The following is a 69,248-nucleotide window of genomic DNA, read 5'->3' as shown; positions in this document are numbered from 1 at the left end:
CAATGTACCTCCACTGCTGCAGTGATCAACACCCTCCACATCACAACTTACAGGATTTATGGATCCTACACATGCCTGTCACAACACGTGGTGTACCTCATCCCATGCACCAAATGCCCCAACAACAACTACGTGGATGAAACCAAACAATCCTTATGCTCTCGAATGAACTCACATGGAGAAATGATAAAAGACAAATACACTATATAACCTGTGAGTGGACACTTTTCACAAAGCGATCTCTCCATATCTGACCTCTCAGTCCTCATCCTCAAGGGAAACCTGCACAACTGCTTCAAAAGACGAGCTTGGGAACTTAAATTCATAACTCTGCTGGACACAACAAAACTAGGGACTAAACAGACACCGGTTTTATGGCTCATTAACAATTTGTAATACTGCCGCTAACCCTTAATTGCCCTCTTTTCAAGTGGTCTCCTACAACCTGTGTGAACCCCTTATGCTTAACAATCTGTCCCCCCTTGTATTTACCTCAGACTCATGGATTTCACCAGCTCTCCATGGGAAAGCGGAGCAGAGACCCCAGCTTGGCAGCAAAAGGCTGGAAGGTGTGAGGTGGGGGTAAGCATTGGTTTCTGGAGGATGCTGGTTGCTCTGTCACCTGGAAACCAACTAAGGAGGTCAGACTGAAAATGGAGTCACTGCAGCTTGGCTCGGCTCTGGGCTGACCAGAATGGACGACACTTTAACCATCAGTTCTCTCTGCTAACCTAAGGGCTCCCTGTGCTGTGTGCCCCATGACTAATAGACCTGACTGTTCTGGCAGTGCTGTGTGAGTGTCACTGTAAATATTGGTGAGGTGCCTCTGAAGAGCATATGAGTCTCTACCCAGAGTCGTCTCAGTTGGACTCGCTGAACAGTGAAGCAGAAGAGCCGAAGCCCCAAAAGTTCTGTCTCAGGAGGCATTGAGGCCACGTGCCTGCCCTGTAGGAAGAGAGAGACCCCTTGGGGGTCTAGCAGATCAAAGTGATTTCCCCAAAGAGGCTGTTTCAAAGCTGGGGACGTGGCACTGATCCTCTGGATCCGTGACACTGGTTCACTGGAGATACGCAGTTCTGTGAATTTACTCTCGAGTCCAGAATAATGTTTTAGTCCAAGAATTCGTAACTGTGAATTCGGAGGGTAATTGTCAACATCAGTGTCTGTAACAGTGGAAGGGTTGGTAAAAAGAGCCACAGTGCTCTAAAATCTTCCATCTAAACTAACCTGAGTCTAATAGGGACGAAACTGCAGGGCAGTGTTTCTCATAATTTATATCCTCGTCATCAATTCTTAACTGTAGCAAATAAATCAACATCATCATGGCAAATACCAAAGGGATGTTGTCTCCTTGCAGATCAAACACCCCCTGGCTTGATCTCTAGCTAGGTCTGTAAGGTGGTCTGTCAGTGGTAATTTTATTGTGCCAGCAAATTTTTGGCAACCATGCGATCACTGGCCTTGTAGCGGCATTCCTTGGCAAATGCACTTTGTAATTCATTGGTCATCCATCCCAATATGTCCGTACCGAGAGAGCCTCTGAAGCCAAACTCATGCTGATGGGGGGAGTTGCTGAGTTTGGCTACGAATATCGTCATTACTGATCTTGTCCTGCCACTTAACAGGGAGCAGCTGAGGAAGACAATGAGAATTGAAAACCTCAATCTGTTCCTCTTCAGCCTTCCGCAGTGCCCGCGTTTCACTGCGTACAATAGGGTTGGTATAACTGCGGTTCTATAGAGCTTGATGTCGTGACATCTCCACGGGGGGCACCGAAGGGCCCAAAACACAGCAGTCCGGATACTGATTTAGCGAGTTGTTCGTAATGATCAAAATTGTCTCTCATGCTTGTCACAAATTCGGAAAGAGAACTGTACAGCTGAACAATTGTTCCCAAATCAATGTGGACACTGCAACTTTACATTGACTGCTTTGAATGGCTGAAGTAGGGTTCCCCAGACGTTCGTCATTATTGCAGCCTCCAGGCCTTCGAGTTTATCGAGAATATTCCTTGATTCATTTTGTGTCAATGCCTTTTCAGTGGCATTGGCTGAGATATGTTTAAGGGCATTAATAATATCGGTCCAGCCATCTTGAAGAGCCCGGCATGCATCTTGTCTCGCTGACCAATGTGTTTGAGATAAGCTTTTAACGACACGTGTACCGGGTTTGATACAAGACATTAATATGTCCCAGCGATGGGTAGAAGCAGTGAAAACGTCATACCATTGTTGCAAAGTACAGAAATAAGACATTGTTTCCTTGCAGCACTCGGCGGCATACGATCCCATGAGGTGAAGTGAATGAGCTGCACACGGGATGTACTGAGCCCACCCATTCACTTCCCTTATTCTAGCTTGTACTCCTGAGTACGCACCAGACATATTGCTTGCGTTATCATAAGACTGACCACGGCAGTCCTTAATGTCTAGGCCATATCCGTCCAAAGTATTCAGAACAGTCTCTGCGAGCTGCTGAGATTTATGCCCTGCACTGGGTATAAAGCCCACAAATCGTTCTATGGCTGTGCCATCTTTTTTTACATATCTTATTATGAACGTTTACTGGTCCACATGTGAAATGTCTGGAGTCGAATCAATGCTTATTCCATAATATTTTGCACACTTAACTTCATTCAGAATTTGTGTAGTTAGTTTATCACTCATTAGTTGAATAAATTCCTAGCACACAGTTTTAGAGAAGTACAAAGCATGCCCGCTATCCACTTTTCCATACAGCTGCAAGTGTTCTGACAGAAATCGATCAAATTGTGTAGTGCCAAATTCATTGCTGTGAGAAGTGGCAAAACCCAATTCAGGAAACTGAGATACAGAATGAATTTAGGAGACTGTAGCATGTCATAGATATTCTGGCAACTTGTTCTGTAATTTAGCGGTCCATTCCCAAATGACTCTCTCTCAAAGATATTGCACTAGAGAATCCAGCAGTAGCTCGAACCTCTCAACGCAGGCAGCCAAACTTAACCAGCGAATTTTTTTTGTAGCTAACCAGATTTGAATATTCCTCTTCATTCAGCTCACAGATTTGTCTAAACTCCTTTTTTCTTGCAGCCCCATTGAAATGTCTAAGTGTCGCTTTGATCGTTATCTTCCACAAAGTCAAATTTGACTGATTCAGCGTCTCTAGCCATTAAGGCTTGACAATGGGTCATACAGTGCTGGATGAATAAATCACTATAGCAATCTTTCAGTCGCTCTGAAATGCTTTCATGTTGGGCTAGCATTACAGATGCCCCGTCTGAAGTAAATCTCACAATTTTCTCCACGGGGTAGTTGTTCTGGTCATTTTCCAAACAACCAACGATAGCTGCATTCAGATTTTCAGCATTATAGCGTTCAGCTATTTCAATTAAGCTCAAAAACTCAGAACGAATTTCACTTGTGTCAACATTCACAAAGCGATGGTAAATAATAAGCTGTCTCTTGTCACTGCGGTCAGTACTCTCGTCACGCATTAAGTTAACAAACAGAGTTAGTCTCTAAGGTGCCACAAGGACTCCTCAGTGTTTTTGCTGCTTTACAGTTTCACTGTAAAGATAGTCACCTGAATCCTCGGTGTTTCTTGCCACAGTTCTGGAACTGCAGTGCAGTCTTTGAAAAGAAGCAGATTTGGGGTCAATTTTTTCAGTGATTTCTTTGAAGACGACACCTACTGTAAATAGCAATTTGGCTTTTGCTAAACTGTAGGCAAGGCAAAGATCATTCTGTGCATCTTTGACATCCTGGTTAAGAAAGTCGGTCATTGACTTTACCTGGCTTCCTCTTTTTGCTTTGGCCTCCTTGATGAATTTGTCCTTCTCTACACTCGGCATGTTAGAAGTCTTGGACATTTTTTTCCACCACTTCTCAGCATGGTAGTGAGCTACAGTTGACTTGAGCTGTTCCATTACTTGGCCACATCTTGCACACTCCATAAAACAATCTGTGGGTCTTTTGAACATAAAATAGTCTATTTCCCAAGCTGGATTGAACGATCTTTTTTTTTAATTTAGCGCCTTGTTGTGCACATTTCCCCCCCCCACCCCCGGAATGAGGGGGGAAATGCACACAACATTGAATGTAGCTAACGCTTTGTCTGATTGGATAACAAAGCCTCTTTTGTTAAGTGTCATTAAGATTCTACAGTAACTGTAGTGACCGTAGAATCTTGGCTTCACTGTCACTTTACGGAGAGCAGTAGATGCCAGATCTGGCCCATTCGCACCATAATTGTAAGATGTACATAGATAAATCATGTACTTTTTTTCAACAGAGCTTGTAATATGAATGTTTCTTGAAAATTACCATGGACCTCAACATTTTTACTCTGGACTCTTGTGTCCATGTACAGACATGTTGGCGACCCATGGTCTGACGTGAAAACGCAGACTCCCATCAACCGTTGTCTGGTGGTTTGGGTCGCCGCTACATGCAGCAAAAACGGATGGACTCTTCTTCTGTACTGGCTTTTTCTTCTGAGCTAATTAATATTAGGGATATTTCATATGACGCCTCTACCATTGAGTTCAATTTCTCAGGTTTGTTTACTTAAAAAACACTGCTGTGCTGGGGTCTTCCTTTTTAATATGAAATCAGATTGCAAAGCAGATCCGATGGGATATTTTGGGTTAATTTTGACATGGGTTTGTGTAAAATACTGCTCTAAATTGAACTTTTTCCACCCAGTTTTAGCATTACGTGCCAAACAGACAGTTTGGAATCTTTCTCTTCTCTAAACAAGAACTGGGTTTCCCACCTCATGTTAAATTCGCTCTTTGCGATATCATCTTCATATTTTTGTTTTGATGTGCTGGGCCTACTCGAGGACATTTTGATGATGATGGATGATGATAATACACCAACTCTGAAAAAGTTTATTCATGTCTGAAGTAGCTTGCAGCGTCAGTAGAAAATGTGCGGTGGGTGAGGGTCTGGCTGGGCTCTGCTGCTGCTCCTTGTCCCTCCTTGTCTTCTTTCTGTGGAACAGCAGAGCTGGCTACCTGGGACACCCCTGTGTTTTACCCCACTCAGGGTCCTATTGACTGAAAGTTGCTCCTGTTGGTTGTTCACTATTTTTGTTTCAATTCTTAGGCATTTTGACTTCTGTGCACGCCGCAAACAACATGATTTTATAATTGTGTTTCGTGCCAGTGCCGAAGGCCCAATGAGCCACTTGCGGCACGTGTGCCATGGATGCCACCCCCGCAGTAACAGCATCCTCAGGCGGCCAGTTAAACTGGTTTTACAGCCTTTTGTGCCACCAGGGCAACCGGAAGTGCCATAGTGGGTCAGAGAATCTGACCCGTAAGTGCCCAAGGTACAAGTGGAGTCTGTACAGGCAGGCCTCGATGCCGGGATTGGTATGTAGCTGTTCACTGTGCTCCCCTGGGACCCAGCTGCTTTGCCTTCCCCACCCCGTGGGTTCCTCCCGCTTCACCCAGGGGCAGGGAAGTCCATGGTGCAGGCGAAGCGGCTGGGGGCACAATGGGCTGAACACAGCTAGGCTGAGCCGGTGCGTGATCTGGTCCCGAGTGAGCGAAATCGTGGCTCTTACCTTCAACTGCTAGACACACAGCTGCAGGTGCTATTGTGCAGCACGCTCCCAAGAGCTGGTACACTGGATTTCCCCGTGCCTGGGCCTTGGACACGTGGAGTCATCGCTGCAGGTCGGTGCTCTGACTTGTGCAGAAGCATCATTGTCACCAGGCGACTGGCCCTTGTAAGGGGGAGCAGGGTCTAGTGCACCTCTGACTGATTAGCTGTTTCCCTGTTGGGCGTAAGGGCAGGAGATAGCAGCAGGGGACGGGCTGCTCTCTGGGGACCTCTCTCAGCCCAGGGCAGTAAGGGACAGAATTACTCAGAGAGCTGCTGGAAGGGATCCTGGTGGAAGCAGCTGGGGAAACTGTGGGAGAAGCTGGGCTATAGACAACACAATGAAATTCAATAAAGACAGATGTGAGGTGCTTCATGTAGGGAAGAGAAACCAAGTGCGTAAATACAGACTGGGGGACAACTGGCTGGGCAGCAGCACTGCGGAGAAGGATGTGGGAGCTGTGGTGGATCACAACCTCCACACGAGTCAGCAATGCGATGCTGTGGCAAAAAAGGAAATGCAATTTTCAATTGGATTAACAGAGGCATAGCATGCACGTCATGGGAAGTGATAGTATCGCTCTATTCGATGCTGGTTAGACTGGAGTACTGTGTCTAGTTTTGATTCCCACTGTATCAGGGCCGGCTCCAGGCACCAGCCCACCAAGCTTGTGCTTGGGGCGGCACCTGGAGGGGGGCGGCGCGGCGCTCCGGCCGCCGGGGAGAGCGGGGCCACGGCCGGGGCTCGCCGCCCTGCCCCCTGCGCTCTGGCCGCCGGGGGGAGAGCGGAGCCCCGGCCGGGGCTCGCCGCCCTCCCCCCGGGGCTCCGGCCGCCCTCCCCCCCCCCCCCCCGCTGGGGGGGGGGGGGGAGGGCGGCCGGAGGCTTTTTTGCCTGGGGCGGCAAAAAAGCCAGAGCCGGCCCTGCACTATATAGAAAGAATGTAGAGAAACTGGAAAGGATCGAGAGGCAAGCGACAAGGATGATCAGAGGGATGGAATTCAAGCCATACGAGCAAAGGCTGAAGGAACTGGGTATGTTTAGTTTGGAAAAGAGGGGATTAAGAAGGGACATGATATGGATCTTCAAATACTTGAAAGGCCGCCATAAGAAAGATGGAGAAAAGTTGTTCTCTCTTGCCATGGGGGGCATGACAAGAGGCAATGGTTCAAACTACAGCACAGCAGATTTAGATTAAATCGCAGGATACACTTCCTAACTGTAAGAACAGCAGGCCAATGGAACAAACTGCCTAGGGAAGTCATGGAATCTCCTTCACTCACTCTCACAGACCTTGGGAGACAGGCCAGTCCTCGCTTACAGACAACCCCCCAACCTGAAGCAAATACTTACCAGCAACCACACACCAAAAACACCAACCCAGGAACCAAACCCTGCTACAAACCCCGGTGCCAACTCTGTCCACATATCTATTCAAGGGACACCATCATAGGACCTAATCACATCAGCCACGCCATCAGAGGCTTGTTCACCTGCACATCTACCCATGTGATATATGCCATCATGTGCCAGCAATGCCCCTCTGCCATGTACATTGGCCAAACCGGATAGTCTCTACGCAAAAGAATAAATGGACACAAATCTGACATCAGGAATCATAGCATTCAAAAACCAGTAGGAGAACACTTCAGCCTCTCTGGCCACTCAGTAACAGACCTCAAAGTGGCAATTCTTCAACAAAAAAACTTCAAAACCGGACTCCAACGTGAAGCTGCAGAACTGGAATTAATTTGCAAACTAGATACCATCAGATTAGGCCTGAATAAAGACTGGGGGTGGTTGGGTCATTACAAAACCTAAACTTAATTTCCCCAATACTAATTTCTCCCTACTGTTACTCACACCTTCTTGTCAACTGTCTGTAATGGGCCACTCTCTTACCGCTTCAAAAGTTATTTCTCCTCCCTTGGTATCCTGCTGTTAATTGATCTATCTCGTTATACTGACTTAACACTTGGTAAAGCAACCCCCATCCTTTCATGTATTTATAGCTTCTCCTGTATCTTTTACTTCATGCATCTGATGAAGTGGGCTGTAGCCCACGAAAGCTCATGCCCAAATAAATTTGTTGGTCTCTAAGGTGCCACAAGGACTCCTCGTTTTTTTCCCTTCATTGGAGATTTTCAAAAGGAGGCTGGAGCCATTTGTCTGGGAGGGTTTAGACACAACAAATCCTGCACCTCGGCAGGGCGTTAGACGAGATGATCCTTGCGGTCTCCTCTAGCCCCATGGCTCTATGATTCTAGGAGAACCCAGGAACACAGGCCCCAAGAAAAGAGGTCTGTGCAGCCCTGAACCTGAGGAGAGAGATTACAGGCCAGGGAGACGTTATTTTCAATCTGGGCAGAACAGGGCCGGCTCCAGGGTTTTGGCCGCCCCAAGCAGCCAAACAAAAAAAACAAAAAAAAAAGCCGCGATCGTGATCTGCGGCGGCAATTCGGCGGGAGGTCCTTCGCTCCAAGCAGGAGTGAGGGACCGTCTGCCGAATTGCCGCCGAACAGCTGGACGTGCCGCCCCTCTCCGAAGTGGCCGCCCCAAGAACCTGCTTGGTAAGCTGGTGCCTGGAGCCGGCCCTGGGGCAGAAGCGACTTTAGTTATTACATCGTCCAGTGCTGAAAACATAAACCCAGATCCCTGCTGCACACATGACGAGCACAGCCTGAGGGTATTAATCGGTGCTTCTGTCCGGTGGTGAACAAGGAAAACATCTGAAGTGACACACGGAGAAGATTCAGCTGCTGGAATGTGTTAGCCAGATGTGCCAACAAGGCAAGCCAGCGAGTGTCACTGAAATGCTGTGCAAGTGGCGCATTACAAGCAGGTTTCCCTGTGCAGCTCACAGCCTTATTCGTACCTTCCCCCGCACCGGCAAGAACCCTCGGCATAGAACAGCTGCGCAAAATGTGCCCCCAGGTCTTCGCATAACATGGCGAAACCCCTTGAATTAGCCGGCTGCAGCTTTATAAAGCTCACCGTTTTCATTGCTGAGCCACTCTAGCTTTTTCTGTGGATCATGCAACGATTTCAGACTGGTCCCATAGCTGCAAATTCCAAAACAGTGTCCCCAGGCCAGGCCTGTGTCTTGGACAAAACGATGGAATAGTTTAAAAAGCTCTTGGGGAGTGGATGGCAAAACAGAAATTCTTCCTTCAAGTGTGTCTCTGGAACATAACAAATATACACCACTAGGTGTGCAACAGCCAATAGATCGGTGTATTCGTCAGTCTGAATGGAAAAGGATGGGCTCAGACAAACACATGATATGAGTTGAGTATCAGGGGATAGCCGTGTGAGTCTGTATCCACAAAAACAACGAGGAGTCCAGTGGCACCTTACAGACTAACAGATTTATTTGGGCATAAGCTTTCGTGGGTAAAAAACCCACTTCTTCAGATGCATGGAGTGAAAATGACAGATGCAGGCATTATTATACATGAGTATATATGAGTTGCTCTTTTATATTAGTAGCTGTGTCAGCAGTACGGTGTGAAACTGTGTTGAGAAAGCGGGATTGCATCTAGCTGGGCCGCTGCTTTTTCTCCTAGCCTCACTGCTCACCTGTTCTGTGCAGGGGCATGTGGAGTTTCTCACCTGCGTTGTGTGCTTGATGAGCTTTGGCAATTCACAGAGAAGCAAGGGAATTGCCAAATTATCTCTCTTGTTCTGTTAGCTCATTCAGCTTCCTCTGGAAAAAGTCAGTGGGTTTTGGTCAGGGGTTCTGCCTGAGGGAGGGATAGCTCAGTGGTTTGAGCATTGGCCTGCTAAACCCAGCGTTGTCAGTTCAATCCTTGAGGGGGCCACTTAGGGATCTGGGGCAAAATTGGTCCTGCTAGTGAAGGCAGGGGGCTGGACTCGATGACCCTTCGGGGTCCTTTCCAGTTCTATGAGATAGGTATATCGCCATTATAAAGGGGGTTGCGAGGTTATTATGTGGGGGTTTTGAGTTGTCAGCCTCCACCCCAAACTCCACTTCACCACCAGCATTTATAATGGGGTTAAATATAAAAACCTGTTTTTAATGTATAAGGGGTGGTCACACTCAGGGGCTTGCTGTGCGAAAGGGGTCACCAGGACAAAAGGTTGAGAACCGCTGGTTTAGGTGCTAAAGCAGGTGCCTTGTTTCCAGATGCTGCCAGGGCCGCAGGCTGTCATTTGCCAGAACTTCACATACAACACACTGAGGCTGTGGCACGTCGCTGGGCCTACTTCATTTAAATCCCAGGTTTAAATAAACTTCATATTGTCGGCTTTTGTGTTTCACTGGCATCTTCCCTGCTGGCATCACTTCATCTGGCGGGGTATGGGTCTCTCCCTTTGTCACAGAGCACTCCAGTTCTGAACTGCAGATCATTTTCTCTTGCAGTTTATAATGTGTGTGATTATTCAGGGGAAAGCGTAAGTCTGACATGTAGCAGTTGCTAACACCACTATGCAAGATAAACAAAAGTTATTTGCAGTCAGAACCTGCTTTCCCCATGAGAGATATATTGACAATTGTATTGTTCTCTGGAAGCTGAAAAATTTGCACTAGCGGCAAAGTCCTTGAACTAGGCAACATTGTTCTAACCACCTTTTTTTTTTTTTTTTTGTATCACCAAATCTTTCTTTAACCCCCCCCCCCCCCAAAAAAAAACCTGATAGCCAAGACAGGCAACTGGCACCTCCCCCGGCACATACCTGTACCTCTCCAGGGAGGTGCACCCGGAGTTTGAGAACCTCTGGCTTAGAGCAATCGATTTTTAAACGGCTGTTTTTAGAGCACAGGTGTTTGCACCCAGGTCAGCAGGGCGGGGGAGGAGGCTAATCGGGGAACCAATAGGGTGGGTGCAGGCACTGCCTTGGGCCCAGCTCTCAGGAGGAGATGGGGCTTGTGCCGGAGGGCAGCCTCTTTCTGTGTCAGGTAACAACATAGCCACTTGACTTGGCATTGGGTGTTTACACTGGCTCTGAAGTCCCCGGAATCGTGAGATTGCTGGTGCAGGAGACTTGATGAATGTCTCCAAGTATGTTTGTGCCAAGTTCATCGCTGGAGGAATAAAAGCAGCATTCGGTATGTGCAGCACTGGTGCAGAACCAGCCAAATGAAGGCAAACTGCAGAGTCCGTAGAACAGCTGCTCCATCACCTGCTGCTCTCGCACAAGGCATCCCGTGGTGACTGAGGGGTGTGCCATGCCCCTGCTCTGGTCACTTCTTGCCTGTCTGGGGCTGAACGTCCCTGTAGTGTTAACTCCTGTCCTGAAGGATTGGTACACAGACGAGGCCCTTCGTTCTCAGTCTGTATTTTGTTTAAAATTTCCCAGGAATTCATCGGTGTTTATTACAAAAACATTTAAATGGGGGAAATCGCTGCAAAAAAGAGGACATCACAGATTGCTGTGTAAATATTGGGCTTACTATTGGGGGATGGGAGGACAGGGGGGAAAAGCAACAAATAGAGAAAAGTAAGAGTAAGAGAAAGTAAAACCAGTGGGATGCTGTGGTTTATTTCATGAACCATATTTAGCTGCATAATAGGTAGAGCCACTAGATGGTCCCCAAACCTAGTGGAGCCCCAGATCCTGTAACAAACAGAATTTTACGTAAAACATCAATTGAACTCAGAACACTGTGCGCAGCCTCTGGGTCTCTAATCCCCATGAAAAATGACCCTTTTCTTTGTAATAAACAGTTGACCGTGGGTGACTTACGCTTCCTATGAGGGGCTTCACGGTACATTTCGAAAGTCCGGCTAACATGCTCACAGCAGTTTTTCCAAGGCTTGTTCTCCGGCCGTCTTGGCTGACGCTGAATTTAGGAAATATTCTCTCCACGCCGGCTGGGACGCTGAGGATGTGACGAGCAGCACAGCTCAGTGCGGCGGATTTCCACGAGCCAGAGGGGGTGATGCCGCTGTTGTCTGGAGAAGCCATTGCCATGTACGCATGGACTTCTCCTGCCAGTTTAGCCCTTTCTTCCTCAGGAGCCACAAAGGGGGAATTACACAAAAATACAATCTTATTCATAGATTCTAGGACTGGAAGGGACCTCGAGAGGTCATCGAGTCCACTCCCCTGCCCTCATGGCAGGACCAAATACTGTCTAGACCATCCCTGATAGACGTTTATCTAACCTACTCTTAAATATCTCCAGAGATGGAGATTCCACAACCTCCCTCGGCAATTTATTCCAGTGTTTAACCACCCTGACAGTTAGGAACTTTTTCCTAATGTCCAACCGAGACCTCCGTCGCTGCAGTTTAAGCCCATTGCTTCTTGTTCTATCCTTAGAAGCTCAGGTGAACAAGTTTTCTCCCTCTTCCTTATGACACCCTTTTCGATACCTGAAAACTGCTATCATGTCCCCTCTCAGTCTTCTCTTTTCCAAACTAAACAAACCCAATTCTTTCAGCCTTCCTTCGTAGGTCACGTTCTCAAGACCTTTCATCATTCTTGTTGCTCTTCTCTGGACCCTCTCCAATTTCTCCACATCTTTCTTGAAATGCGGTGCCCAGAACTGGACACAATACTCCAGCTGAGGCCTAACCAGCGCAGAGTAGAGCGGAAGAATGACTTCTCGTGTCTTGCTCACAACACACCTGTTAATACATCCCAGAATCACGTTTGCTTTTTTTGCAACAGCATCACACTGTTGACTCATATTTAGCTTGTGGTCCACTATAACCCCTAGATCCCTTTCTGCTGTACTCCTTCCTAGACAGTCTCTTCCCATTCTGTATGTGTGAAACTGATTTTTTTCTTCCTAAGTGGAGCACTTTGCATTTGTCTTTGTTAAACTTCATCCTGTTTAACTCAGACCATTTCTCTTTAACTCAGACCATTTCTTTATCGTTCTCAGTAGAGGCCACACCTTGTGCTTGGGGTCAAACAGCACAGTGGCTTCCAGAATGGTGACTTTCTCTTAAATGCTTACAGGGACATATTATGAGCGACAGTAGCACCCCACTTCTTTGACAGCTCGTGGAAAGCGTGTCTGAGTGGATCCTGCCTGCTGACTGGGAAAATGGACATGAAAAGAAGGGTTTTCCTGCAGTGTCCGCAGAAGTGCTTTTGTGACTAAGTTCTACACATACAAGGGGGCACTGGTGTGACAAACGAGTGTGCAAACCGCTAGCCTAGCAGGGCTCCCAGACCTGGAGAGCAGCGTGTCTGTGCTCCCTGCCGCTGGCACCTGGGCAGCGTTTCCCTGGTGGGCACTGCCCCAAGCGGGTGGTAGCAACTCACCCGGACACCCCGGTACCCCAAGATGTGTCAGCCCCCTCCAGGCCCATGCGCCCCGCTGAGCCTGCAGGGCCAGTGCAGGGCAGCAGGCAGGATTTTGGGCTAATAGCCACGGGGCCTTTGCCAGCCCCGCTGTGGCCCCCCACCAGCACCAGCCCCCAGCGCTGCGACCCTGACCCCTCACCCGGGAAATCCCCTCTCTGCCCTGGGGGGGCGGCTGCTGCTCCCCGCGGGCTCCCCACGCCCCGGCCCGCCCGGGTGTCAGCTGCGACCGTCACCGAGGCATCGGGGCGGCTGATGGGGGCGGGGAGTCCCCGCTCGGCCCCGGCGCTTCCCTGGGCGGGGCGGACCCGGAAGCCGCGGCAGGTGCTGGGCCCGGCCGGCATGGAGGCGGCCCCGGCCCGGTACCAGGCCCGCTACCAGCGCCTGGGGGACAGCGACAGCGACGGGGAGGAGGCGGTGGAGCTGCAGGGCGGACCGGACCGGTGAGTGCGGGCGGACCGGACCGGAGCAGAGACCAGCCCCGCCCGCAGGTCCCCGGCAGGTGCCGCCTGCCCCCCCCCGGCCCCATAACTGCCCCCTACTCCCACGGGGCCCCTTAGTTCCCGGAGCCGCCCCCGGCCCCACACGTGCCAGCTGCAGGGGGGCTGCGTCCTGCCCGGCCCTACGGCCGACCTACACCGGCCGGTACCGGCTGGGGGGCCAGGCTGGATGGGCAGGGCCCCCCCGTCAGAGGCCGGGTCCGGGTCACACGCCCCGCCGGGGCGGCGGGGGCGGGGACGGGCCCCCTTGGCCAAGGGTGGTTATGGGGAGCGGGGGGGCCAGTGCCAGTGTTAACGCTGCTGCCACCCCAGCGCTCGGCCCGTTACCAGGTGCCAAAGACGAGTCACTGACGGGGGCACCAGTGGGCACAGCCTGCGCCCGGCCCATCCCCCCTGCACCCCACACACAGCCCATCCCCCCTGCCCCCCACGCCTAGCCCATCCCCCCTGCCCCCCATGCCCGGCCCCGGCTTGCCCGCATTGCCCCCAGGGGCCGACAGGCTCCTAGGACCCCCACGGGGCCGGGCTCCCCTCCAGCACAGGGACTTTCGGCCCAGGTGAGCCGCTCGCGGCAGCACGGGCGTGAGGGGCTCGTCAGACCTGGGTGGACCCCAGGAGCTGCCCTGGGACTCGGGGGGGCCCTGGGAGACCCCACCTGGCTCAGTGGAGCGAGCCGGGTTTTTAATCAAACATTAACCCCGCTCGAGGATTGTGCTGGCGCCCCATGGGGGCCCCTCCGCCAGCAGGGGAAGGGGCCACGCCCCTGAGTGCTGGGGGCCAAGGGGCCAGCTCCCCCTGCCCAGGGACGGCGCTGGGGAGGGAGAGGTCAGTGCCTGGCCCGGCGCCACGGCCACCGACTGCAGCTCTGGGGCCGCGGGCTCCCAGCGAGAGTGCAGCGCAGCCCTGGCCTGGCCTGGGGAAAGGTCTGAAACCCCATCCCTCGGCCAGCGCTGGCTCTGCCCGCCGGTGCCCCTGGGCCCATGGGCTGTGCCGAGTCAGGGCCCTAACCCCGCAATGGAACCGCTTGGCCCAGAGCCCGGGCACAGGGGTCACCCCACTGCAGGGTCTCTGGGCACTGCGAGCAACAGCGCTGGGGATGAGCATGGCTGGCTGGGGGCTGCCCAGTGTACGGGAGGGGGCGAGCTAGGCGGGGCTGGCAGTCGCCCTGCAGGGGAGTGCCTGGGAACGGCGCTGGGGGGCCTGGGCCGTGTGCCAGGCTGGATGACGGTGTGATGCTTCTCGGGGCACCCCAGTCACCTTGTTACCCCTGCCTCCAGCGGGAGGGGGTCCTGCCAGTTCCCTGCCACCCCCAGCCTGGCAGCCCTCCAGCCCTCTCCCTGGGCTGCACCAGCCCTGCCTTTGCCCTGCAGGCTGCCCACAGATCCACCCAGCCCCCAAGACCCTGCAAAGTGTCCCCTGTGGGATCCAGCCCCACACCGGATCCCCCAGAAATCCCACATCCCAGACCTTTCTGGGGTGTTGCAGCAGTGGACAATGGAGCAATACGCTACAGCACGGGCCAGCCGGGGAGCGGTGACAGCACCGGGACACGTGTTTCCCTGGCGTCTCGCTTTTGCTCCCAGACCATAAGGGCATAATTCTCAACAAAGTTACCTTAGCCCTTAAATCTCGCCCGCCGCGGGCACGTCTCCCAGGGCCCGAGTGTCGACACGTCACCTCGCCTGCTGCCCTTTGTGACAAGCACCATGGCAGTGGGGTGTGAGCTGCAGCGAGGGTGTCAAACCTGAGGCTGGACAGCAAGCCCTTTGCAGCTGGCACCGACGGGCCCGTGTCCCAGACGGGTGCTGGCCCTGCCGGAAGCTACGTGGCTTTGCCAGACGCTGGGCACTGTTGGGGTGGGACCAGACAGGCAGCCCGAGGGAGCTGCAGCGGGAAGGGCCTGGGCCAGGGCCCCGTGTCTGCCCCAGCGAGGTGCTGGCTGTGCTGCTGGGAGCACTCAGCGCAATGGCAGGGAAGGGGAACGTGTAACACACAACACCCTGGGCCCCATTAGGATCAGGCCCTTGGCCTCAGGGGGGGGCCTAGCCAGAGGGGGATGGGGACATTGGCTCAGCTGGCCCCTCCCCGGGCCTGGATTCTGGTCGTGTGGCTGCCAGGCCCAGCTCCCCCCTTCCCAGACTGCACCAGGTGTGAGACACCTGCGTGGGTGCAGATCGAGTGGCCTGCTCCAGCCCCTGCCCCAGCCCTTGTCTCGTCCTCCCTGCCCCTCTTGGCACCGGGAGCCCCCTCCCGCTCAGCCCCTCCGAGCTCTGTAAGCCCCTGGCCTTGGCTGCAGCGCAGCTCCTGGCGGGGGGCCCAGACCCCAGCGGGCTGGTGAATTTGGCTGTAATCCTATTACGGGAGCTGAATGGGCCTCACTAATCCCATTAGGTGGCAACAGATCTCCCGCTTCCTTCCAGCCCTCCTGGGGCAGGGGAACAGGCTGGCGAGTGGTGGCTTGGCTGGTTACTGTCTGGAGCTGGCTGCAGGGAGCCCTCGGGAGCTGGGGGCCGCTGCGGTGCCCTGGACGGGCGTCCCCCAGCACTAGTGACATGTCGGGAGGCGCTGGGGTCCCTGTGCTGTTCCAGGGAAGGCCCCACCCCCACCGCTTGGCATCCCCGGCCCTGGATGGGGGCGGGTGGAGCCAGGTGGAGTGTCCAGCCGAAGTGACCTATGGCAGCGGGCACACGGGTGCCGGAGCATGGGCAAGGCCCCCCCACCCAGGGTGTCTAGCTGGGCCCTGGGCACCTGGGGCTTTGTGTGCGGCACTGAAGGTCCCACCAGCCTGGCCTCCCCCGGTGAAAGGGGCGCTGGGCCAGGCTGGGTCGCGCTGGGCCAGGCTGGGTCGTGCTGGCTCCTGGGGCCGCAGCGCCCCACCCTAGCCATGCTGGGTGGAGTTTGGGGGGCGTTTGGAGCCACAGGGAGGCTCCTCGACCTGCAGGACTCCTGCCAGGCCAAGCCAAGGCATTTCTCTGGTCAGCTGCGTGCACCTGACCGTGAGCAGAGCATGCTCGGGCGGGGCCAGCGCTGGGCCCTGGGGGAGTGGCACGTGGCCTGGCCTGGGCCGAGCGGGGACGGGACCCTCGCCCCGACAGACCCCGGAGCCTCAGAGCCAGCCCACGTCGCTCCGGTACCCACAGAGAGCCCCAGGCTGAGGGGCTGGCAGAGGGTACTGTAGCCCCCAGGAAGTCTGCCAGCACCTTAGGCCTTACCATACCCCCAGCTGTGCCAGTGCCCTGACCCCCTCCCCCCCGCTATCCCAGCCCTGGGCTCCCCCCCCAGCTCTGCCAGTGCCCCTCAGTCCTGACACCCCCCCCCCCCGCTATCCCAGCCCTGGGCTCCCCCTCCCCCCAGCTCTGCCAGTGCCCCTCAGTCCTGACCCCCCCCCGCTATCCCAGCCCTGGGCTCCCCCTCCCCCGAGCTCTGCTGGTGCCCCTCCGTCCTGACCCCCACCCCGCTATCCCAGCCCTGGGCTCCCCCCAAGCTCTGCTGGTGCCCCTCCGTCCTGACCCCCACCCTGCTATCCCAGCCCTGGGCTCCCCCCCACAGCTCTGCTGGTGCCCCTCCGTCCCGACCCCCACCCCTGCTATCCCAGCCCTGGGCTCCCCCCCACAGCTCTGCTGGTGCCCCTCCGTCCCGACCCCCACCCCCGCTATCCCAGCCCTGGGCTCCCCCCACAGCTCTGCCAGTGCCCCTCAGTCCTGACACACACACCCCGCTATCCCAGCCCTGGGCTCCCCCCGAGCTCTGCTGGTGCCCCTCCGTCCTGACCCCCACCCTGCTATCCCAGCCCTGGGCTCCCCCCGAGCTCTGCTGGTGCCCCTCCGTCCTGACCCCCACCCTGCTATCCCAGCCCTGGGCTCCCCCCGAGTTCTGCTGGTGCCCCTCCGTCCTGACCCCCACCCTGCTATCCCAGCCCTGGGCTCCCCCCCCACAGCTCTGCTGGTGCCCCTCCATCCTGACCCCCACCCCGCTATCCCAGCCCTGGGCTCCCCCCGAGCTCTGCTGATGCCCCTGAGTCCCGACCCACAGCCCCCCGGTTGTTCACCCCTGGACTCCTGCCCGTGCACCCATAGTTCTGCTGCTGCCCCCTTCCTGCTCCCCAGCGCCCCCCGCAGTCTGCTGGGAGCCTTCCTCCCGGGCACGACCCGGAGCACAGGCTGACACCTGTCTGGCTGGGGTTGCAGTGGGCTGATCTCTCTGTTCTCTCTGGCTCTCTGCAGATCCTCGCTGCAGGCGCTGCTTCACCAGTACCACCGGGAGACCTGCGCCCGCATCTCCTCGGCCCTGGTGCTGCTGGCGCTGGCCTTGGCCTTGGCCTTTTACCAGATGACCTCCGGGGGCTCCTCGCGGCTGGGCGGCGCCCAGGTTCCCAGGCAGGATGATGGCGCCGGGCAGATGGGGGCGCAGGAGGAGCCTGGAGACATCCCATCTGCGGCTCACATGCATGCACGGGGCGTTTACCATCATGCCACCCTCATCACCAGCTCAGGTGAGCATCACACAGCATGGGGTGCAGGCCCCACCCCAACCCGGGCCCCCAGAGGGCACCGCTTCCTCCTGCCGTGTTCAGGCTGGGTACCCCTCGGGTCACTGTGATGGGCTCCCCGGGGTACAACCTGGAACTGGGGTACTGCTGAGCCCCTGTCTTACCAAACCTGGGCTCCCGCTCGCACTGGGATGCTGTGACAAGCTGCAGACCCCTCCAGGTCCTGCACTCACACAGCTATTTACAGACAGGGACACACCAGCTGAGTTACATGAATACTTTCACCAGCCACTCATGAACCAACAAGAGAGAGGCTCCAGCCAGTTCCCCCGAGCCCCCCAGCCTAGGACCCCAGAGCTGTCCCGTCCTGCCCTGGTCAGAAGCCTGACCAGTGTAAGTTGTTACCCAGTTACCCTCCCTCAGTGTGGAGAGGACAACGCACCAGCCCCTGTTCCTGAGCAGATTTCCCTTTGCACTTCAAACAACTCACTGTCTTAGGTAAAAAATATAAAACAGATTTATGAATTACAGAAAGAGAGATTATTAGTAACAGCGAACAGATCAGAGTTGGTTACCTAAGAAATAAAACAACTTCGCAATCTGAGTTCTATACACTAGACAGGCTTTGACTCCAGCAGTGTCTCACCCTGATGGTACAGGCACTTCCTCGAGCAGTGGTCCCCTACCTTTTCCATGGGGCGGGCGCTGGACAACTACCCGCCGAGGACCGTGGCCGCCGGACAAGCAGCCGCCGAAATGCCACCGTGACGCGGCAATGTCAAGAGGCGTCGCCGCCGAAATGCCACCGAAATTCCGCAGTAGCGCTTCTTGACGTTGCCGCTTCATGGTGGCATTTCGGCAGCTGCTTGTCCAGCGGCCAGTAGGCGGGCGCACATAGATGCCCCGGTGGGTGCCATGGGGCCCGTGGGTACCATGTTGGGGACCCCTGTCCTAGATCCTCCTTTCCAGCCTGGTCCCTCTCCCATGTCCCAAGGCGTTTCCCTCGAGCCGTGTTTCCAGGTGTTGAGTTGTGGGGGAGTGAGGCCACGTGATGACATCACTTCCCCCTTTTATAGCTTCTCCCCTGTGGAGGGAACTTCCTTGTCCCCAACATAAGCCCCCAGCACAGTTTGTGGGAAGGTCCAGGCACAAGATGGAGTCCAGTGTCACATGATCTATCCCGCTGCCCTCACATGCTTCCGTGAGTCTCAGCAGCCATTATCCAGACACCGGCTGCAGCGTCCACAGGACAGCCCCCCAGGTGGGGAGAAGCTTCTTCTATTGTGTTTCTGAATGCCCCCCCCCCCCCCCCCCCCCCCGCTCGAATGGTTCATCCACAAGGTGCTGGCCAGGCTGGGTGTGACCCCGGAGCAAACCCCTCGGAGATATTGGCACATCGTCAGTATTCATAACTTTAGATAGAAAAACGAGACATGCTCACAACCAGGCTAATCATACTCAGCAAACCCAAACTTTTCCATTGACCCCCTACATGACATGCTCCGTATAGAACAGACCGGAGTCCTATCGCCCTGGTAACTACGGGGTGCCAGCGTGTTGCTTTGGGGCACAGAATGTCACCGCTGTGCCCTGTGCTCCCGGCTGGGCTGCAGAGGGGCATGAGGAGCTGGGGCAATGGGCCCACGCTGCCCCCTGCTGGGAGTGCAGAGCTGGGGGCGGCACAAGCTCTGCACAGGGCCCGCGCCACCCGTCCGTCCCTGACGCCGGGGCCTGTCGGTGCCTTGCAGAGACCTGCTCCCGCCTGGGCAAGGACCTGCTGGTGGCCGGCGGGAACGTGGTGGATGCCGGGATCGCAGCTGCACTCTGCTTGGGGCTGGTCCACCCGCATGCCGGGGGGCTGGGTGAGTGCGGGGCCAGGGACAAGAGGTGGAGCTGCCCCCGGCCTGTGCAACTAGGGTCCCTGCTCCCCGCATGGGTCCCCTCACCCCACCGGAGCCAGAGCTGCGGGATGTGTCGTCAGGCCAGGGAATGCGGGGGCTGGGCATGGCCTGGGCGAGGTCTCAGAGCGGGACCCTGGCAGGGGCTGAGGGGCTGCAGTCGGGGGGTGTCTCAGGGGCACTGGTGGGGGTACAGTGGGGGGGTGTATCGGGGGGTGCTGGCGGGGATACAGTGGGGAGGAGTGTCAGGGGGTGCTGGTGGGGGGGTACGTAGGGGGGTGTATCGAGGGGTGCTGGCGGGGCTGCAATGGGGGGTATCTCAGGGGTGCAGTGGGGGGTGTCTTGGGGTGCTGGCGGGGGGTACAGTAAGGGGGTGTATCGAGGGGTGCTGGCAGGGGGTGCAGTGGGGGGTGTCTCGGGGGTGCTGGCGGAGGGTACAGTGGGGGGGTGTCTCTGGGGGCATTGGCGGGGGTGCAGTGGGGGGGTGTCAGCGGGTGCTGACGGGGTACAGTAGGAGGGTGTATCAAGGGGTGATGGTGGGGGATGCAGTGGGGGGTGTCTCAGGGGGCGCTGGCGGGGGGTGCAGTGGGGGGGGTGTCTTGGGGGCACTGGTGGGGGGTACAGTGGGGGGTGTCTCAGGGGGTACAGTGGGGGGGTGTCTCAGGGGGTGCTGGCGGGGGGTGCAGTGGGGGTCTCAGGGGGTACTGGCAGAGGGGTGCAGTGGGGGGGTGTCTCAGGGGGTGCTGGAAGGGTACAGTAGGGGTGTGTAATGAAGGGTGCAGTGGGGGGTGTCTCGGGGTGCTGGCGGGGGGTACAGTAGGGGGTGCAGTGGGGGGTGCTGGCGGGGGGTGCAGTGGGGGGTCTCAGGGGTGCTGGCGGGGGGTGTCTCGGGGCGCTGGCGGGGGTACAGTAGGGGGTGCTGGCAGGGGGTGCAGTGGGGGGTGTCTCAGGGGGTGCTGGCGGGGGAGTACAGTAGGGGAGTGTATCGAAGGGTGCAGTGGGGGGTGTCTCGGGTGCAGCGGGGGGTACAGTAGGGGGTGCAGTGGGGGGTGTCTCAGGGGGCGCTGGCGGGGGGTGCAGTGGGGGGTCTCAGGGGTGCTGGCGGGGGGTGTCTCGGGGCGCTGGCGGGGGTACAGTAGGGGGTGCTGGCAGGGGGTGCAGTGGGGGGTGTCTCAGGGGGCGCTGGCGGGGGATACATAGGGGTGCTGGCGGGGGGTGCAGTGGGGGGTCTCAGGGGTGCTGGCGGGAGGTGTCTCGGGGCGCTGGCGGGGGTACAGTAGGGGGTGCTGGCAGGGGGTGCAGTGGAGGGTGTCTCAGGGGGTGCTGGCGGGAGGGTACAGTAGGGGGTGCAGTGGAGGGTGTCTCAGGGGGTGCTGGCAGGAGGGTACAGTAGGGGGGTGTATCGAAGGGTGCAGCAGGGGGTGTCTCAGGGGGTGCAGCGGGGGGTATCTCGGAGGCGCTGACGGGGTCTGTCTCTTGCAGGCGGCGTGTTCTCAGCCCTGCTGCACAACGCCTCGTCGGGCAGCACCGTGGCGTTGAACGCCGTCCCGCGCCGTGGCTTCTCCCCGCACTACGGGCTCCCCATGGCCCTGCCGGGCCTGCGCCTGCTGCACCGGCACTTCGGCCGCCTGGCCTGGCCGCACCTGCTGGAGGGACCGGCTGTGCTGGCGGAGAGAGGCTTCCGCGTGGACCAGGAGCTGGCTGCGGCCCTGCAGGAGAGCGCGGGCGCGGTAAAGGCCTCAGGCCTCTGCAGCCTCTTCTGCAACGGGGCCGGCGAGCTGAAGGGCCAGGGCGCGCTGGTCACCCATCCCCGGCTGGCGGCCCTGCTCCGGGCGGTGGCGTCAGGGGACGAGGCCCTGCCCCAGGCCCTGGCCCCGGACCTGCCCCCTGCCGAGCGGGAGCCCTTCCTGCAGGCCATGGGGGACGTGGGGCTGGAGCTGCAGAGCCCCCTGGCCATGCAGCTGGGCGACACCTGGCTGTATGGAGCCCCGGCCCCTGCCGCCGGCAGCCTGCTGGCCAGCGTCCTCGAGGAGGTGCGGGCAGCCGAGCCCCGGGACGCGCCTGATCCCTGCCTGAGGGCCCTGAGCGCGGCCTGGCGTGGCTACTCCCGGGGGCTTGGGGAGGCCGTGGGTGGGGGCCCCTCACCCCGGCCCCCTCGCCCTGCCAGGGCCCCCTCGCCTGTGGGCAGCCACCTGGCAGTGGCAGACAGCCAGGGGAACGTGCTGCTGCTCTCGGCCTCTCTCAACAGCTCCTTCGGCTCCAAATTCCTGGCGCCCGCCTCAGGCATCCTGCTGAGTGACCTGACAGCGCCCACAGGGCCTGGCCTGCTCTCCTGGGCCTGCCCCGTGGTGCTGAGCCTGGGGGAAGAGGGGACAGTGGTGGGGCTGGGGGCCACAGGGGGCAGTGCGGCCCCACTGGCCCTGGCCCAGGCCATTATAAACCAGGTGTACCTGGGGCAGCCCCTGCAGGAGGCGCTGGAGAACCCATGGCTGCAGCTCAGGGGTGGGGGGGACGGGGCCTCCCAGGGCTGTGGGCCGGGCACCCAGTCAAATGTGTCCAGTGGCGAGTGGGCTGGGGGGGCCCCACAGGTGGGCCCCTGGGTGCTGCAGGTGGCATCACAGGGTGAGCATGCACGTGCCTTTGCCGCTCCGGCCGCGTGCTGCCATCACGAGGGGTATTAGTCCCAGGGGCCCTGCTCAGAGCCCGGGGCACACGGTGCTGGCGTGGGCAGGGCTGGCATGCCCGGTGCGCCGTGAGCCCCAAGCTGGCCCTGCCCTCGTAGTGCCCCCCTCCCCCTCCTTGCCGGCGTGGCAGGGCTATGCAGGGCCCCTTGTCACGGGGGGTCAGGCTGCTGCCCTTTGCATCAGGCCAGCCCAGGTTCTCTGGGGTTTGGGGCATGCCAGGGGCTGGTTCCTCCCTGCTCTCCACTCTGGGGCCCCCGCTGCCGCCTGGCACCTCGCTGGAGACGGCCCCATTTCCCCCCCCCCCGATCTCTGCCAGACACTCCTGGGTCCTGACGTGATGGGAGCTGCAGGTCTGGCGCTGGCTGGTACCCGCAGCCCCATGCGCACACGGGCATTCGGCTGCACGGAGCCGGGCTGGGGGTCCCAGGAGGCTGACAGTGTGTCCTAAGGGACAGCAGGGCTCTGGGGCCGGAGAGATGGGCTGCAGATGGGGAGAAGTGGCAGGAACTCCCCTCTCCCCGGTCCTGGCGAGATGGGTTGGCTGGGGCACCAGCTCAGAGCAGGGGGCTTGTGGACTCTCTCCTGTGTGTGTCTGTGAAGAGAAATAAACCCAGTGGGAGCCGTGCTGCCTGGTGTGTGGCTCGTCGCGCGTCAGCCCTGCGGCCACTGATCCAGCCCGGAGGGGCCCAGCCAGGGAGGGGGGTGGGAGCCCCCGGGGTGAAGCCCCCACCCGACCAGGCGGCTCCCAGCCCGGGAGAGCCTGGGGCGTCTCGGGTCCTTGGCCGGGGGGTTAATGTGAGGACACAAGGGAAGGGGCCAGCCCTGGTGGCCCGGCCACCTGCCCCCAAGCCACTGTAACCCAAACCCCTCCCTGGCAGGGGCGGTGTTCGCTGCGCTGGGGTCTAGACATGCCCGTCTCAGAGCCAAGGGGGGCCCAGTGGTTACGGGCAGTGGGGCAGGGAGCCCGGACTCCTGGGTTCCATTCCCACCAACTCTCTGTGAGACCTTTGGCAGGGGCCTTCCCTCGGCCTCAGTCTCCCCGTGTGATGTTGCCAAAGGGGCACCGGGGGACAGGGCTGCACGGAGGCTCTTGGGCCAGGCCCTGCTGCGCCGTGGGGGTCAGTGCTGACAGGAGGGGCGGCTGCTCCTTGGCAGCTGAGGGCTCCTGCCCTGGCCTGCGGCCGTCCCCAGAGAGTCTGGGGGGCGGGCTGGGGACAGGGTGCTGGGGAAGGGGTGTTACCGGGGCTGTGACGGAGGCCGTGGGACCCTCCCCACCAGTCTCTGGGCCCGCGGATGGTGGTGACAGCGAGCCAGTTGGCTGTGGCTGAGTGTGAAAAGCCCTGCGCTGCCCTCGCTGCCGGGGCACAAGCCTGGGGGGCAGCACGGTGAGGGTGGGGCACCGGGAGCTGAGAGCGGGCAGTGGTGCGAAGCACAGGCCTGTGCCCAGCGCTAGGCCTCGCGGGCCCCCCGCAAATGGTGTTTGGCCCCCTGGCTCAGGTGCAAGGCCAGGCAGGATCGGGAGGCGGGAGTGGTGCTAGGCCAGGAGTTAGAGCAGGCGCCAGGGGGAGTCCCAGGTTCAACCCCCCCGTCTCTGCTGGGGGGGTGGTGAGGCTTTGAGCGGGGTCATTGGGCCAGCAGGCGAGAGCGGCTCCAGCTGACCGGTGCCCGTGTGTGGGGCACTAGACACCTCCCTGCATCCTGGACTTGGTGCCCGTCTCTGCCCCGTTGTACGGGGAGACCAGATGCCCAGCACAGCTGTGTGCATCTGTGACGAAGTGGGCGATTTTCTTGTTTTCTGTGGGTTTCCAATGGTTTGCATGCGGAGGGGGTTTCCCTGGGTGTTACTGGTTTAACGAGGTGAGGGGAGAGGGAGTGTGTTTTGCAGAGGACCGGAGAGGGAACTTGGGACCCCAGCCAATGGCCTGGAGGATGGACACCCCAGCGACCGGTGACCTGGTGACCCGGACGCCCAGCTCAGGAGTTGCAGCTGGTTCTGGCCAGTGGGAGGACAATGGGCTGCAGAGTGAGGACCCAGTGACCTAACCAGCCAGTTCCAGCCAGAGGGAGAAGCAGGAGAGGAGGCCCCAGTTTACGACCCTGTTTCCCTGGAGAGAAGACGATGGACAGAGGCGGGGCCTGGGGCCGGTGATCTCAGATGCCCAGCTGGGAGCAGGGGGGCTCTGGGCTGGAGAGGGGGAGCAGGCAGAGCCCCCCTGGATACCTGGATGCAGGGAGACTGGGATGTGCTGGGCTGAGGGAGGCCAGGCCTGAGGCCCTGAGAGTTTCCTGTGCTGTGTTCAACTCTCAATAAACCTCCTGTTTTACGCTGGCTGAGAGTCGCTCCAGTCTAGAGAACAGGGTGGCATCAACCACTTCAGGGGTGGAGGCCCGAGGGGTCCAGAGCGAGGGGACTCCCTGAGGGGGCCCACGGCGAGAAACAGGTGTGCTCGGGCTCAGAGAGGTGCGGCTCCAGGAGGTGGAGGGGCCTGACCCCGAGAGAGAGTGGACCCCCGAGAAGGGCTGTTGCACTAAAAGGGGCACCCCCCACGGACCGTACGGGCCACGAGTGGGCATGATCTGTGAGTCCGTGACAGCACCACAGCCTGGGCCTGTGATTGTCCAGGTGTCGGGCCGCTCAGCCTCACACCTATGGCCTTCACAGCATCCACCCTGAGTACGTGACCTTGGGCAAAGTGTCAACCTCCCCATGCCTCAGTTTCCCTCTGGCATGGCCCCCTTGCAGGGCTACGAGACCCCCTCATTGCATTGAACTTTGGGAACCTGCCTGGGGCCGCCCATGTCTGATACTGACACAACTGGGCCCCATGGGGGCCTGCCCGAGGCCTTTGCAGCCCAAGGCCAGGGTGGTAGCAGGTCCCCGGGGCCCTGGCGTGCTGCCGGAGCAGGGCGAAGGGGTTGCCTGTGGCGCGGTGCCACCCGGCGCCCAGCCTGGCAGGATCATCTGGCTGCTTGGTCGCTGTATCTGCCGGTCTCGTTCCAGCCCCTGCCCTCGGGCTCCCAGCCCTGCACACGCCCAGCGTGCCCTCCCGCAGCTGGGAGCCAGCTCTCCCCACAGGAGCAGCACGGCCCCTGCCTCCTGCCCCGGCCCAGACTGGGGCCGCGCTGCCTGCTTGTGGATCCAGTTTTCCAGCCCCCACCCCACCCCCCAGAGCAGCGGGCACCTCCCAGCGTCCTTGCCTGCCCTGCCCGGCGGATGGAGCGGCACCGACACCAGGGACCAAGTGCCACGGGGATGTAATTGCCATTACACAGCAGAGCCCCCGGCCGGGAGGGGAGCCGGGCTGTGCTGGGCTTGGCGTTGTGGCCCTGTGTTGCCCGTGGCAGCCCCATAACTGCCCCAAGCAGGGGATTTGCAGCCCAGTCACCATGAGCAGAGGGCTGAGCCAGTCCGTGGGGCAGCAGCCGGCAGAGACCACCCGGGGGTGCCAAGGGGCTCAGGCCCACCCAGGAGGCTGGTGTCTATGGCTGTGGGTGGGGGACGCCCCTCGTTGTGGGTCCATTGGGGGCTGGGCGCCCTGGGGCTGCTCTGTCTGTCAACCCCGGCGTGGTGCCCGCAGAGGCCAGGCGGGCGAGGCGCTGTCAGCTGGCACAGACGCTGCTGATGGAGGCCGTGGCGGGGCCCACTAGCCCCAGCTCCTCCTGCTCGTTGACACAGAGCTGGTAGCCGCAGCCCTTGTGGCGGGGCAGGGGGCCCAGGCGCCCGGCGGGCTTGGGGCGCGGCGGCAGTAGGAAGCCCACGCTGCCCGCGATCAGCATGTGCCAGATGCTGTGGATGTAGAAGTAGTTCTCCTCTGTCTCCACGCAGGCGTAGAGCAGCACGGCCCCCGCCGCGATCAGCGCCCCCGGGCACAGGTAGAAGGCCCAGCGCTGCCACGTGGGCGGGTAGCAGTGACGCCGGCGAATGCTGCGCGCCATCTGGGGGGGGCAAGAGACGGGGTGAGACGCCGCAGGGCAGGGACCCGAGGGCGTGGGGGAGGGGCACAGGATGAGAATTGGGGGGGGGTGAGGAGTGTGTGTGTGGGGGGGGGCAGCTCCAGGGCAGGGATCTAAGGGGAAGAGGGGAGGGGCATGGGGGGAGGTGCACAGGATGGATTGGGGGGTGGGAAGTGGGGGGGGAGGGATGCTGCAGGGCAGGGACCCGAGGGCCTGGGGGGGGAGACACCCCAGGAAAGGTGCTGAGCGGGTGCAACTGGAAGAGTGGAGCTGCAGGTGAGGCTCACAGGAGGGGGACACAGTGGGAGGGGAGGTGTGACGAACTGGGACTGTTCTTACTGTGGGCTGTGAATGCTGACAGGGGAGTGTGGCTAGGATAGTCTGCATTGGGGGATGGGAGACTGACCGACGGAGAATACCTGAGCCTGTAACATGAGAACCCAGGAGGGGGCTGGGGCCAGGTGACACCTTTGCCCGGGAAACTGAACAAAGGCTGTGGGAGGGGTCGCTGAAGGCAGAGTTTCGGGAGCGAGCTAGTGACCATGGCTGGGAGGCAGACGGGGCTCTGACCTCGCAAGGGGGCTGGGGTGCCCTGGGACCCCAAGATGGACCTAACTTAGGGGGTCCTGTTGTCTGCGCCTGCAAGACCTGTCTTGGACTGTATTCCTGTCGTCTAAATAAACCTTCTGCTTTACTGGCTGGCTGAGAGTCATGGTGAATCACAGGACGCCGGGGGTGCAGGGCCCTGAGTCCCCCCATACTCCGTGACAGGAGGGGGGACAGCAGCCCCTGTAGCTCCCAGGTGCCCCCCCAGCTCCACCCCATGGGCCTCACCCAGGCGACGGCCATGATCCCCACGGCGAAGAGGCTGGGCCCGAGGAGGTTCCAGAGCCCGTGGCGGTCCAGCTGCAGGGCCATGGAGAGCAGCATGGCGCCCAGCAGGTACAGCACCTGGCGCGGAGAGCAGGCAGGGTTAGCGTGGGGCGCGAGCGACATCCGATCCCCCTGGGGTGGGGGCAGGGTGGGACTGAGGGCGAGCGGTTTCGGACACGCAGCTCTGGGCTGGCTGGGCTGGAACGGCAGAACCAGGTCTGCCTGGCCGGCCAGCGCCCACAGGGCAGAGCCCGAGCTGCAGCGCACCGGCCAGGGTGCCAGCACCCGGGTCCTAGGGCTGTGGCTGGGCACAGAGGGACGAGGAGAAATGGGGGGCTGAGGAGAGCAGGGATCGGGGGCCCAGCTCCCACCACCTGGCCCTGTGTCCGGGGTTCACCCACCCCCCAGCTGAGCTAAGCGCCGTCTGATGCTGGCTTCCAGGGGCCGGTCCCTACTGCGTCTCCCCAGGGCTGCAGGAGGCGCTGGCTCCTCCCCGGGAGCGACGTGCCAGCCTGTGGCGGGTGTCATGAGGGTGCCCGGGAGGAGGGCAGGAGTCCTGGAGGGGCAGAGGTCCCGGGGAGGGCAGAGGTCCAGGGAGGAGGGCAGGAGTCCCGAAGGGGCAGGGGTCCCGGGGGGGCAGGGGTCCCGGGGCAGAGCCGCCCCCTCTCACCTGCTTGGCGAGGGGCTGGAGCCGCGCCATGGCGATTACGGTGACCCAGACGGACATGAGGGAGCCCAGGAAGTCGCAGAACTGCAGCACGTCGTACTCCATGATGCAGAACACGGCGATGCCCGGCTGGTCGCAGGCGTGATAGAACTGGGGAGAGACCACGGCTCAGCCCCTTGGCGGCAGCCCCCTACCACCTCGCCCTGCCCAGCCCCCCGGCATCAGCCCCCCACCGCCTCCCCCTGCTCAGTCCCCCGGCGGGCAGCCCCCCACTGCCTCCCCCTGCCCCTGCCCAGCCCCCCGGCGGGCAGCCCCCCACCGCCTCCCCCTGCCCAGCCACCTGGCGGGCAGCCCCCGACTGCCTCCCCCTCCCCCTTCCCCTGCCTAGCCCCCTGCTCAGCGCCCCGGCGGGCAGCCCCCCACCACCTTCCCCTGCCCCTGCCCAGCCCCCTGGTGGGCAGCCCCCCACCACTCCCCCGTCCCTTCCCAGCCCCCCCAGTGGGCAGCCCCCCATTGCCTCCCCCTGCCCCTGCCCAGCCCCCCGGCGGGCAGCCCCCCACCGCCTCCCCCTGCTCAGCCCCACAGAGGGCAGCCCCCCCCAGGGCTCCTCCCAGCTCTGCCTGCAGCCCGTCCCCAGGCCCATGCCCGGCTCTGGGTAAAGCCCGTCCCCGCGCCCATGCCCGGCTCTCCCCGCGCAGGGGGCGCCGCGGCCCCGACTCACGGTGGAGAAGAACATGGTGAAGACGTAGACCGAGGCCTCCAGCAGGTAGCGGCTGCGCAGGGCGATGGCCACGGGCGGCACGAACATGAGGTTGCTGAGGCAGAGCAGGAGCGTGGCCAGGAGCTGGAAGCCGTAGGAAAAGGCCGCGGCGCTGTCCGTGCAGCCCCAGCCGTTCCAGCCTGCGGCACGGGCCCATCAGTGGGGCGGGAAGCGGGGCCGGGCCGCAGGCAATGGGGACCCAGGGGCTGGGGAGAGGGGCTGCCAGGCCGGGGGTCCCCGGGCCACACGGGGGTAGCGGGGCCGGGTGCGACGGACACTCCAGCCACACAGCTCGGCCTGGGAGGAGGGGCAAGGGGGGGCCCTGTCCTGGCTTCCAGACGATGCCCCGAGGGGGCTTTGCCAGTAGTAATGTGAGTGGGCACAGGGGGGCGACGTGCTGCCGGGGGGCGATTCTAGACTCTGTGGAGCGGCCCCGGGAGGCTGCCCCTTCACCCACCCCCCACCTCCCTCACCTGCCCTGCCCCCTCACCTGCCTCCCACTTCCCTCACCTGCCCTGCCCCCTCACCATCCCTCACCTGCCTCACCTGCCCCCACCTCCCTCACCCACCCACCTCCCTCACCTGCTCTGCCCCCTCACCCACCCCCCACCTCCCTCACCTGCCCTGCCCCCTCACCTGCCTCCCACCTCCCTCACCTGCTCTGCCCCCTCACCCACCCACCCCACCTCCCTCACCTGCCCTGCCCCCTCACCTGCCTCCCACCTCCCTCACCTGCCCTGCCCCCTCACCCACCCCCCACCTCCCTCACCTGCCCTGCCCCCTCACCTGCCTCCCACTTCCCTCACTTACCCCCACCTCCCTCACCTGCTCTGCCCCCTCACCTGCCCTCACCTCCCTCACCTGCTCTGCCCCCTCACTGTCCCCCATCTGCCTCACCTGCCCCCCACCTCCCTCACCTGCCCTGCCCCCTCACCGTCCCCCACCTCCCTCACCTGCCCTGCCCCCTCACCTGCCTCCCACTTCCCTCACCTGCCCTGCCCCCTCACTGTCCCTCACCTGTCTCACCTGCCCCCACCTGTCTCACCCACCCACCTCCCTCACCTGCCCCACCCCCTCACCCCCCCACCTCCTTCACCTGCCCTGCCCCCTCACCTGCCCTCACCTCCCCCCCACCTCCCTCACCTGCTCTGCCCCCTCACTGTCCCCCATCTGCCTCACCTGCCCCCCACCTCCCTCACCTGCCCTGCCCCCTCACCCACCCCCACCTCCCTCACCTGCCCTCACCTGCTCCGCCCCCTCACCCATCCCCCACCTCCCTCACCTGTCCTGCCCCCTCACCTGCCCTCACCTGCCACACCCCCTCACCTGCCCCCACTTCCCTCACCTGCCCTGCCCCTCACCTGCCCTCACCTGCCCTGCCCCCTCACCTGCCCCGACTGCCCTCACCTGCTTTGCACTCGCAGGCCGCGTACAGGTAGTTGTTGGTGCGCAGCAGCTTGCACTGGCCATAGGGGCCGCAGTCGTCGATGCAGGGAGACAGGTAGGTCCGTAAATACACCTCCGCTGTCACGTTAGCGCAGGGCTCGAACCTGCCACACACAGCCTGGCGTCAGTGTGGGGGAGGGGACAGGAGCGGTACAGGGGGCGCGAGACCCATGCGACGGACGCTGCCACTCGCCCTCCCCATGCCCACCCCCCCCCAACCTGCCACACGGCAGGTGCCAGCGCAGCTCCGGGCCACACACACATAGCCTGGGCCAGGCCATGGGCACCGCGCCAGCACCCAGCATCTGCCGGAGATGCCAAGTCAACGAGTCACCCACCACCAGCCAGCAGGGCCCTGACCCCACGCTGACGCCGCCTGGCTCCAGCACTGACAGTCAGACAGACCCACGGGGACAGACGGACCCAGGGACCTACACTCAGAGGCCTTGTCTTTCCTGGGAGGATATCTCCAGCCCTGTGTGACGGGTATTAATATGAACTGTGACCATATAGATCATTGTTCCAACCCAGGTCCTGTAGTGGCACCAAATCTTGTATAAAGGGGGTCAAATAAGGTGTCTACGACAAGGTTATGTTTTGCTGGTTATGATTATGCTATCTGGGTGCATGTATCATTTTTGTATTTAAAGTTATAAGTATTGACTCTATACTGTCTGTATTTCAAACTTGCGCTGTGCTTCTGGGTGACATCCCAGACAATTTGATATCAGCACTGCCTGGCCTGCTTGACGGCCCATTAAGGACCATCAGCTACTGTGACATCATTGACATAATCTGGGACCATATAGAACATGGTTGCAACCAAAGTCCTGTAGTGGCACCAAATCTTGTATAAAGGGGGTCAAATGAGGTGTCTAAGACAAGGTTATGGTTTGCTGGTTATGATTATGCTGTCTATATGTGTGTATCAATTTTGTAGTTGAAGTTATGAATATTGGCTCTATACTATCTGTATTTCAAACTTATGCTATGCTTCTGGGAAACATCCCAGACAAGCTGGTGTTAGCTTTGCCTAGCCTGCTTGATGGCCCATTAAGGACCATCAGCTATACGATGAACCCATGGAGAGAAGGCAAATATGCCTTGTAACTCAGCAAAGTATGCAGGAACTGGCCCATGTCCTGAATTAGCACTCTCAGTTGGGTCCCTCCAGAACCAGCATCGTCACAGTGGCGTAGTCGTGCTCGGATCCACAGAACCGGGTCAATTAAGCTTTGGGTCAGAACCCCACGCTATCCAAATTTGAATTTTGGTATTGAGAGTTTGTTGGTTAAAGATCAGTGACCATGAGCCCGAAAGCATCAGCAGAAGCAATGAAACTGCAAGCCCGGATGGACAGCCTGCAGTCTGAACATGAACAGAAACGGGCAGAAATTCGAATGAAAGAGAAGCGAGCCTTGGCCCAGCTGGAGAAAGAAGCTGATGAAAGGAAGAAAAAGGCTGCCGAGAGAAAGAAAGCAGCTGCTAAGAGAGAAGAAAAAGCACATAAGGAGCTTCTGGCGGCTGAGAAGGAGACGGCCAGACTCCAGCTCCAAGTCAAAAAAGCAAGGGAAGAACAGCAGAAACTGTATCCTCTGGAAAATCCAGTGTATAACTCTGTGGATATGTGGTATTACTCTGGGCAGTTTTCTGTGTTTAACCAGTTTTGCTATGGCCATGGAGAGGGGAGTTCTAACCTGGTGGGTAATAGCTGTTTGTCTGTGCAAGAAAGCAGTGTGTCTGTGAATGGAGTTTCTAAATGTCTGTCGAATGTCTCAGGAGTGAATCTGGAATTAGATCAAGCACAGAAAGAACTCATTGGTCAGGACAATGTTTCTCAGGAGCAGATTAAAGTAAATGGTCAGGCTGAAGCCCGAACTGAGGAAGGAAAGGGTAGATTTTGGATGGGTGATGGATTGTTGGCAAGTACAGCTTGTAAAAGTGAACCTGAAAAAGGTAACTGTGATTTGCTAAAAGTAGCTCAGTGTAGTGAGAAGAGCAGCAGTTTATCTGTTGGGAGTAGCTGTGTGTCTGGTAAGGAAGAAGTTGTCTCCAGCTCTTCTTTGTCTGTGGAGCAGACAGAAGGGGCCGTTCAGCCTGTGATGGTTGAGAATAGTGCAGTTGTCTCAGAGTTGGTTCTGGATTCAACTAAAGCCCAGGAAGGGAGTGGTCCTAAGTCTGTATCTGCTGGGGAGAATGGCACTGGAACTAGGTTGCATCCAGTTAGTGTCTTAGCAAAATCCCAGAGACCAGACAATTCTGGTGCTTGTATTTTGCCTGTTGCTAATGTGTGGTTGGAAAAGGGTGTAACAGCTCTGTCTGATCAGGGGGATGCCCTAGCCAGGGCACAAGGAGAGCAAAAAGGTGATTTAATTGTGTTACCTACTGACAGTTTAACAACTTGTAGCAAGAAGGAAAAAATTCCTGAGCTTGTGTGTGGCAAAGGAAAGGAGAATGCTTCTGACCTTTCATCTAGTGAGTCTATGGGTTTGCCTGAAAGGGGATTGTGTAGAAATCTGCCTGAAGGGCCAAAGGTGATCCTGGATGTAAGTAAGACCCAGAAAAAGTCTGTTGTTTCTCCTTTAGAGCAAGCCCTAGGTGAAGAGGGTAAGGGCAGAATTTCTGTGAGGGGGGAATTGCTGCTTAGAAAAGCTCCTGGGGAAAGGAATCCTCATGGTAATCTGTGCAAGCAGTTCCCTGCAACTGAAGGGCGTGAGAGTGATTTAATCAAGGAAGTTTCAGTTCCTAACAGCCAGACATTTTCTGTGGTGAATGGATCCACTGACTTTCCTTTCGAAAGATCCAGTGTGGATAGCCTTGAGAAGGTCTCAGATGAAGTAAAAGTTGTTAAGGAATTTAGGCCTTGGCTACACTTGAGAACTCACAGCGCTGTGAAGCGCGAGTGTAGTCGCGCCGCCAGTGCTGCGAGACCTCTCTCGCAGTGCTGTAAGTACTCCACCTCTCCGAGGGGAATAGCTTGCAGCGCTGCACTCGCTGCGCTCGGGGGGGGAGGGGGCGGCGTTTTCACACCCCTGAGTGCAGCAAGTTGCAGCGCTGTACAGCGCCAGTGTAGCCAAGGCCTTAGACAGCCCTATGACCAAGTGGCTGTGTGGGGCCAGCTTGTTGGGCAGACAATGGTGTTGGAACAGGAATGTCTCCATGCTAATTCTTTAAGTGAGCAGTCTGTGCTTCAGGGTCTGAGGACGGATTGGGTTACTGGTGTGTCAGAGCAGAGCAGTTTTATGGCTAAATGCTTAAGGATGCGGGGGAGAGCAAGCAAACTCTCACCCTCAGACTCTTTGGATTTGTGTGGTATCTCTTTAAGACAAAGTCCTGCCTTGGAAATGATAGCAGTTAAGGATATGAAAACTGGTGGACTGGCTCCTGTCTGTGGTAATGCAAATTACTTGCCTGGCTGGGAGAGGAAGGACTTGCTAATAGCTGTTAGCACAGAGAGCCCACCCCATCAGCCAGTGAATTCTGTTAAGCAAGAGAAATCAGGGTTTGATCCTGCAGGACAAGGAGGAAAGAGAAAACTGAATTTTGCAAAGGGAAGCCAGAGGTTAACCCTAAAATGCCCAAACTCCAATGGTATTGAGCCAAAGGTGTGCCATGACAACCATGATTGTAAATGGACACTTGAAATAAATTTGTTATTGCTAATGGTAATTTTTGTAACGAATGTGTTGCTATTACCACAAACTGTAAAAATGTGCAATGTGCCTAATCTTTTAAAAAATCCCTTGAACATATTAAAAGGAATACATGAGAACACACTTTATGTTAAAAGGCCTTGTTATACTGATGTTTCACAGTTAATGCCTGTAAACAGTATTGGAACTTTTCACAGGGGAAAAAACGTTCCAGACCTAATGTGCTGTATGACAAGGGAAACTGAGGCACACTACCATATTGCTTTCACGGCTAAATGCCAAGATTCATGTACTATGAACAACATTAATATCTACATTGACTTAATGTTAATTGGGTTCCAAACATTTGCTCGAGCTTGTATGGATAAAGTAGCTGTTTTCTTTAGCTCTTGGCAAGATCACATGAGACATACAGGAACCATGCTGCAAGAGCAGATCCAATCTACTATTGTTCTAACTAAGCTTTACCTTGAGTTTGTAAAGAGATTCAATCATGTTACTGAACATGACTTTGATAAACCATTTTTGTTCTACACTGATATGGCTTCTAACCCAATACTAGCTGTAGTAAGACAGGCCCAAGGATGGGGAGCTCTTGGGATGCAGTCAGCGATGTTGGTGTCATCCCTTCCTGCATCAATTTTGCGTTGGAGGTGTGACGTTATTGACATAATCTGGGACCATATAGAACTTGGTTGCAACCAAAGTCCTGTAGTGGCACCAAATCTTGTATAAAGGGGGTCAAATGAGGTGTCTAAGACAAGGTTATGGTTTGCTGGTTATGATTATGCTGTCTATATGTGTGTATCAGTTTTGTAGTTGAAGTTATGAATATTGGCTCTGTACTGTCTGTATTTCAAACTTATGCTATGCTTCTGGGGGACATCCCAGACAAGCTGGTGTTAGCTCTGCCTAGCCTGCTTGATGGCCCATTAAGGACCATCAGCTATACAATGAACCCACTGAGAGAAGGCAAATATGCCTTGAGACTCAGCAAAGTATGCAGGAACTTGCCCATGTGACTCCAGACTCCATTTTGCTGTAATTTTCCACAGTAAGAACAAAGAGGTGTTCTTACACCTGGAAAAGACTATAAAAGGCTGCTGCAGCTCCTCCATCTTGTCTTCAGTCCTGCTTCTTACCTCTGGAGGGACTTTGCTACAAACAGAAGCTCTACACAAAGGACTGAGGACCCATCCCAGCGGGGAATGTTCCAGAGACTTGATTTGAACCTGCAGTTTATTCTATCGCTGCTGCAAGCCTGAACCAAGAACTTTGCCATTACTGTATGTAATTGATTCCATTTAACCAATTCTAGCTCTCATCTCTATCTTTTTCCTTTTATGAATAAACCTTTAGATTTTAGATTCTAAAGGATTGGCAACAGCGTGATTTGTGGGTAAGATCTGATTTGTATATTGACCTGGATCTGGGGCTTGGTCCTATGGGATCGAGAGAACCTTTTTTCTTTTATTGGGGTCTTGGTTTTCATAACCATTTGTCCCCATTACGAGTGGCACTGGTGGTGATACTGGGAAACTGGAGTGTCTAAGGAAATTGCTTGTGTGACTTGTGGTTAGCCAGTGGGGTGAGACCGAAGTCCTCTTAGTCTGGCTGGTTTGGTTTGCCTTAGAGGTGGAAAAAACCCCAGTCTTGGGCTGTAACTGCCCTGTTTGAGCAATTTGTCCTAAGTTGGCACTCTCAGTTGGGTTCCGCCAGAACCGCATCGTCACAGCTACACAACTGACCCATTGAGAGAAGGCAGATACGCCTTGTGACTCAGCAAGGCAGGCAGGGACAGGCCTATGGACAGAACTCTATGCCAGTGCTTCTCAAAGTCGGGCCGCCGCTTGTTCAGGGAAAGCCCCTGGCGGGCCGGGCCAGTTTGTTTACCTGCCGCGTCCGCAGGTTCGGCCGATCGCGGCTCCCACTGGCCGCAGTTCGCTGCTCCAGGCCAATGGGGGCTGTGGGAAGGGGCGGCCAGCACTTCCCTCGGCCCGCGCCTTGGGCTGTCACTGCCCTGCTCTAAGCAATTTGCCCTGAACTGATACTCTCAGTAGTGTCCCACCAAAGCCTGCTTCGTTACACCCTGTCACGTGCCCAGTGCCCCGCATGTGCGGCCGAGGCAGCGGAGGTCTGGCCTGGGTTTGCTGGGGGGCGAGCCCCGGCCCCGCAGGTCCCCAGGCCGGCACGCACAGGCTGGCTGTGGAGTTGCTCTGCAGTGATGGCTGTGTGGACCCATCGCCCTAGCTGGTGGGGGCTCCAAGGAAGAGCAGGTGCCTAGGGGAACAACTGGGCCAAGAGATGGGGGGGCTGTCGGGGGGGACCCTGGGAAGCCAGCCTGGCACAGGCCCCGGGGTGCTGCAGAAGCCAGGCCGGGCTGTGCCCCTCGGGGCGGCCGGGCATTCACTGGCAGACCCAGCTGTTTTCCCCACTGCTCGGAGTAAGCAGCGCTGTGGGGTCGGGCAGCCAGGCAGCACACCCCCAACTCCCAGCCCTGTCGGACCTGCCGGCTCAGCACCGCGCCCGGAGCCTGGGCCCGTCCTGGCAGAGGGAGAGGGGCAGGGCTCCCCACGGGGCGGCCTGGTGCGGGAAGGGGTGCACTGGGACAGGCATAGCCAGCTCTGAGCTGCCACTCGGCTCCATTGGCCAGTTCAAGTAGCCAAGTACAAAAAGGCCCAGGGAGCCCCCCAGCCCCCACCCTCCTGCCAGGGCCGCCCCCCCAATTCCCCCTCCCCATGGGCCATCCCCCGCTGTGAGCCAAGGGGCAGCGGGTCCCACCCCACCCTCAACCGCAGCTCACACCCCTGAGCTCCACCCCAGCCCCTCTCCATGCACCAGCCGCCCCCCGGTGCCAGCCTGGCCCCCGGCGTGGCGCTCCCTTACCCGTGCTCCGTGGCGCAGAGCGAGCGCAGGCTCAGGTACCAGTTGCCCGTCTGGGGGTAGGGGATCCGTAAGCGGGCCAGGCTAGCCGTGCTGTTGACAGACAGCAGGAATCCAGTCAGGGACCCTGCGGGGAGGCAAGCGGCAGTGAGCAGGGGTCGGGGTGCAGGAGCTCCCCACACTGTCCTGGCAGCCCCATAGGGGCCATGGAAAGGGAGGAGCCCTGGGCCCTTGGGGGCAATGCTGTGGGGGGGGGAGAGTCCCCCAGTCCCCATTATGGTCGCATCTCCCATCCCAGCCCCCTCCCCGCACTGTGGGGCAGCCCACGCTGCAGTGACAGGGCCCAGCTACACCCAGAGCCGCTCCGAGCTCTCCCCCCACGCGGCGGTCGGGGTGTCGCTGGAGCCGGCAGGGAACAGCTTTCACCGAACCAGAGCCGCTGGCTGCAGATGGATCTGACTCCACACGGGCTGCTCAGGGTTAGCCAGCCTGCTCCAAGCCAGTGACCCCCTCCTGCTCCAGCCCCCTCACCTGCAGCACCCCCCGCTGGGCGCCCCAATAGCCCCAGGCCCACCCCTCTGGTGCCACCTACTGGGGAGCGCGGAGGTGGGTGCGGGCCAGCCCTCACCTGTCTCACAGGTGATAGACGCGTTGTCTCCTGCCATCAGCGGGACCTCGTGGGTCAGACACCCAAAGACCGTCACGTTCTCCCCCCGCAGGGACGACTGAAAAGGACAGAGCCCAACAGTGAGTTCCTAACACTCCAGCCTGGGCCCCCCTCAGCTCTGACGCTGCCCCCCCAACGCTGAGCCACAGCCCCCCCATCCCAGCTCGGGCTCCCCACAATCCCATAGCTCTGCCAATGCCCCCCAACCCTGACCCACAGCCCCCCCATCCCAGCCCTGGGCTCCCCACAATCCCATAGCTCTGCTGATGCCCCCCAACCCCGACCCACAGCCCCCCCATCCCAGCCCTGGGCACCCCACAACCCCATAGCTCTGCTGATGCCCCCCAACCCCGACCCACACCCCTCCATCCCAGCTCTGGGCACCCCACAACCCCATAGCTCTGCCGCTGCCCCCCAATGCTGAGCCACAGCCCCCCCATCCCAGCCCCGGGCACCCCGCAGCCCTGCCAGTGCCCCAGCCCCTGAGTGGTGCTGCCCTGCCCTCGCCGTGGGGGGGTCACTCACCACATTGAGTTTGAGCTCCAGGTTGAGCACCCCCCCGCTGTCCAGCACCGGCAGCAGGCTGATGCCGAAGACCGCGGGCCGGTCGGGCGGCACCGAGACGTTGGGCCCGAAGAAGATGTAGAAGTGGACAGAGAAGGTGTCGAGCTCATTGCGCAGCGTGGGCCGGATGGGCCAGCAGCGCTCGCCGGGGGGTGGCACGGCTGGCGGCGGCTGGGTGCCGTTCGGCGCCGCGGGGGGCGCGCTCTCCCCCAGCGACAGGCTGACCAAGGCACCGAAGGACTGGGGCATGTTCATGGCAGCAGCAGGGAGCAGGACAGGTGCCCGTGAGAGGCCGGGCCTGGAGCAGTCTGCAGGGGACGAGAGCCGTGCCGTCACTGGGCTCCCCGGGCTGCCCTCCCCGCCAGCCCCAGCACGCGCCCTTCTGACCCCTTGGCCCCATCCCTGCCCCCTGGGCGGGTCTCTCTTCCCAGACAGGCCCAGGCCAGAAGGCACCGCTGTGACCAGTCTCCCCCAGCATCACCCAGGCCAGGGACCCGCCCCGCCCCCGTGCTAACCCCTGGGCATATCTCTCAGAAACCAGCTGTGATGTTACTGACGTGAACTCAGACCGTATAGATCATGGTTGCAACCAAAGTCCTGTAGTGGCACCAAATCTTGTATAAAGGGGGTCAAATGAGGTGTCTAAGACAAGGTTATGGTTTGCTGGTTATGATTATGCTGTCTATATGTGTGTATCAATTTTGTAGTTGAAGTTATGAATATTGGCTCTATACTGTCTGTATGGCAAACTTATGCTATGCTTCTGGGGGACATCCCAGACAAGCTGGTGTCAGCTCTGCCTAGCCTGCTTGATGGCCCATTAAGGACCATCAGCTACACCACTGACCCATTGAGAGAAGGCAAATATGCCTTCAGACTCAGCAAAGTATGCAGGGACTGGCCCATGTGACTCCAGACTCCATTTTGCTGTAATTTTCCACAGTAAGAACAAAGAGGTGTTCTTACACCTGGAAAAGACTATAAAAGGCTGATGCCTCATCTCCATTTTGTCTTCAATCCTGCTTCTTATCTCTGGAGGGACTTTGCTACAAATGGAAGCTCTATGACCCATCCCAGCTGGGGATGTTCCAGAGACTTGATTTGAACCTGCAGTTTATTCCATCACTGCTACAAGCCTGAAACAAGAACTTTGCCATCACTGTATGTAACTGATTCCATTTAACCAATTCTAACTCTCATCTCTATCTTTTTCCTTTTATGAATAAACCTTTAGATTTTAGATTCTAAAGGATTGGCAACAGCATGATTTGTGGGTAAGATCTGATTTGTATATTGACCTGGGTCTGGGGCTGGTCCTTTGGGATCGAGAGAACCTTTTTTCTTTTACTGGGGTATTGGCTTTCATAACCATTTGTCCCCATAACGAGTGGCACTGGTGGTGAGACTGGGAAACTGGAGTGTCTGAGGGAATTGCTTGTGTGACTTGTGGTTAGCCAGTGGGGTGAGACCAAAGTCTTTACTGTCTGGTTTGGTGCCTTAGAGGTGGAGAAACCCCAGCCTTGGGCTGTGACTGCCCTACTCTGAGCAATTTGTCCGTAATTGGCACTCTCAGCTGTATATTGATCTTTTAACCAACACGCTCTCTCTTTTCCTTTTTAATAAATGTTAGTTTAGTTAACAAGAATTGGCTACAGCATGTATTTTGAGTAAGATCTAAGTTATAATTGGACCTGGGTATGTGGCTGATCCTTTGGAATCGGAAGAACCTTTTCTTTTATATGATGAGAGAAGATTTTCAGTAATCATCATCATATCTGACAGGTGTGTCTGGACGGAGGCCTGAGGCTGGGTACTTTAAGGGAACTGCGTTGTTTGGACTTCTGAGTAACCAGTGAGGTAACACAGAGGCTGTTCTGTGCTGGTTGGTAAATCTAAGTATTGGAATATCCACCAGCGTCTGGGGTTTGTCTGTCCCGTTCTGTTTGCAGTTCACCCTAATTGAGTGACCTCAGCTGGCTCCCACAGGCAGCACCGTCACACCAGCCAGTCTGGATTTCACAACTGTCAGGGATGTAGACACCACCCCAGCCCTTGTGGAGTTGTTCCAGTATGTTAATGACTCAGTTTCCCTCTGGGGAGGGCTGTGCCTGGGGGTGGGGGTGGCTGCGTTTGCTGCTAGGATCAATGTCAGGCATTGGGACGAAGTGGGCATTCTTGGTGATTTTTTTTAGGATGCCTGTATGTGCCTCAGTTTCCCCCTACACTTTCATGGCTACCCTGTGGGGGGGAAGGATTGCGTTTGCTCTCAGGGCAGGCTAAGAGACATGGAGGGGAGGAGTGTCACCAGGCTGACTGAGCAGGAGGCCCCCTATCAATGGAGGATCCGTCACCAGGGCAGTGACACCTGGCCCCCAAGGACCCGGAGAGGGGGAAGCAGAGCTCAGACCCCAGCTCAGAACAGAGGAGTGGGGGATGGGGGTGACCGTGGGACCCTCACCAGGGAACTGACAGAGGAGGGCCAGAGAGAGACGCGGAGCCGGAACATGGGCTCACCACAGCCTGGCTGGTGAATTGCTCTGGGCTTAGGGGCTTCACCCTTCAATTCCCTGCACTACCCTCCGGGCTGCCCGGGCCGTGCCAGGCGACGGACAGGCCCAACCGAGCGCTGCTGGGCCCTGCACAGGGGACACGTCTCTCAGAGTCTGGCTGGCGGGCAGGGCTCCAGGGGCTCCGTCTCACAGGTGACAGGGCTGGGGGGCTCCCTGGAAGAAGAGAGGGGCCCCGTGGGGGTCTGGCACAATGAAGGGTCCCTCCAGGAAAGCTGGGGCACAGCCCTAGTGCTGAGGTGACTTGGGCGCTTGGCAGAGACGCAGGGTGGTGTGCGGGGGGAGCTGCTTCGTGAAGCTGGTTCGGCTGCCAGCAAAGACAGGCCTGGTGCTGCCCACAGCCGGTCTCAGAGATATGGCCTGCCCTGCCCACGTTCAGTGCTGGGGAGAGAACCCAGGCATCCTGGCTTTCAGCCCCCACCCCCCTCCCAGAGCCAGGCTAGAACCCAGGAGCCCAGACGGGGCCATCTGTGCGCACTGCGCAGGGGCCCACCCCCGCCCCCCGGACTCCAGTGGGGGCTGCACAGGGTCAGGTCCTGGGGCCCTGGGGTGGTTCCCCCGCCAGCCGCCCCACGGCCCAGCCCCATGGCTCTACCTGTGAGCTGCACGGTGAGCTGGAAGTGGACGGGGCCCGGCACGCCCAGGGCCTGCTCCAGCAGCACGTAGTACCAGTGCTGCCAGAGGGGCAGCTCCAGGGCCAGCTGGCAGGGCGCCCGCTCCCGGCAGTCCAGCGCGCTGGAGTTGTGCAGCGGGGGGGCCTTGGCTCGCACCGTCAGCCAGAGTGGGCAGCCCGCGGCGCTGCGGTTCCCGGCCCGGCAGCCCAGCACCTGCACCAGCACCCGCGACGTGTGGCTGGGCACGAAGACCCTGCGGAGGAGCGGAGCGTCAGCCCTGCGGGGACCCCCATGGCCCTGCCCCCCCCAGAGACCATGTGCCCCATGCCAGGAGCCAGGCCCCCTCCTATGGGGCACACATAACCCAGGACATTCCCGCGCCACCCGCTCCGGCCCCACCCCTTTGGCATGGGAAGCCGGTGCCCTGGGACCCCAGGGTCAGCGGGAGCTAGACTGAGTCTGCCCACGGGGGAACCGGCTCGGGGGAAAGGCGCCCCCCTGAGAACGGGGGTGGGGAGCTGAATGATCTGCTGCTGCCGTCCCCCCAAAGGGGGGGCCACATTCGCCCCCGGATAGGCTCAGTTATTGGGAAGGGCAGGAAGTGGGGAGATCCCCTGCCACTGAAGGGGACCCCAGCCCCAGCCCCAAGCAGGGAGCTGGGAGAGCCCCCGGCACAGAGCAGTGACCCCCCCCCCCCAGCAGGGCCCCCCCACTCACTTGTAGAGGCTAGAGCGGTTGTGGGGCATGATGGTCTGGGTGCTGACGTAGCCGGGGTACAGCACGGCGATCCCCACGAGGCGCTGCACGATGAGCTGGGGCTGGAACAGGTATTGGCACTCCTCGTACAGACCCTGCGGGGGGGGGGGGGGGCGTCAGAGGGGGGCCGGGCACCGAGCCTCCCCACCCCCTCACGGCCAGGTCCGGGGGAGGCCCTACCTGCTGCCCATGTCTGTGTGTATCTCACTTCATCAGTTCCCTGCCTCGTGGGGGCTTTGGCCACTGGTGCCCCTCGGCCTCTCCTGGCCTTGCCTGTGACACATCACAGCCTGGTCTCCTGCTCCCAGTCCGGCTGGGGGGCTGGGCGGGTTGGCCTGTGCTGGACTGGGTGATCCGGGGCCCTACCGGCCATGCATTCTGACTTACCCCCTCTCCCCGGTGCACACGAGCGCCCTGCCCTGCAGCCTGCTGTAACAAAGTGGGAATTCTGCATGTTGTGCATGAATACGGTGTGTGCCTCAGTTTCCCCTCTGTGCTGCACGTGTAACTAGGTGGTGGCAAAAGGAGGTTTATTCTTGCCAGGTGTGGCTGCCGCCTGGCTCAGACCATGGCCTGGACATTTTGTAACCCAGCAACTGCCGGCCCTGGGGCCCACCCTCTTCAAGAGGCCAGGCGTCTGCGACCAGCTGGAGAACAAAGAACCCAGGGGGAAGCCAGGTGACCTGATTTGCCCAAGGGACGGCGGAGAGGCCTGGTGGCGGTTAGTGCGTCGGCCGCGGGAAGCAGGACACACGCTCCTGGATGGGGGTCAGGAGGGATCAGGGCTTTGCTGTAACGTTCCAGTCGCTGCTCAGCACTGTCGGCGCGTGTCCCAGACAGCCAGGACCCCTCCTGCTGCTGCCCCGTGGCTGGGAGTCGCTGCAGGCAGGAGCTCGGGGGGCGTGCAGCCTCCCCAAGGGGGCCAGTCCAGTGGACTCGCTGCAGGAGCCCGGCGTGACCCAGGGGTGCTGGGGGTCCGAGGGTCAGTCCCAGGAGGGGACTGAGGGGCTGACCCCAGTGGGAGTGTGACCCTCGGGGGGCTGATACACTGAAGGGGTCCCCCTGGGACTGTTCCAGAGCCTGCAGCTCCGTGACCCCTGGCCTCTCTGTGGGGTCCTTCGCATGGGGCTCGTCCTTCTGCAACCAGCAGGCATTCCCGGCAGGGCCGGCGCCAGGATTTTTGCCGCCCTAAGCGTCGCAAAAAAAAAAAAAAAAAAAAAAGCCGCAATCGCGATCTGCGGCGGCAATTCGGCGGGAGGTCCTTCGCTCCGAGCAGGGGACTGTCCGCCGAATTGCCGCCGAACAGCTGGACGTGCCGCCCCCTCCGGAGTGGCCGCCCCAAGCACCTGCTTGGCAAGCTGGTGCCTGGAGCCGGCCCTGATTCCCGGCCCTTCTCCTGGGGCTGGGTCTCCGGCCGCGTCCCCAGCCCACCAGCGTCCGGGCTCCACAGAGCTCCTGGACCCGCACTTCAGCCCCGTGGTTCTGGGGCCCCAGCCCCCTACCTGGGGCTGTGACTAAGGCAGGCCACCCCAGCCCACCTGGCCCCCTGCTGGGTCCCAGCCCAGGGAGCCGCTCCCCCAGCCGGCCCCCTCCTGGGGGTGCCCCTGCAGCTGGCTTGATCCTGTTCAGGAGCTGGCTGCAGATTTACACCTGGCCCCACTTCCCCAGCAGATCTGCTGCTCCCCGGAACACCTGTGTCCTTAAAGGGGGCATGTCCCAGATCAGGGGTTGGCTGGCTCCGGGGCCCACTACCCCTGAAAGGGGACAGACCCCCGGTACAGCACTCCTCTGCCAACAAGCTCATGTGCCACAGCTTGGCAGCCTCTGCCATAGAGAATGATGGGGAACTCCCTGTCCCTCCCTGTGACGTTAGGAGAGTGATATAATATCTCATTGAAAGGTGACAGGGCCAGAAAGAGTTAATTACCTCCCAGACTGACCTGACCCATGGCCCAACTTTAGAGACTGGTTAGGAAGATCTGTAAATGACTAGAGCTTTGAAATGTAAGTCTGCATTGTTAGAGGTAGAAGGGGAGGTGTTTGCTCAGGTCTTGTAATATAAGCAAACAAGTCTTGTCTATTGCTATAGCTTTCATTCAAAGATCAAAAAAGGAGTATTAATATTTAGGAAGACACTTGAGGGAAATAGTATTATTGTCTATATGTCTCTTTGAAGGTTGTGGTAACCTGTATCTGAACTGTTTAATGGATAAATTACCCTGTGCTAATTGCCAGGATGTTTGGGAGAAGGAGAATTAAGCCTATGGTTTTCTCAGGCCAAAAGGCTGCTGGAAATGTATAAAAACCCTGGGACACAATCCTTCTTCATCTCAGATCTGCTTTGGGTTTCAAGAGGGGGAAACCTTAAGCCACAAGGATTGAGATCCCCAGTCACTGACTGGAGTCACCCTGAATATGGACATTGGACTATAAGAACATAAGAACATAAGAATGGCCGTACCGGGTCAGACCAAAGGTCCATCTAGCCCAGTATCCTGTCTACCGACAGTGGCCAATGCCCGGTGCCCCAGAGGGAGTGGACCTAACAGGCAATGATCAAGTGATCTCTCTCCTGCCATCCATCTCCATCCTCTGACAAACAGAGGCTAGGGACACCATTCCTTACCCATCCTGGCTAATAGCCATTCATGGACTTAACCACCATGAATTTATCCAGTTCTCTTTTAATCGCTGTTATAGTCCTAGTCTTCACAACCTCCTCAGGTAAGGAGTTCCACAAGTTGACTGTGCGCTGCGTGAAGAAGAACTTCCTTGTATTTGTTTTAAACCTGCTGCCTATTAATTTCATTTGGTGACCCCTAGTTCTTGTATTATGGGAATAAGTAAATAACTTTTCCTTATCCACTTTCTCCACATCACTCATGATTTTATATACCTCTATCATATCCCCCCTTAGTCTCCTCTTTTCCAAGCTGAAGAGTCCTAGCCTCTTTAATCTCTCCTCATATGGGACCCGTTCCAAACCCCTAATCATTTTAGTTGCCCTTTTCTGAACCTTTTCTAGTGCCAGTATATCTTTTTTTAGATGAGGAGACCACATCTGTACACAGTATTCGAGATGAGGGCGTACCATCGATTTATATAAAGGCAATAAAATATTCTCAATCTTATTCTCTATCCCCTTTTTAATGATCCCTAACATCCTGTTTGCTTTTTTGACCCCCTCTGCACACTGCGCAGACATCTTCAGAGAACTATCCACGATGACTCCAAGATCTTTTTCCTGACTTGTTGTAGCTAAATTAGCCCCCATCATATTGTATGTATAGTTGGTGTTATTTTTTCCAATGTGCATTACTTTACATTTATCCACATTAATTTCATTTGCCATTTTATCAGAGGGGTAGCCGTGTTAGTCTGAATCTGTAAAAAGCAACAAAGGGTCCTGTGGCACCTTTAAGACTAACAGAAGTATTGGGAGCATAAGCTTTCGTGGGTAAGAACCTCACTTCTTGCATCTGAAGAAGTGAGGTTCTTACCCACGAAAGCTTATGCTCCCAATACTTCTGTTAGTCTTAAAGGTGCCACAGGACCCCTTATTTGCCATTTTGTTGCCCAATCACTTAGTTTTGTGAGATCTTTTTGAAGTTCTTCACAGTCTGCTTTGGTCTTAACTATCTTGAGCAGTTTAGTATCATCTGCAAACTTTGCCACCTCACTGTTTACCCCTTTCTCCAGATCATTTATGAATAAGTTGAATAGGATTGGTCCTAGGACACCACCACCAGTTACCCCTCTCCATTCTGAGAATTTACCATTAATTCCTACCCTTTGTTCCCGGTCTTTTAACCAGTTCTCAATCCATGAAAGGACCTTCCCTTTTATCCCATGACAACTTACTTTACTTAAGAGCCTTTGGTGAGGGACCTTGTCAAAGGCTTTCTGGAAATCTAAGTACACTATGTCCACTGGATCCCCCTTGTCCACATGTTTGTTGACCCCGTCAAAGAACTCTTATAGATTAGTAAGACACGATTTCCCTTTACAGAAACCATGTTGACTATTGCTCAACAGTTTATGTTTTTCTATGTGTCGGACAATTTTATTCTTAACTATTGTTTCGACTAATTTGCCCGGTACCGACGTTAGACTTACCGGTCTGTAATTGCCGGGATCACCTCTAGAGCCCTTTTTAAATATTGCCATTACATTAGCTAACTTCCAGTCATTGGGTACAGAAGCTGATTTAAAGGACAGGTTACAAACCTTAGTTAACAGTTCCGCAACGTCACATTTGAGTTCTTTCAGAACTCTTGGGTGAATGCCATCTGGTCCCGGTGACTTGTTAATGTTAAGTTTATCAATTAATTCCAAAACCTCCTCTAGTGACACTTCAATCTGTGACAGTTCCTCAGATTTGTCACCTACAAAAGCCGGCTCAGGTTTGGGAATCTCCCTAACATCCTCAGCCGTGAAGACTGAAGCAAAGAATCCATTTAGTTTCTCCGCAATGACTTTATCGTCTTTAAGCGCTCCTTTTGTATCTCGATCATCGAGGGGCCCCACTGGTTGTTTAGCAGGCTTCCTGCTTCTGATGTACTTAAAAAACATTTTGTTATTACCTTTGGAGTTTTTGGCTAGCCGTTCTTCAAACTCCTCTTTGGCTTTTCTTATTACATTCTTGCACTTAATTTGGCAGCGTTTATGCTCCTTTCTATTTGCCTCACTAGGATTTGACTTCCACTTTTTAAAGGAAGTCTTTTTATCTCTCACTGCTTCTTTTACATGGTTGTTAAGCCACGGTGGCTCTTTTTTAGCTCTTTTACTGTGTTTCTTAATTTGGGGTATACATTGAAGTTGGGCCTCTATTATGGTGTCTTTAAAAAGCGCCCATGCAGCTTGCAGGGATTTCACTTTAGTCACTGTACTTTTTAACTTCTGTTTAACTAACCCCCTCATTTTTGCATAGTTCCCCCTTTTGAAATTAAATGCCACAGTGTTGGGCTGTTGAGATGTTCTTCCCACCACAGGGATGTTGAATGCAATTGTATTATGGTCACTATTTCCAAGTGGTCCTGTTATAGTTACCTCTTGGACCAGCTCCTGCGCTCCACTCAGGACTAAATCTAGAATTGCCTCTCCCCTTGTGGGTTCCCGTACCAGCTGCTCCATGAAGCAGTCATTTAAAGTATCGAGAAATTTTATCTCTGCATTTCGTCCTGAAGTGAAATGTTCCCAGTCAATATGGGGATAATTGAAATCCCCCACTATTATTGGGTTCTTAATTTTGATAGCCTCTCTAATTTCCCTTAGCATTTCATCATCACTATCACCGTCCTGGTCAGGTGGTCTATAATAGATCCCTAATGTTATATTCTTATTAGAGCATGAAATTTCTATCCATAGAGATTCTATGGAACATGTAGATTCACTTAAGATTTTTACTTCATTTGATTCTACATTTTCTTTCACATATAGTGCCACTCCCCCCCCGCACGACCTGTTCTGTCCTTCCGATATATTTTGTACCCCAGAATGATTGTGTCCCATTGATTGTCCTCACTCCACCAGGTTTCTGTGATGCCTATTATACCAATATCCTCCTTTATCACAAGGCACTCTAGTTCACCCATCTTATTATTTAGACTTCTAGCATTTATGTACAAGCGCTTTAAAAACTTGTCACTGTTTATTTGTCTGCCCTTTTCTGATGTGTTAGATTCTTTTTTATGTGAATGTTTATCATCTGATCTGGCCCCTACTTTATCCTCTTCCATCCTCTGCTCCTATTACCTGGAGATTCTCTATCATTAGACTCTCCCCTAAGAGAAGTCTCTGTCCGATCCACATGCTCGTCTGCAGCAGTCGGCTTTCCCCCATCTCCTAGTTTAAAAACTGCTCTACAACCTTTTTAATGTTTAGTGCCAGCAGTCTGGTTCCACTTTGGTTTAGGTGGAGCCCATCTCTCCTGTATAGGCTCCCCCCATCCCAAATGTTTCCCCAGTTCCTAATGAATGTAAACCCCTCCTCTCTACACCATCGTCTCATCCACGCATTGAGACTCTGAAGCTCTGCCTGCCTACCTAGCCCTGCGCGTGGAACTGGGAGCATTTCTGAGAATGCCACCATAGAGGTCCTGGATTTCAGTCTCTTCCCTAGCAGCCTAAATTTGGCCTCCAGGACATCTCTCCTACCCTTCCCTATGTCATTGGTACCTACATGTACCACGACCACCGGCTCCTCCCCAGCACTACACATAAGTCTGTCTAGATGCCTCGAGAGATCCGCAACCTTCGCACCAGGCAGGCAAGTCACCATACGGTTCTCCCGGTCATCACAGACCCAGCTATCTACGTTTCTAATGATCGAATCTCCCAATACTAATACCTGCCTTTTCCTAGCAACAGGAGTTCCCTCCCCCGGAGAGGTAACCTCAGTGCGAGAGGCAACCCCAGCACCGTCTGGAAGGAGGGTCCCAACTATGGGAAGGTTTCCCTCTGCTCCCGTTGACTGCTCTGCTTCCCTGGGCCTTTCACCCTCCTCAACAGCGCAGGGGCTGTCTGACCGGAGGTGGGACAATTCTACAGTGTCCCGGAAAGCCTCATCAACATACCTCTCTGCCTCCCTTAGCTCCTCCAGTTCCGCCACCCTGGCCTCCAAAGCCCATACGTGGTCTCTGAGGGCCAGGAGCTCCTTGCACCGAACGCACACATACGCCACCCGCCCACAGGGCAGGTAATCATACGTGCTGCACTCAGTGCAATAAACTGGATAGCCCCCACTCTGCTGCTGGGCTTCTGCCTGCATTGTCTCCTAGTTAATGAAAGGGTTGTTTAAGCAAAAGGTTTTGAATGTAGTTTGGTTTATAGGTTTTAAGGGGAATAAAGGGACCCCAGCTCCCCTCCCACTCCCCTTCCAAACTCCCTTGTGAAACTCCCTGTTAGCAGCTCCTGTTCGCAAAAGCTATGGACTATTAACCTATGGACTATTTCTAAAAGGACTTTTGGCAACTACAAGCTCATCTCTGCTATGTATCTGAACCTCAAGAATTGAATTCAAGTCTGTCTGTATATTGATCTTTCAACCAACACTCTCTCTCTTTTCTTTTTTAATAAATTTTAGCTTAGTTAATAAGAATTGGCTATAAGCATGTATTTTGGGTAAGATCTAAGTTATCATTTGACCTGGGTCTGGGGCTTGGTCCTTTGGGATTGGGAGAACCCTTTTTTTAAAATTTTATTTTATATTTATATATGATGAGATAAGATTTTCAGTAATCATCATCATATCTGACAGGTGTGTCAGGACGGAGGCCTGAGGCTGGGCACTTTAAGGGAACTGTGTTGTTTGAACTTCTGAGTAACCAGTGAAGTACTACAGAAGCTGTTTTGTGCTGGTTGGTAAATCTAAGTATTGGAAGATCCACCAACTTCTGGGGTTTGTCTGCCCCGTTTTGTTTGCAGTTCACCCTGATTGAGTGACCTCAGCTGGCTCCTACGGGCAGCACCGTCACACTCCCCCAGACAGAGCAATGGGGAACCCCCTGCCCCTCCCCCAGACAGAACCATGGGGAATCCCCCTCCCCCAGTCAGAGCAACAGGGGCCTTGCCCTGCACCGGCCTGGGGCAGCTCTAGCACCCCGCAGGGCATTGGCTTGTTCCTGCCTCTGGTGTCGGGGGCATGGCCATTAACCTTTCCCTGCTGGCCCCTCACCTTGACGGAGATCTTGCCCTCATCCTTGGGCAGGTGGGCGGCCAGGAACCAGTCTCCGGGCAGCGGGCTGGTGATGTTGAAGACGCCGGTGGTGCGGTTTGGCAGGCTCCAGGTGAGGGTGAGAGTGAAGGAGCCGGGGATGGTCGTGTCCTGGGGAAAGTGGGTGTGGAGGGGGGCGATGACGGGGGGAGCCCCGGAGCGGAAATACCTGCAGGGCAGAGAGCGCGTGAGATGGGAGCAGGAGGGCAGAGAGAGCGGACGAGTGGCTGGCGGATGGGGAGGGTGGCGCCGGCAGCAGGAGCCTGGCACCATCAGCCCCCAGGGACACTGCACCTGGGCAGATACAGCCCAATCCCACCCTCACTGTGCCAAGGCCCCACAATCCCGACCCACAGCGCCCTGGGAAGCACGACCCCAGCAGGTCACAGGGAGAGACTCTGGGGTCCCAGTGTGGGTCAGGGCCCCCCTCGCTGTGTGGGGTCAGTGCCAGGCCGAGGGGGGGCTGCGGGAATAGCCCACACCAATTCACCAGCTGGATCTTACAGCACCTCAAAGGGCTGGAGGGAGCTGTGGGAATGGGGGGGCTGTGTGTGTGTGTGTGCGTGTGTGTGTGTGTCCGTGTATGTAGGGGTGTGTACATATGCATGCGTGTAAGTGTGTGCGTGTGTGCATGCGCACAAGGTGTGACAAAGGGGGATGGTCTGAAATGTCTGTATGACCTCTAGGGGTACCTCAGTTTCCCACTGCACTTTGCGTTGTTACTCAGTGGGGGGGGGGGGGGTTGTCCGCTCCAGGGGCAGCGCAGAACAGGAGGGGGGTGTCCCGGGGCTGTCTGGGTCACAGTGCAGAGGGTTGTTAAGGAGCTGGCTGCACCCCGTGGTGATGCTGGATCCCAGCGAGGCCGTGGGACCCCCAGTGCCCAGCACATGGACACCCAGGGACCCCTGGCCAAGGGGCAGGAGGTGCCCCCAGCTCTCAGCAGGGAAGCTGGGCAGATCCCCACTCGAGGACAAAGGGCTGAGACCGGCCAGGCAGGGGGTACAGAGCGGGGTCCTGGAGGGAGCTGGCTGCTGGCTCCTGCGACTGACCTGCCGAGGGGGCCAGAGGGGGCCAGCGCCTGAGCTGGGGCCCCCCCAGCCTGGCTGGGGAGCTGCTCTGCTCGGCCAGGTGGACGATGCTTCAGCCTGCAGGTCTCTGGGCTGAGCTCAGGGCTGCCCATGGGGGCGCCAGGCGCTGCAGACCCCGGCTGGGGGCGTCGGTCCCTGCGGAGGGGCCACGTCTCGCCCAGGGGCTGGCTGGGTGGGACTCGCTGGGCAGGGCCTGGGGTGGAGCAGGAAGGAGGGAGCCCAGGCCTCCATCTGGGAGGTGGTGGGGCTGTGGGGCCTATGCTGGAGGAACCCCTTGGGGGTCTGGCCCACTGACCGGCTCCTCCAAGGGGCTGCTTGCTGCCAGCTGGCTGAGGGGTCCCTTAGGCTGTACGGGGACCCCGGGGTCAGATATACATCCATTCACAGCCAGCTGGTACGGGATGTCCTTGCCGAGAGCCAGCAGCCACCGGCTGTCAGTCCCTGCCACACGTCTGCATGGACAACATTTAAGGAGTTATGTGTCTATCCTGGCGATTACACTCGCAAAGCTGGGGGTGAGAACAGGCCTCCACAGGCTCCTGTCAGGCGGGGTAAGACACTGCTCCCTCTGGCTGTTTGGTGTTGTGCGTTGTGTGTCTCACATCTAGGTGTGAGGTTATGAGTGTAATATAATACCTCAATGAAAGGTGACAGGGCCAGAAAGAGTTAATTAACTCACGGGTTTCAGAGGAGCAGCCGTGTTAGTCTGTATCAGCAAAAATAACGAGGAGTCCTTGTGGCACCTTAGCGACTAACACATTTATTTGGGCATAAGCTTTCGTCAGATGCATGGAGTGGAAAATGCAGTAGCAGGAATATTTATACATAGTACATGAAAAGATGGGAGTCGCCTTACCAAGTGGGGGGTGAGTGCTAACGAGACAATTCAATGAACAGTAGGATACCAAGGGAGGAAAAATCACTTTTGTAGTGGTAACGAGGGTGGCCCATTTCAAACAGTTGACAAGAAGGTGTGAGTAACAGTAGGGGGAAATTAGCATGGGGAAATTAGTTTTTAGTTCTTGTAATGACCCATCCACTCCCAGTCTTTAGTCAGGCCTAAGTTGATAGTATCCAGTTTGCAAATTTAATTCCAGTTTGCAAATTAGTTCTGCAGAACTGGAATTAATCTGCAAACTGGACACCATCAAATTAGGCTGGAATAAAGACTGGGAGTGGATGGGTCATTACAAAACCTAAATCTACCTGCCACTGTATTTTCCACTCCATGCATCTGATGAAGTGGGTTCTAGCCCACAAAGAATTAACTCACAGACTGACATGACCCATGGCCGAACTTTAAAGACTTGTTAGGAAGAGATGTCTATTGCTATGGCTTTGATTCAAAGATCAAAAAAAAGAATATTAACATTTAGGAAGACACTTGAGGGAAATAGCATTATTGTCTCTATGTCTCTTTGAAGGTTGTGGTAACCTGTATCTGAACTGTTTAATGGATAAATTACCCTGTGCTAATTGCCAGGATGTTTGGGAGAAGGAGAGTTAGGCCTATTGATTTCTCAGGCCGAAAGGCTGCTGGAAATGTATAAGAACCCTGGGACATGATCCTTCTTCATCTCAGATCTGCTTTGGGTTTCAAGAGGGGGAAACCTTAAGCCATAAGGATTGAGATCCCCAGTCATTGACTAGAGCCACCCTGATTATGGACATTGGACTATAACCTATGGACTATTTCTAAAAGGACTTTTGGCAACTACAAGCTCATCTCTGCTATGTATCTGAACTTCAAGAATTGAATTCAAGTCTGTATGTATATTGATCTTTTAACCAACACATGCTCTCTCTATTCTTTTTTAATAAATTTTAGCTTAGTTAATAAGAATTGACTATAAGTGTGTATTTTGGGTAAGATCTAAGTTATAATTGGACCTAGGTCTGGGGCTTGGTCCTTTGAGATCAGGAGAACCCTTTTTCTTTTACTGGGGTATAGGTTTTCATAACCATTCGTCCCCATAAGGAGCGGTGCTGGTGACAATACTAAGAGAATTGCTTGTGTGACTTCTGGTTAGCCAGTGGGGTGAGACCAAAGTCTTCTCTGTGTGGCTGGTTTGGTGCCTTAGTAGTAAAGGACCCCGAGCCCTGGGCTGTGACTGCCCTGCTCCAAGCAATTTGCCCTGAATTGATACTCAGTAGTGTCCCGCCAGAGGCAGCATCGTTACAGTAGGTCCAGGGGTCCATGGAGCCACTGGCTAACCAAGCCTGTGAAATCTACACGGAAGGAAAAACAACCGGCAGAGAGCGTCCCGCTCATGAATGCGGACAATGGACTCTTTGGGTGTGTTGCCCATGGCAGGTGGATTCAGGGAGGTGGCACTGGCGGGCGCAGCCCAGGCTCCTTTGCATTAAGGACAGGTGGGAGCGAGGGGCCTCGCAGCCCTGGGTGCCCAGGGGGAGAGTCGCGTGTCCCCAGAAGGGGGCCAGCACCTGCACGACAGTCCCTATGTGCCAGCCCAGCTGGGCCCCGCCCCACGGATCCAGGCACCGGAGTCCCGGGCCCGTGCCAAGCCCCCAGCGCCCCCCCCCCGGCACTCACACGGTGACGCTGCGGTCCGGGCACCGGTCCCCGAAAGTGCCGCCCTGCTCCTTGAAGGTGATGAGGTTCCAGACGGCGACCAGGGTGTCCTCCGGGATGCGGAAGTGGAAGAGCTCGATGCTGGCGAAGGAGCGGAAGGGGCTGAGCTTGCGCGGCGTGCGGGTGAAGTAATCGGTCACAAAGAGCCCGTCTGCAAGAGGGCACGGGGGGGAGGGGAAGGAAGAGGGGCCATGAGCCAGCGTGGGCTGGGATGTAGGAATCCCCGGCCAGCTCAGCCCACGGGCCCATCGAGCCTGGTTTCCTGGCTCTGCCAGGGCCCAGCACCAGCTGCCTCAGAGGGAGGGGCAGGAAACCTCCTGTGGAACAGCTTGTCCATGGGGGAGTTCCCCCAACCTCCTCAGCTGGGGCGGGCTCATCTCGTGTCCCTCCCGTTCCCCTCCTCTCTGACATGCCTGGCAGGCCTCCTGCTCCCCAGGAATGGCCGATCCTTGCCTGAGCCCTGATGAGCTGGAGGCTGCCGAGATACCTTGTGGCGGTGAGTTCCGCAGGCCGATGGTGCACCATGTGCAGAAAGTGTTTCTGTTGCCCCGTATGAATTTGCTGCCCTTCAGTCCCCGAGCGCCCCCTCGGCTGCTGTCAGCCTCCCATCTCTAACCGCTCATTACCCTGTGTCTCTGTCACATCCCAGCTCCGATTCCTCCCAGATGCTTTGGGGGCGGGGGGGGGGGGGAGGTTTCTCCTGGCCCCACTCTGAGCCTGCCTCTGAGCCCCTTGAGAGAGGTGACCCGGGTCTGTCACGCCCTGTGACTCCAGCAGCGCTAGAACGCTGCCCAGACCCCGTCCTGCCCCGTGCGCTCCCCGGCATCACTCACGTCCCTGTCCCATGCCCACCCTGTCCTGTCCCGCCCCATTCCCCCCGCCCATCGACCCGGCTCCCCCGGGTATCTGAGCCCTCCCAGGCCAGGACACACGGCTCCACCCCGCACAGCCAGCTCAGTGCTTCGAACTGACATGAGTTTGGAAACTCCAGATCTGCAGTCAGAGGGGTCTCCCCCCGGCGCTGAGCGAGCAGGTGCAGGGTTTGCCCAGGGCTCAGTGCTGGCCGGACCCAGCCTGGGGGGCCATCTGGCTGGCTGCCTTCAGGCTCCCAGTTCTGCCTTCCTCTGGGTCGCCCCGGGGATGCCTGTCCCAGCATTCTGGGGCTGATCCCCTTCGTCTCCAGAGCCTCCCGAACTTGGGGGGGGGGGAGGGTAAGCCACGCTGGGGCGCTGCCTGCCGGATGGTGGGAAACACTAACTGCACTGGGCGTGGCAATACCAGCCAGGTACATGCACCCTGCACCCACAGCAGCCCCCATGGGCACCAAACCCTTCTGTGACCCTGCATGGAGCCAGGGCAGAGCTGCAAGCCGGGCCAGGAGCGCTGTGGCCCCTACAACAGCTCTGGCCTCAGATTCAGAGGAAGGGGACACAGGCATGTCATGCGCCCTGTGCCACGCCGGGCCGTGAACGCCGTGTTCCCTGTGCTATGCTGGGCTGTGTGTGCCATGCGCCCTGTGCCACGCCAGTCTGTGTGGGCCGTGTTCCCTGTGCCACGCCAGGTTGTGTGTGCCGTGCACCCTGTGCCACGCCGGCACATGAATGCCGTGCACCCTGTGCCATGCCAGGCTGTGTGGGCCATGTTCCCTGTGCCACGCCGGGCCGTGAACGCCGTGTTCCCTGTGCCACGCCAGGTTGTGTGTGCCGTGCACCCTGTGCCACGCCGGGCCATGAACGCCGTGTTCCCTGTGCCACGCCGGGCTGTGAATGCCGTGTACCATCTGCCATGCCAGGCTGTGTGGGCCATGCACCCTGTGCCACGCCGGGCCATGAACGCCGTGTTCCCTGTGCCACGCCGGGCTGTGAATGCCGTGTACCATCTGCCATGCCAGGCTGTGTGGGCCATGCACCCTGTGCCACGCTGGGCCATGAACGCCGTGTTCTCTGTGCCACGCCGGGCCGTGCCGTGCTATCCATGCATGCAGAGCCACGCTGGACTGTGCTGTGCCAAGAAGGCCACGCTCCTGGTAGCTGGGGCACAGTGTGTTTGGGATGGAGCTTCATTGCAAGCTGCCTGCCTGCTCCATGCAGTGACCGGACCCAGCTAGTACCATATGGGATCTGCCCGGGGTGAGATGTGCCCCCCGGCCACTCATCCCACCCCACGTGGGGTTCTGCTGCTCCATGGCTGGCGGGCAGCGCCGCTCCCCAGGTGCAGGAGCGTGCGCCTCGGAACGTTTCAGTGGCACCTGGTGGCATCTGCTCCCGGGGCGGAAGCCCGGGTGCGAATGATGCCTGGGCCTCATGCTGGTCCCCTGCACGGCCGAGTCTGCCCTGCAGTCCTGTTGACTAGGCAGCCTTGGCCTCACTAGGGTACATGCTGCCAGGGACCCACAGGGTCTCTGCCCCATGGCACCAATGCGGGAGCCCTCTGCCATCTGCTGTGCCCTGGAGTGACCTGCAGAGCCCCCCACCCCGCGCCAGGCTGCAGCTGCCCCAGCACACACCACGCCACCGGTGACCTCCTGCTCCCACCACCCGGCTCTGGCTGGGACTCGCCTTTCCCCAACACCAGTCCCTTGCCGGGGCAGCGGGCGCGGGGCTGCCGGGGCTGCTTTGTCACAGTGCAGTGTCACATGGAAGCAGGGCCAAGGGAGGCACCTCAGTGCCCAGCCCGAGGCAGAGCCGGCCGGGTGCAGGACGAGCACGGGGGGAGGGGGGGACAGGCAGTCACACGTGGGTGTGTTTGGGGGCCGGTGACCCCAGGCTGTGAGCCGCTCTCTCCCTATCTCCCCCCACTCTCGGCAGCGTGACTTCGCTGCGGCTGGGAATATTGCTGTAGCCAGCCCAGGAGTTCTCCCGCCAGTCAGGGCAGAGGCTGCTCTGCCAGCCCCTGGCCCTGGTGATGCTGCCTGGGGAGCAGACGCCCCATGTCTCCTGCTATCGGCCTGGGGGAGGTGGGATCTGGCTCCCAGAACTGGCTGGGTTGCCACGGGCCTGGCAGCGACCGCATCAAAGCAGGAGGCTGGTGATGGGAGCTGAGCTGAGCGTCACTGTCCCTGGTGGGACAAAGCTTCCAGTGCAACCATCCCAAGAGCCAAATGTTCCTCCCTGGGAACGCGCCAGGCAGCCCCCAGCGGCTCTCACGCACGGGCTCCAGGGGAGACATTAATTACAGCCCCCGCCAGCCAGCCTGCGAGCAGGAGCCATTCCCGGGCAGGCCTGGCTGTCTGCTCAGCACAATGCGGCTCCAAGGGAGCTGGAGGGACTGAGCATGCCTGGGCACTGAACCCACCACGCCTCGTGTGCGTGTGTGTGTGTGTGTGCACGTGGGGTTGTGTGTGCATGTGTACATATGTGTGTGCAGACACAGCCAGCCATAACTTGACATACACACACCTTTGCTGTAGCCAAGGCTGTGCCTCCAACTGCCCTCGCCATCAGTACCAGCGCTGTCACCCTGAGCCATAGTTCAAGGGGGCACATCCAATCTCCCGCTCCGCCCCCCCCATGGAAATGCGCCAGACACCAGCCATTCTGCAGTAACCGCACGCCCTGGGTGCTGGGGGCAAGATCTCCACTTCCACCCTGGGGCTAAACCCAGCTCCTGCTGCACAGCACCTGCCCCTGCCAGGTGAGTTGGTGACCCCACACAGACAGGCAGGGCGACACCCCAGCCCTGCGTCTCACCCTCCCAGCACAGGGCTGGCTGGGGGCACTGGACCCTGGCCAGACCCCGCGGGTGGGGATCCCCAGGGACGGAGGCTGAGCTACTCCCCAGGCAGGGACTGAGCGGCCGGCAAGGGCCAGGAGGCTGGGCAGCGACACCAGCCAGGGAGCGGGTGGGGAGCAGGGGGTGTGACATGGGGGCACTACGCAGGGTGTGCGGGGACGACACGGGGGCAGAGGGGATAGGGTGGCATGGTGGGGGTAGGTACTGGGCTGTACTGGGGAGCACAAGGGGGATCCGATGGGAGGAGGGGTCTCAGGATGGGGGAAGGGAGATGGCAGAGCCCAGGCCCTGCCATGGAGAGCGATTGCTTTGAAGCCTACGGGTGATTTGGGACGGCGAGGAACCACTCTGCACAATTGCTCTGGTAGCAGTGCCCATCACCCCAGCGTCTGGCCACCCAGCGCCAGGCCGCCAGCACCAAGCACAGCTGCCTCCCGGCACTGGCACCATGGGGCTCAGCACCGGGGCAGGAACAGACCCCCCCCTTTCCCTGCCCCCCGGGGCTCAGCACTGGGGCAGGGACAGCTCCACCCCCCCCCACCGGGATCAGCACCGGGGCAGGGACAGCTCCACCCCCCACCACCACCACCAGGGATCAGCACCGGGGCAGGGACAGCTCCACCCCCCCCCCAGCCCTCCAGGGCTCAGCACTGGGGCAGGGACAGCTCCACTCCCCCCCCCCACACCGGGGCTCAGCACTGGGGCAGGGACAGCTCTCCCCCCGCCCCACCGGGATCAGCACCGGGGCAGGGACAGCTCCACACCCCCCCCCCCCCAGCCCCTCCAAGGCTCAGCACCGGGGCAGGGACAGCTCCACCCCCCCACGGAGGATCAGCACCGGGGCAGGGACAGCTCCACCCCCCCCCCCCACCGGGATCAGCACCGGGGCAGGGACAGCTCCACACCCCCCGCCCCCCAGCCCCTCCAGGGCTCAGCACTGGGGCAGGGACAGCTCCACCCCCCCACGGAGGATCAGCACCGGGGCAGGGACAGCTCCACCCCCCCCCCACCGGGATCAGCACTGGGGCAGGGACAGCTCCACCCCCCCCACGGGGGATCAGCACCGGGGCAGGGACAGCTCCACCCCCCCACGGGGGATCAGCACCGGGGCAGGGACAGCTCCACCCCCCCACGGAGGATCAGCACTGGGGCAGGGACAGCTCCACCCCCCCACGGGGGATCAGCACCGGGGCGGGGACAGCTCCCCCCCCCCCACCGGGGCTCAGCACCGGGGCAGGCCCCCCCAGCCCCCCAGGACCCCCCCAGCCCCCCAGGCCCCCCGGGGCAGGCCCCACTCACCGGCCAGGGGCCCCGCGCCGAGCAGCAGCAGCAGCAGCAGCCGCAGCCGCCGGGCCATGCTCCGCGCCGCGCTCCCCCGGCCCCGCACCATCCCCGCAGCCGCCCGCAGCCATGACGTCAGGCCAAGCGCCTGCCCATTGGCCTGGCGAACGCCGATCGCCCCGGAGGTCGCCGCCGATTGGCCGAGCCGCTGCCACTCACCGCGCCGGCCCGCCCCTGCCCCTGCCGCTGCCGCTGCTCCAGGGGCAGCTGCTTCCCCGCTGCCCGGCCGGGGCGGGGCTGGGGGGCGGGAGGGGGAGGGGCTGGGGGCAGGTTCGGTTGGGGGCTGGAGGGGGAGGGGGGTGGAGATGGGCTGAGATGGGGGTGGAGGTGGAGAGAGGTGGGGATAGAGATGGGGTGAGAGGAGGCTATGGGGCGATGGAGGTGGGGCCGGATGGGGTGTGATAGGGGGTGGAGGTGGGGTGGAGCGGGGGAATGGAGGAGGGTTGGGTGGGGTGGGGCAGAGCGGGGGATGGAGGCGGGTTGGGTGGGATGATGCAGGGGCGGGGGATGGAGGTGGGGCAGAGCGGGGTGGGGCGGGATGGGGTGAGATGGGGGATGGAGGCGGGTTGGGTGGGATGATGCAGGGGCGGGGGATGGAGGTGGGGCAGAGCGGGGTGGGGCGGGATGGGGTGAGATGGGGGATGGAGGCGGGTTGGGTGGGAGGATGCAGGGGCGGGGGATGGAGGTGGGGCAGAGCGGGGTGGGGCGGGATGGGGTGAGATGGGGGATGGAGGCGGGTTGGGTGGGAGGATGCAGGGGCGGGGGATGGAGGTAGGGCAGAGCGGGGTGGGGCGGGATGGGGTGAGATGGGGGATGGAGGCGGGTTGGGTGGGATCAGGGCCGGCTCCAGGCACCAGCCTGGCAAGCAGGTGCTTGGGGCGGCCGCTCCGGAGAGGGGCAGCACGTCCAGCTATTCAGCCGCTATTCGGCGGACGGTCCCTCACTCCCGCTCGGAGCGAAGGACCTCCCGCCGAATTGCCGCCGCAGATCGTGATCACGGCTTTTTTTTGGGGGGGGGGGCTGCTTGGGGCAGCCAAAACCCTGGAGCCGGCCCTGGGTGGGATGATGGAGGTGGGGTGAGAGCAGGCTATGGGGCGATGGAGGTGGGGGTGGAGTGGGGGAATGGAGGCGGGTTGGGTGGGATGATGGAGGTGGGGCAATGGAGGTGGGGCGGAGTGGGATGAGCAGGGTGGGGTGAGATAGGGGGTGGAGATGGGGCGGAGCGGGGGAATGGAGGAGGGTTGGGTGGGGTGGGGCAGAGCTGGGGAATGGAGGCGGGTTGGGTGGGATGATGGAGGTGGGGCGATGGAGGTGGGGCAGAGCGGGATGAGCGGGGTGGGGTGAGATATGGGGATGGAGGTGGGTTGGGGTGGCTCCTGGCACCTTACGTGGTATCAGCCCGTCGCAGCACTGGGGCGGGCGCAGGGCACCGGGCCTCGCGCCCCCTGCCGGGAGATTTGCTCTGTGTTCAGGACGGGCCGTGCCAGTGGCTGAGTGGGGCTGGAAGGCTGCACGCAGGCCTGGAGCACGTGGCTCTCCACGGCTGGGATCATGGCACAACACTGCCCCCAGAGCTCCCCTAACGGAGGCAGTGGGGGGGGTGCATCCGGGCTCCCGCGTCAGTGTCAGAACGTCGACTCGAGTGTTCAGCCTCCGTTCACACTCAGCGCGTGGAGGGAGGTTACGGCTCCACCATTACCGGGAGAGGCCTAGCTGGGACCCTGGAGGCCTGGGTTCTATCCCCTGCTCTGCCCCAGAGCCCAGCCTGCTCCACTTAAAGTCAATGGGAGAGAAAGGAGAAGTCGAGGGGTGAGTGTGAGATCCTAGGGCCCTGGGCTCATGTCAGAGAGCCCTGGGGTGAGGTTCTGGAGCCTGGGGATGAGGTGACGGAGCCCTGGGGCAAGGCCCTGGGGCCCTGGGCGTGAGCACAATGAGTGTGTTTGTCCCTGTGTCTGTAATGTCCATCAGTCTTGCTGGCCCAGGGGCTAACCCCTCGAGGCTCCCCGCACCGGTACGCTGGCGCTGGCCCCAGTGGAAGCTGTGCTGGCTGGCGCGCAGACTGACCCCGCGGCTCTGGTCGCCCGAGGAGATGGCCCTGCCTCGCCAGCCCTTCTCGCTGCTCTGAGGCAGTGCCTGCGGAGCCGGCTGCACAGGTGCTCTGGGCCCACGGGGGGTGTCTGGGCTCCGCAGGGTGGTGCTGGAGTCTGGGAACGCACAGCTGCTCACGGCCTGCCCCGCGGCCCTTCCTCGGCAGCAGCGGGGTGGCCTGTGTTCCTGGGATTTCACGCTCGGGTGGCCAGGCCAGGCAGCGGCAAGGTGCCCGCCAGAGGGGCTGAAGAGCAGGGGCAGCGCGAGAGGCTGGGGCTGGACATGCTGCAAACACACTGCAGAGCGCTGGGCCAGAGCGGGCCATCGGCACTCGGGGGGCACAGTGGGCCCAGTCGCAGTGGGAGAAGGTCCTTGGGCATGTGCAATGGGGCCCATGGAGCCAGGGCTGGGGTAGTGCCACCACGTCACTGTCAGAGAGTGAAGACCCTGCCCCCTGGGCACACTTACCCCGTCTGGCCATTGACAGTTTGCAGCCCCTGCCCCACCAGCCCAGGGCCCTTCCTATCCGCCCCAGTCCCATTGGCCCCATTCCCGCCAACCCCATGAGCCCCAGCTCCGGGGCCCTGATCCCAGCCGGGGTCTGTGAGGCACCCAGAATGATGGGCCCCTGATCCCCCTTGGGCTGTGTCGGGCGCCAGGCCCGACGGGGCCCCGATCCCAGCTGGGAATCTAGAGGAAGCAGCAATATTAATGCTGATGGCTAATGCCCTTGTTTCGCTCTGGTAACACTGGTGGCCAGCGGGCCCTACAGCTCGCAGGGTGGAGGCTGCGGGGGTTCAGATGCAGCACAGGGAGGGAGACGTGGGGCAGGGGTCTGCAGATCCCACAGTCCCTGGTTAGCTGGAGCCCAGGGTTGGTTTGTCTGGAAATTCCCCCAGAGACCCGGCCCCACGGTTCCTTAGTTCATGTGGGCTGCTGAGCGCTGGATCCCCGGGCAGGCAGCGTCCCCTGGTGGGGAAAGAGCACAGAGCCAGCCAGGATGCACAGACCTCTTCTGCCAGCAGCGAACCAGACTGGCCCTCTCACCCCGAATCACAGCACTATTCCCGTCACTGCCAGGGCCAAAGGCCAGTCACGTACCCCAGCTCAGTTACACCACAGAAGGGAACGTGTGACACAGTTTGAGTCCCAAGGAACGGGCCGCGCGAGCCCGTCAGAGCCCCCAAGAGCCCGGTGGAACGGGGGACGCGCGAGCCCATCAGAGCCCCCGAGAGCCCGGCTCCTGGCTCCTCTGCCCTGCCCTGCCAGGAGCCTCACATCACTCCTGGGGGCCCTGTCTCGGACTCACAGGACTCGTGCTCTCTCCCGGCCCCGTGTGGTCCGTGGGGGGTACCCCCTTCAGAGCAACAGCCCTTCTCGGGGGTCCACTCTCTCTCGGGCCTAAACCCCTCCGCCTCCTGGAGCCACACCTCTGTGAGCCTCAGCACGTCTGTCTCTGCCGTGCGCCCCCTCAGGGAGTCCCCTCGCTCTGGGTCCCCGGGGCCTCCACCCCCAGAGGGAGCAATGCAGCCCTGATCTCTAGCCCGGAGCGACTCTCAGCCAGTGTAACACAGGAGGGTTTAGTGAGCGTCTGAACCCAGCACAGGAAACTCTCCGGGCCTCAGGCACAGCACATCTAGGTCTGTCCAGCCTCCAGGGGGGCTCTGGCTGCTCTTCCCTCCCAGCCCAGAGACCCCCCTTCCAGCCAAGGCATCATCTCCCCCAACAGCTCCTCCCCTGGCCTTGTCTTCGGTCCCAGGTAAACAGGTCACTGGGGCCTTCCCTCGTCCATCCTTCGTTCCCCTCTGGCCAGAACCAGCTGACGGCCAAGCTGGGGTAGGCCTCTTGGTCACCAGTCACCAGGGTTCCCCATCTCCAGGCCATTGTCTGGGGATCCCAGCTGCCAGGTGAGGTCACACCTGGTCCCCTGCAACAGCAAACCCTCTCCCACCACCTTGTTAAACATGCAGCACACAGGGAAACTGAGGCACGCACACGCTATTCATGTAAAACACTACAAAAATCCCCAACTTCATCACATCTCTCCCCCCTTCGAGTCTGAACTGAGTAGGGTCACTCCAGCCAGTGACCTGGGGATGTTCAGGCCCCGCTCTCTGGGACAAAGCATCTGCTATAACATTTGCGCTCCTCTTAACATGGACCATCCCCATCTGATCATCCTGGCGGATCAGACTCTGCCCTAGGAGTTTGGCATTGGCCCTTTCATCCGGTGCAGCCACGTCAGGGTGAGTTGTCCGTGTACACCATAAAGCGCCGCCCAAATAGATCCGGCTACAGCATTTAAAGAGCCCATCCCAGGGCCAGGCATTCCTTCTCTATAGCCGCATCGTTCTGCTCCCGGAGGAGCAGCTTCTTGCTCAGGTACACAGTGGAGTATCTCTTCCCCTTCGCATTGGCCTGCATCAGCACCGCGCCCAGCCCTGCCTCCGAGGCATGTCGGTGAACACCATAAAGGGTTTGTCCAAGTCTGGGTTTACCAGCCCCAGCCCCAGCCCCTGCCCCTGGGTCAGAGCCTCCTTCAGCACGCAGAGCGCCCTCTGGCACTGCTCGGTCCAGACCCCCTTGTCTGGCTTGTCCAACTTACCAATCTTCGTAATGGGAGCTAAAGTGGGGTACAACCCTTCAGTGGTACCTGCCATCCCATTACAGGCCTGGGCCTGTCTCTTGGTTTGAGGAATGGGCCAATCTCTGGTTACCTTCACCTTGGCCAGCTCTGGCTTTAGGCAGCCGCTTCCCACCTTGTGGCCCAGGTACGACACCTCTGCCACCCTCCTCTTACCCTTTCTGGCCTCTATCATCCGTCCCGCATCCTGGAGGTGTCCCAGCCCCCTCTTCACTGGGACACATGGTTCTCCCAGGTCGGGCTGAAGACACCGATATCATGAATGTAGCCAGGCACGGTCCTCCACCCCCTCAGTAACTGACCCCCTAGCACTGGGGGGTGGCAGCTGCCCCCTTGAGGCCGAAAGGTAGGACCAGGAACTCAGAGCCCTATGGGGTGATGGGAGCAGCTTTCAACCCAGAAACTGGGTCCAAAGGCACCTGCCAGTAGCCCCGGTGAGAGTCACAGTAGTGAGGTAACGCCCCCCCCCCCACCCCCACACACATACCTTGTCTGGGGTTTTGTCAGTCCTGGGCATGGAGCAGGCGTCGAACACGGTGATGGCATTGAGCTTCCAGTAGTGCACACGGGGGTTGATCGACCCCTCTTACTTGGGGACCAGCCCCACGGGGGAGGCCCAGGGCTGGAGGAGGCTGGATCACCCCTAACGCCAGCATGTCACTGACCTCTCTTTCCAGATCCCAGGCTGGATCCCGGGCTTTCCCCCCGTGACTGTGAACGGGGAACACCTCCTCTCCCGCCACGGACAGCTCAATTAGTGAGCCCAGGCCTGGCTGCGGGGACGAACGCAGCCCCTCTGATCTCAGCTGGTGGGCAGGGGTTAGCTGGTCAGAGAGGGGAAGTTATTCCAGTAGGAGGTCGGCTCCTGGCTTAGGAGAGAGATTCCCTTTGCCCTTCTCCTTCCCCTGCCCACACACGCGGCCGCACCGACAGTCTCCCTGTCAAAGTACAGCTTCATTATGTCGACAATTGGGCAGCTCCAGCACATGCCTCACCTCCGTCAACTGGTTGCTGATTTCCCAGGGCTCTCCCCAGGCTCTTCGCACTGAGCTGAGACCCCTCTTCCGGTCCCCGATCAGGCACATTGTCATGCCAGCCCTTCTGCAGTTCCTGGGCCCCGGCTAGGTTCTTCCTGGCCATGAGCTCAGGGGGCTTTCCCCAGAACAATAGCTCAGAATCCACCACCAAGTCCCCATTTGTTTCTCATCAAGTCAACGGGTCCCCTCCTCCTTCCACACACCAACTCAAGAGGGTGGACCCCTGTGCATTACCGGGGCAGTAAACGTTCTGCAGCAGCTCTCGCCGGGTGTGCTGAACCCCCTGATGTTTAGAAGATGGGACATCCCCCCAGGGGTACTTCTGGGGGACAACCTGAAACCCTCTGATCCCCCCAGTTCAGTTTCCCTCAGATAGCCCTTTCCTGGTACCAGCTCCCTTCTCTCACTGGATCCTTTCCCAGAATCTTGCAACACTGGGGCCCACAAGGCCCCCGCTTCTTCCAGGCAGGATCCTTCTGCGGCCAGGTCTAGAATTCAGCTGCTGGGTTCAGGGCCCAGCCCCCACTGCTGTGACTTAGTTTCCCCACCTCGGGAAAAGGCCTTGGTCTCAGCCCTGTCGCTGACAACTCCCTTCCCCCCATTGGAGGTTCCACGCCCCCCTGCTGGGTGGATTTCCAGTGCCAGGCCAAGTGATCCTCCCTGACCTCAGCTACAGGCAAGGACCAGGGCACCGTCTGGCCAGTTCTTCAGTCCATCCCCCAGCAGCACCTCTGCAGGGAGATGATCCTGCACCCCAACCTCTATGGGGCCCCATTCAGATGTATCCTCGCTACCGGACCTTAACTGGGGTCCGACCACCCCCCAGCACCCGTGTCCCAGTGGGGGTAGGGAGCGAGCCCACTGCTTTGGTTGCCGCATCAGAGCCAGTGTGAGCTACCTCTCCCCTGTGCAGGGCTGTTGTCCCACTCAGCTCCAGGGGCTGGCTACAGACAGGCAGGTAACCGGAGCTTCGCAGGTTTTCCCTGGTGCTACTAGCCGGGGGGAAAGTTCCCCCTCCCTGCCGGTCGGGCCAGTTATGGGCCATTCACATGCTCACTGGCTCCTGCCCTCTCCATCTTCCAATCTCTGGGTTCAGCTCTTTGCCCGTTACTGGCATGGGGTCCGGATCCTGTCTTAGAGATACAGTCACTTCCCACGAGTACGTCAAAGCTGATGTGCTGAAGGACCCCAGCTAAGAGCCCTGCACCCCGATCCTTCCTGTGTCTGCACAGGAACCCCAGGGGAACGGCTGCCGGCTGGGAGCCTCCCCCCAAGTTACACGGTGTCACGGAGTCCCCAGGCGATGCTCTGGAACTGCTCCCCACAAAGCCAGTCAGGACTTTGGGGAGCCTCCTCTCTCTCGGAGCAGACCGTCTTCAGGGCAAGAAGCTCACACGGCTTCACCTCCTGGGTCTCTCCTGGGAGCAATCAGCATATGCCCCTCCATGCGCTTCCCACAGCGAGTCCGCCCAGGCGGGGTCCTAGGGAAGCCAGAGGGTCCTGCACCCCCATTTCGCAGTCAGACGTGACTCTCAGCCAGCCAGTAAAACAAAGGTTTATTAGATAACAGGAACACGGTCTAAAACAGAGCTTGTAGGTACAGAGAACAGGACCCCTCAGCCGGGTCCATTTTGGGGGGCAGTGAGCCGGACACCCACGTCTGCACTTCACTCCTCATCCCCAGCCAGCTCCAAACTGAACCTCTCCAGCCCCTCTTCTCTGGCCTTTGTCCCTTTCCCGGGCCAGGAGGTCACCTGATCTCTTTGTTCTCCAACACCTTCAGTTGGCATCTTTGCAGGGGAGGGGCCCAGGCCATCAGTTGCCAGGAGACAGAGTGCCGGCCATTTTCTGTGCAGACAGCATCACAGGGGCCTTCTTGGGCTCTGCAACAATCATACACCCTGATCCCCCCACCTAGATACCTAAGAAAGGCATAGGGGAAACTGAGGCACCCACACAGTATTCAGAGAAAACATTAAGAACATTCCCACTTCGTCACACCCCCACCTGCCGCTCCCACTGGGGACCAGAGGGGCCTGAGCCCAGGAGTCACAAGCAGACGTATCTGCTGGGCTCGGAGGGGAAGCCCGTCTGCCTTCCCCCTCCCCTGGCCAGCTCTGCCCCACGAGCCGGCTGGGTGGCCGGTTCCCAGCTCGCTCTGCTCTCTCAGCCTGGGTTACAGGCTGTCTCCCCTTCACCCGTTAACCCTTCGAGGGGTCTCTTGGGTGAAAATTCCCTGTGTCTTTGGGCATGACACCACCTTGTGTCCTTTTGCCCGAAGTAACAACATCTCAGGTCCCGCAGGTCCCAAGGAGGGGGTCTGCCTGTTCCGGCATTTGTGGGCATCCCCACATTGGGCTTCCTGGAGTCTCACTTCTGCGAGGTCTCTGGGTGACTCCCCTTCCGAGTCCCCGACGTGGGTCTCTCTCCCCCACCCCATCTGCTGTCCATAGCCTCAAGTCTGTCAGCGTACCTGCACTTTGCAGGTGTGATGTTATGAGTGTGATATAATATCTCATTGAAAGGTGACAGGGCCAGAAAGAGTTAATTACCTCACAGACTGACCTGACCCATAGGTGAACCTTAAGGACTGGTTAGGATGATATGTAAATAAATAGAGCTTTGAAATGCAAGCCTGCATTGTTAGAGATCTCAAGGGTAGATGTTTGCTCAGGGCTTCTGATGTAAGCAAACAAGTCTTGTCTATTGCTATAACTTTAATTCAAAGTCAAAAAAGGAATATTAACATTTATGATGATACTTGAGTGAAATAGTATTATTGTCTCTATGTCTCTTTGAAGGTTGTGGTAACCTGTATCTGAACTGTTTAATGGATAGATTACCCTGTGTTAATTGCCAGGATGTTTGAGAGAAGGAGAATTAAGCCTATTGTTTTCTCAGGCCGAAAGGCTGCTGGAAATGTATAAGAACCCTGGGACACGATCCTGCTTCATCTCAGATCTGCTTTGGGTTTCAGGAGGGGGAAACCTTAAGCCACAAGGATTGAGATCCCCAGTCACTGACTGGAGCCACTCTGAATATGGACATTGGACTATAACCTATGAACTATTTCTAAAAGGACTTTTGGCAACTACAAGCTCACCTCTGCTATGCATCTGAACCTCAAGAATTGAATTCAAGTCTGTCTGTATATTGATCTTTTAACCAACACTCTCTCTCTTTTCTTTTTTAATACATTTTAGCTTAGTTAATAAGAATTGGCTATAGCGTGTATTTTGGGTAAGATCTAAGTTATAATTGGACCTGGGTATGTGGCTGATCCTTTGGGATTGGAAGAACCTTTTCTTTTATATGATGAGAGAAGATTTTCAGTAATCATCATCCTATGTTTGACAGGTGTGTCAGGATAGAGGCCTGAGGCTGGGTACTTTAAGGGAACTGCGTTGTTTGGACGTCTGAGTAACCAGTGAGGTACTACAGAAGCTGTTTTGTGCTGGTTGGTAAATCTAAGTATTGAAATAACCACCAGCGTTTGGGGTTTGTCTGCCCCGTTTTGTTTGCAGTTCACCCTAATTGAGTGACCTCAGCTGGCTCCCACGGGCAGCACCGTCACAGCAGTGCTTTGGGCTTCTGAGGGCAGATGTCCTACAGCTGCCCCAATCCAACCAGATTATACACGCCCTCTGCAGGAGTGGCCCTGCACCCTTTCCCCCCTTGCAGTGCTGCGATCTGGGAGCTGACCTTGTCTGTGAAGACCGAGGCAAAAAAAGCATTGAGTATTTCAGCTTTTTCCACATCACCTGTCACTAGGTTGCCTCCCCCATCCATTAAGGGTCCCACATTTTCCCTGACCTTCTTCTTGTTGCTAACATACCTGTAGAAACCCTTCTTGTTACCCTTCACATCCCTTGCTAGCTGCAACTCCAGTTGTGCCTTGGCCTTCCTGATTTCACTCCTGCATGCCTGAGCACTATTTTTATACTCCTCCCTAGTCATCTGTCCAAGTTTCCACTTCTTGTAAGCTTCCTTCTTGTGTTTAAGATCAGCAAGGATTTCACTGTTAAGCCAAGCTGGTCACCTGCCATATTTGCTATTCTTTCTGCATATCAGGATGGTTTGTTCTTGCAACCTCAATAAGACTTCTTTAAAATACAGCCACCAACCATCCTCTGCTACCAAGTTGTCACGGACTCCCAGGACTCGTGCTCTCTCTCGGCCCCGTATGGTCCCTGGGAGGAACCCCCTTCCGTGTGACAGCCCTTCTTGGGGGTCCACTCTCTCTTGGGGGTTTAGCTGTAGGCCCCTCCACCTCCTGGAACCGCACCTCTCTGAGCCTCAGCACGCCTGTCTCTCACTGTTCGTCCCCTTCAGGGAGTCCATTTGCTCTGGACCCCCAGGGCTTCCAGACCCAGAGGGAATGATGCAGCCCTGTTCTCTAGACCGGAGTGACTCTCAGCCAGCGTAAAACAGGAGGGTTTATTGAGCGTCTGAACCATGGGCAGTGGGTATCGTAGGCAAGGGTAGGCTGTGCCCCACCCACACTCTGCCCCCAGCCCAGGCAGGCCCCCTCCTCCTATGGTTCCCTTCTCAGAGCACTCTGCCTTGGCTGGCCCGGGCTGGCTGGCCTGACTCTTGCAGGGTGGCTGGCACCAGGGCTGCCCGCGCAAGCTGGCCGCTCGGAGCACGGGGGCCATGAGTGCCCTGGTGCTTACAATGAGGGACATAGATGTTATCGGGGAGATTAACACCATCAGCAACTCACCAGCGTGCAATAAAGTCCAAACCTTAACACATCCCTCGTAATGATGCTCCCTTTGGTGGGACGCTTCTGAGAGTATCAATTCAGGAGAAATTGCTCAGAGCAGGGCAGTCACAGCCCCAGGCTGGGGTTTTTCCACCTCTAAGGCACCAAACCAGCCAGACAGAGAGGACTTTGGTCTCACCCCACTGTCTAACCACAAGTCACACAAGCAATTCCCTCAGACACTCCAGTTTCCCAGTATCACCACCAGTGCCACTCGTTATGGGGACGAATGGTTATGAAAACCAATAGCCCAGTAAAAGAAAAAGGTTCTCCTGATCCCAAAGGGCCAAGCCCCAGACCCAGGTCAATATACAAATCAGATCTTACCCACAAATCATGCTGTTGCCAATCCTTTAGAATCTAAAAGTTTATTCATAAAAGGAAAAAGATAGAGATGAGAGC

General features: G+C 58.2%; 2 protein-coding genes across 2 annotated transcripts; one reads left to right on the top strand and one right to left on the bottom strand.

Moving 5' to 3' along the window:
* The first annotated feature begins 14,094 nt into the window (after positions 1–14,094).
* Positions 14,095–22,438, top strand: GGT6 (gamma-glutamyltransferase 6). Its single transcript, XM_065407019.1, has 4 exons — positions 14,095–14,195; positions 17,594–17,862; positions 19,608–19,721; positions 21,240–22,438. Exons 1-4 carry the CDS (start codon positions 14,095–14,097, stop codon positions 22,436–22,438), a joined length of 1,683 nt encoding a protein of 560 aa, XP_065263091.1.
* A 3,603-nt stretch (positions 22,439–26,041) lies between these two features.
* Positions 26,042–58,328, bottom strand: TMEM8B (transmembrane protein 8B). The gene is made up of 13 exons (XM_065406777.1): positions 58,271–58,328; positions 53,201–53,390; positions 49,520–49,727; positions 41,807–41,940; positions 41,071–41,342; positions 37,870–38,216; positions 37,306–37,402; positions 36,681–36,804; positions 30,103–30,245; positions 28,657–28,835; positions 27,939–28,085; positions 27,230–27,346; positions 26,042–26,377 (listed from the first exon to the last, which is right to left on the bottom strand). The coding sequence occupies exons 1-13, from the start codon at positions 58,326–58,328 to the stop codon at positions 26,042–26,044; spliced, it is 2,352 nt and encodes a 783-aa protein (XP_065262849.1).
* Between the last annotated feature and the right edge of the window lie 10,920 nt (positions 58,329–69,248).

The sequence above is a fragment of the Emys orbicularis genome, chromosome 6, assembly GCF_028017835.1.
Source record: "Emys orbicularis isolate rEmyOrb1 chromosome 6, rEmyOrb1.hap1, whole genome shotgun sequence".
In the NCBI taxonomy this organism is placed as follows: domain Eukaryota; kingdom Metazoa; phylum Chordata; order Testudines; family Emydidae; genus Emys; species Emys orbicularis.
The sequence above is the reverse complement of the archived record's forward strand: the minus strand, read 5'-3'. Positions and strand labels throughout refer to the sequence as shown.

What these genes read in the sequence shown, in the direction of transcription:
- GGT6 (XM_065407019.1), top strand. Translation starts at nt 14,095, where the DNA reads ATGGGGGCCCCTCCGCCAGCAGGGGAAGGGGCCACGCCCCTGAGTGCT. An exon ending in CACCCTCATCACCAGCTCAG is followed by an intron (nt 17,863 to 19,607) that starts GTGAGCATCACA and finishes GGTGCCTTGCAG; the next exon opens with AGACCTGCTCCCGCCTGGGC. An exon ending in CCCGCATGCCGGGGGGCTGG is followed by an intron (nt 19,722 to 21,239) that starts GTGAGTGCGGGG and finishes TGTCTCTTGCAG; the next exon opens with GCGGCGTGTTCTCAGCCCTG.
- TMEM8B (XM_065406777.1), bottom strand. Translation starts at nt 58,328, where the DNA reads ATGGCCCGGCGGCTGCGGCTGCTGCTGCTGCTGCTGCTCGGCGCGGGG. An exon ending in AGGGCAAGATCTCCGTCAAG is followed by an intron (nt 41,941 to 49,519) that starts GTGAGGGGCCAG and finishes CCCCCCCCGCAG; the next exon opens with GGTCTGTACGAGGAGTGCCA. An exon ending in TCACCATGTTCTTCTCCACC is followed by an intron (nt 28,086 to 28,656) that starts GTGAGTCGGGGC and finishes GTCTCTCCCCAG; the next exon opens with TTCTATCACGCCTGCGACCA.